This window comes from Triticum urartu, chromosome 2 (genome assembly GCF_003073215.2).
Source record: "Triticum urartu cultivar G1812 chromosome 2, Tu2.1, whole genome shotgun sequence".
In the NCBI taxonomy this organism is placed as follows: domain Eukaryota; kingdom Viridiplantae; phylum Streptophyta; class Magnoliopsida; order Poales; family Poaceae; genus Triticum; species Triticum urartu.
Window position 1 is genome coordinate 72,837,468 of NC_053023.1, and position 72,089 is coordinate 72,909,556.

General features: G+C 48.0%; 1 protein-coding gene across 1 annotated transcript; it reads left to right on the forward strand.

Moving 5' to 3' along the window:
• The first annotated feature begins 38,278 nt into the window (after positions 1-38,278).
• LOC125535876 (haloacid dehalogenase-like hydrolase domain-containing protein 3) lies at positions 38,279-41,659 on the forward strand. The gene is made up of 6 exons (XM_048698942.1): positions 38,279-38,708; positions 39,103-39,209; positions 40,236-40,344; positions 40,426-40,587; positions 40,743-40,916; positions 41,259-41,659. Exons 1-6 carry the CDS (start codon positions 38,454-38,456, stop codon positions 41,304-41,306), a joined length of 855 nt encoding a protein of 284 aa, XP_048554899.1. The 5' UTR covers positions 38,279-38,453; the 3' UTR covers positions 41,307-41,659.
• Positions 41,660-72,089: the final 30,430 nt, after the last annotated feature.

Consider the following 72,089-nt stretch of genomic DNA (forward strand, 5'->3'; position numbering starts at 1 on the left):
AGGAGCACAATAGATCGGGAGTTCTGCCGCCAGAAGCCTCCGTAGCCACCGAAAGCCAATCTAGACCCGTTCCGGCACCCTGCCGGAGGGGGAATCCCTCTCCGGTGGCCATCTTCATCACCCCGGTGCTCTCCATGACGAGGAGGGAGTAGTTCTCCCTCGGGGCTAAGGGTATGTACCAGTAGCTATGTGTTTGATCTCTCTCTCTCTCTCTCGTGTTCTTGAGGTGATACGATCTTGATGTCTCGCGAGCTTTGCTATTTTAGTTGGATCTTATGGTGTTTCTCCCCCCCTCTACTCTCTTGTAATGGATTGAGTTTCCCCTTTGAAGTTATCTTATCGGACTGAGTCTTTAAAGATTTGAGAACATTTGATGTATGTCTTGCCGTGCGTATCTGTGGTGACAATGGGATATCACGTGATTCACTTGATGTATGTTTTGGTGATCAACTTGCGGGTTCCGCCCATGAACCTATGCATAGGGGTTGGCACACGTTTTCGTCGTGATTCTCCGGTAGAAACTTTGGGGCACTCTTTGAGGTTCTATGTGATGGTTGAATAGATGAATCTGAGATTGTGTGATGCATATCGTATAATCATACCCACGGATACTTGAGGTGACATTGGAGTATCTTGGTGACATTAGGGCTTTGATTGATTTGTGTCTTAAGGTGTTATTCTAGTACGAACTCTAGGGCTGTTTGTGACACTTATAGGAATAGCCCAACGGATTGATTGGAAAGAATAACTTTGAGGTGGTTTCGTACCCTACCATAATCTCTTCGTTTGTTCTCCGCTATTAGTGACTTTGGAGTGACTCTTTGTTGCATGTTGAGGGATAGTTATGTGATCCAATTATGTTATTATTGTTGAGAGAACTTGCACTAGTGAAAGTATGAACCCTAGATCTTGTTTCAACGCATTGCAATACCGTTTACGCTCACTTTTATCATTAGTTACCTTGCTGTTTTTATATTTTCAGATTACAAAAACCTTTATCTACCATCCATATACCACTTGTATCACCATCTCTTCGCCGAACTAGTGCACCTATACAATTTACCATTGTATTGGGTGTGTTGGGGACACAAGAGACTCTTTGTTATTTGGTTGCAGGGTTGCTTGAGAGAGACCATCTTCATCCTACGCCTCCTACGGATTGATAAACCTTAGGTCATCCACTTGAGGGAAATTTGCTACTGTCCTACAAACCTCTGCACTTGGAGGCCCAACAACGTCTACAAGAAGAAGGTTGTGTAGTAGACATCAGGCTACATCAGCAGACTCCATCTCATAGGTGATGTCACGGAGCCAGTCATCAGCATCCAGAGGCTGAGTTGAGCTGCGGTACATAGTTGGGTTAAGGCGCATGAAATCCTGCAGAGTCACCTGGGATGGCTGCTGGTTCATATTGGGACGAGAAAACTGAGCCATCATATTTTCCATGAATTGGCGGTTCAGCTCGAACTGTTGGATCATACCAGCCATGTACTCGGGCGGTGGTGAGGCATGGCCACCACGACCACGACCACCTGGTCTAACCATCCCGCTAATATACAACAGGGGTAGTTCAGCATTGAGAAATTTGCAAGGAAAGAATCATTCATGATGAAACATGCATAATGAAAGGAACACGATATATACTACATAGTAGTTGGCATGTCTTACAAAAGGGATCATGCATAGAGTTCGGTACACAGAGTTCAGTACACAGACTAAGAACATCATAGGCGACACGCAGACTCGCGGTGAATGCAACTAACACTAACAAGCAAGCCTACATCAGTACCAGGAGGAACTGTGGAGGTAGGTGTAGCCTGATAGCTGGTAGTGACGCGAAGGGAAGTACTCCACGTGAGTAGCCTGGAGTCCGTGGATACTTTGGTGCGGAACCCGACGCACAGGTGGCAAAAGAGGACCAAGTGCGGGAGAGTAGCCTCCCACATCTGGCCAGCCGACACCCTGGGGCATCACAGTCCTGGCAGGGTAGATCACATAACGTGACAGATCACCAGATCGGACAGAGGGGTGCAACAGCATCAGAGCGCGGTACAAGTGCTGACGGGTGGTGTACAACTCGTGGCGAAGAGCTCGGTTAGCTCTATCCAGCCCATCAACATGCAGAACCAGGTTCTGATGATAGAAAGGCTCTCGGGTGACAGTGGAGTATGTAGCAGTGTAGTATCCCTCCGCACCAACATCGGATGCGATAGCAATGTGCCTGAAAGGGGAGGTGTCCAACTCCCAATACTCTCCACGAAGACGTGTCAGAGCAGCATAAGCAGCATCGTGGACCACCATGTCTATAGTCACTCCAACACCATGAGCAGTGTGCAGCACGGTAGTGGAGTCATACTCTCGAGAGTAGAGGTGGACGATGGCACGGTACTGCTCCAGGTTAATGTCCTGGTACTCCTTGTAGACAGTGTACTCAGGGTGCCAGCGATAACCCAGATAGGTCATCATCTCAACCAACACAGCAGGTGATCCTGAGGCACCAATGGCCGTTGTGTGGCGCACGACCTGTCTCGTGGGTTCCATCTGAAAACAAAGATGTTTTAAAGGAGTCAAATGACAGTGTGGATAATGTTCAAAATACTACTCTAAGGAATAACTAGGGCTTATCCAACTTTGGTGTGAACGTGGTCACGGGATCCTAATGTTAGAGTTAGTAAATTCGTTTAACTCGAGTAGAAGAGAGTTCAGAGTCCCAGAGTAAGGGTCGAGGAGTAAAAGATCCTAATACCACCCAAATGGCGACGTGCGCCCGTAAGGCACACATCCATGTTAGTAAAAGTTTTTTTAATGTCTAGACTCGACTTCGGCCAAGGAGTGTGGAAGGGGGATTCCTACAGGCAGTCGGCTCTGATACCAACTTGTGACACCCCCTGATTCAATCGTATACTAATCATACATGCAAACGTGTACGATCAAGATCAGGGACTCACGGGAAGATATCACAACACAACTCTACAAATAAAAACAAGTCATACAAGCATCATATCACAAGCCAGGGGCCTCGAGGGCTCGAATACAAAGCTCGGTCATAGACGAGTCAGCGGAAGCAACAATATCTGAGTACAGACATAAGTTAAACAAGTTTTCTTTAAGAAGGCTAGCACAAACTGGGATACAGATCGAAAGAGGCGCAAGCCTCCTGCCTGGGATCCTCCTTTTAAACGGTTTTGATCCAACGTGATATTATCAACAGTAACCGTGGTGACGTGGCACCATTAGCGTGGGATTACTGTAGCTTAATTACCCGGGCGTTACATCCCCTCCACCATAATCCACCTCGGTCATATCGTCGTAGTGCTTAGGCGAAGCCCTGCGCCGGTAGCTTCGTCATCACGCCGTCGTGCTGACGAAGCTCTCCTCGAAGCACTACTGGATCGTGAGTTCGTGGGACGTTATCGAGCTGAACGTGTGCAGATCGGTGTCGTACGTTCGGTGCTAGGATCGGTCGATCGTGAAGACGTACGACTACATCAACCACGTTGTCATAACGCTTCCGCTTACGGTCTACGAGGGTAAGTAGACAACACTCTCCCCTCTCATTTCTATGCATCACCATGATCTTGCGTGCGCGTAGATTTTTTTTTAAATTACTGCGTTCCCCAACAGTGCACTTGTCTCATCTACAGCCTCTATGTTAACTAAAAGTGCACGAACATCTACCAAATTGCGCTCTATCAATATATCGATGTACTCTTCTTCCCAATACCAAAACTTGCATCCATTCTACACAATAAAATTTGAAGTTAGCACAACTAGTCAAATCTAAAGTACAAACTGAAGCTAAAAAGAGCACATACCCCATCGTTTAAGCACTTGATGAACACCCATCCGGGATGTTCCGGCGTTATAGACACGCAGCGCACGACCTTCTTTGGGCAGTGGTCGCATTTAATGAGTGGCAGTGGCACGCCAACGAGCTTCTGGGCTAGCACCGAGCCCGGCCAACCGCCATTCGTGTATCTGTCGGCGGACCACCGACGGTGTAAATCCGAGCGGCTAGAGGAGGAGCCACTGCCTGCATGTGGCCTTGCGGCCCTACCAGGTCCATCCGGCCCCGGTTCCCGGCCAGTCCATGGCGCGGCGCGACCTCCCATAGCCGGGCGAGCTCAAGACCGACCGGATCCGTCCCAAATCCGGCCGACGGGTGCGCAAATCAGGTGTCCATGGTTGGATAGCTCGAGGGCGCCGAGGGTAAGGGGTTGTGTGAGCGCGCGTCCGAGCTGCACAGCTGCAATGGCAGCGGCGGCAGCGGCGGCGGCGAGGGAAGAGTGGGGAAGAGTGGATGGTGTGTGGCTGGAAGGAGGGGGCGGATAGAAAAAGGCGCCCCTTTGCCATCGACGGGCGGGCCAGGGGAGGGCACACACAAACGGCCCGCGCGTTCGCGTGTTGTCCGTTTCACCTCAAAAGCGACGCAAATTTGGGTTGGGGATGGGTCGAAAACGGACATAAGTCCGTTTGCGCCAGTGCGCTGGGCCATCTGGTTTGTCTATTTTACTCCAAACAGAGGCACGCGGACAGAATAAAGTCATGCTGTGGAGTTGGCATAAGCGTGTGCATTGTACTGAGTAGATGTAGGAGTAGGCAAGTGCCTAGCGTTGCATGTTATTGGTTCCGAGAGAGCGAGGCCGCGTTGGTAAACGTTTGCTGCCATGTTAGAGTTGTGTCGAATATTGTGTACAAGGTATGTTACAGTTGGACTTGTAGTTGTATTGTGTTTAGATAGGATATGGAGTCGTGTTCCAGTAGGACACTTGTATCCTAGGCCTCTCATATATAGCGGGAGTAGACCCACGATGTAACCTATGCCAACATAATAGCACAGACGCGCAAGGGGGAGCCGGCGGCGTGTGCCGGCGCCCGGGTGGCCGGTGTGCGGTATTGTGACGGTGTCATGGGGAGGAGCGCCCGTAGTCAAGCCCCGGGGATGTAGCCATATCGGTGAACCTCGTTAACAAATCTCGGTGTCGTGCTCGTGTGATTGCTTGGTCCTCGGATGATCAACGGTATGCCTCAGATTTATTCTAACAAGTGGTATCATAAGCTAGGTTGTTCGGAGGCTGTGATGTTGATTTGGAAGAGGAGGATGAGAGAAGATCGTGGCTGCGGAAGTTGTCACGGTGACGTCCGTCGACAAGAAACAGGCAGCGGAATCGATCGGTCGTTTCGTCCACGGAAGCAATCAGAAATATGTGAGATCTCGACATACAGAAGGAACCGCAACAGGAGCAGAATTATCGGCGAGATTTCCAAGTCGTTGTCGGAGCGGCGACGGCGGAACGTGCAAGCAGCGGAGTCTTCAGGAGATCGATCGCTGGATTGGTTTGGTAGAGGCAGCAGGCCGAACAAGCTGCGGGGGCGCGAGGACCAAGCGAGGCCCAAGTGCGGGCGTGGCACTGAGGGCGTGTGGCCTGGTAAAGCACGTGGCTGCTAAAGGAGTGCGTGTGCGGCATCCAGGAAAGCGATGCGGTCTGCTACGGCACTTGGGAGGCTGTTTGGTACGTGGCCGGCTCAAGGAGTGGCTGATCGATGCTGCTGGTGTGACCCCAAAGAGCGAGGATTTGTTGAGAACAAAATAGGCTACACACAAGAGACTTAGGTGCTATCGGTTGGAAAAGCTAATGGACCAAGAGCCTACAGATGCATGTGGTGGAGTTTGGAGATTTTTCCATTGATCTTCGCAGTGAAGTGCATACGGGAAGGCTTATATGGTGGAGTTTGGCTTTATTTATTTGTACATGGTTGTGTACGAGGATGTTAGCGTGAGGGTCAATGGTGTGCGTGGCAAGGATAACGACATGTGTATAAGCCTCGTGGAGTTTGGAGCATGTCGTGCAGTCGGATATGTTCGGCTGGGTCGGACTGGACAGTCTGACGGATCGACGCAAGTCGGTTGGTACAGAAGACGGTGGTGGAATCAGCAAGGACGACATAGGAGCATGATGCTGATGGTGGCCGACTTCTGGGCGTGGAAACACGTGGCGCAGGCCTGAGGGCTTGTGCGACTTCGACAAGGCTATGACGCAGAGTTGACTCAAGGTAGTGTACACATAAGAGCTTGAAGTCGACAGGGCGCGGGGTAGCATAGCGCGGCTACATGGAGTCATGTTGAAGGTGGAGCTGGAGTCTAGCGGAAGACTTCACTCTGTGCTGATGGAGGGGCTACGGCGTAAGTTAACGGAGAGTCGAAGCCTATTTCAGCGGGATAGCGAGAGACACGTGGTTTCAGACTGGGTACCAATGGTCTGTTGGAGACGTGATACTCGGCATCGCTCGGTGATGATCGGTGGTTCTCTGCAGTGGGGTTTGAGGCAGTGGGGGCTAGCTACCCGGGAGACTCGACTAGGACAGCAGAGGCTCGACGTTGTGATAGCAACGAGGCGTGCGCACTAGTAGAAAAAGGGTCAAACGTGAAGCACATTAGTGCCGGTTCCAACGGCTAGCTGGGCCGCTTTCATTAGTACCGGTTCGTGGCGAACCTTTAGCACCGGTTCGTGCCACGAACCGGTACTAATGAGAGTGGTGGCAGGATGTTGTCAGTCTGGGGCCCCTCCAGCCCCTTTAGTACTGGTTCTTGGCACAAACCGGTACTAAAGGTCGTCCTACATAAACCCTTCGTCCACCCGAGCTCGCTCTGTTCTTCCCATTTCCCCTCTCCTCTCTGTTCTTCCCCTCTTCCTCTCGAGCTCATCACACATTTTGCCCAAAATTTGTCAAGATTTGAAGGCCCCCATCCATTCAAATGATCACAAAGGTTAGCAACTTTGTCCTTTCATCTCTCATTGCTAGATTAGCTCTTGCAATGCTTTATATAGTGATTAATTTGTGAGTTTAGTAATTTGGGAGGATATATATATGTGCTAGTATTTGATTTATATGCAATTTTTTCTAGGAGGTATGTGAACCGGAAATTCTAACCGACCCTATTGTCGAGAGGTTAAATTTAGTTGAAAGAGAAAACGAGTACTTGAAAGAAAAATTGAAAAGAATTGAGGGGGAGAAGATGGAATTGGAGTTGCATGTTGTTGATGTCGTCGATGATCACAAGATCAAGATGGAGAAAATGCGCTTAAAGATTAGAAAGATTAGAAAATATGCCATCGATAGTGAGGCTTGGTATCATTATGCTGTTGGATCCATTGTTACCTTAGTTGCGATCTTGATCGTATTTGTTGTTGCATTTAAATGCTTTAGCTAGAGAGTTATTTGTTTGTTGCATTTAAGTGTTGTATGAACTTTATGTATGAACTTGTATTAATTTGGTCTATTCGGTGTTGTGTAATGAAGATGAGCCGGCAATGGATGTACGATGACCGATGCTCTCCCCAGTTTGTTGAGGGCGTGCATACTTTTCTGCTTGCGGCCGAGGCAAACAAGCGGGCGGATGGTTTTATGCCTTGTCCATGTGCTCGCTGTAAGAATGGTCACAATTACTCTACGTCAAGAACCATTCACGTCCACCTGTTTAAGTCCGGTTTCATGCCCCACTATAATGTTTGGACCAAGCACGGAGAAAGAGGGGTTATGATGGAAGACAATGAAGAAGAAGAGGATGACGACAGCTATCCTGGCCATGGGTTCCCTGAATACGATGATACAACAATGGGGGAAGAAGCTGAGCCGGTAATGCAGGAAGAAGCTGAGCCGGCAATGCATGAAGAAGCTGAAGAAGAGGCATCAGATGAGCCCGTTGATGATCTAGGTCGGGCCATTGCCGATGCAAAGAGAAACTGCACAAGTGATTTGGAGAAGAAGAAGTTGCAACGCATGTTAGAGGATCACAAAAAAAATTTGTACCCGAATTGCGTAGGTGACAAGAAAAAGCTGGGCACCACACTGGAATTGCAGCAATGGAAGGCAGAGAATGGTGTATCTGACAAGGGATTTGAAAAGTTGCTGGTAATGATAAAGGATATGCTTCCAAAGGACAACGAATTGCCCGAGAGTACATACGAAGCAAAGAAGGCTGTCTGCCCTCTAGGGTTAGAGGTGCAGAAGATACATGCATGCCCTAATGATTGCATCCTCTACCGCGGTGAGTACGAGGATTTGAACGCTTGCCCGGTATGTGGTGCATTGCGCTATAAGATCATCCGCGATGACCCTGGTGATGTCGAGGGCGAGCGCCCCAGGAAGAAGATTCCTTCCAAGGTGATGTGGTATGCTCCTATAATACCACGGTTGAAACGTTTGTTCCAAAACAAAGAGCATGCCAAGGCGATGCGATGGCACAGAGAAGACCGTAAGAAAGACGGAAAGTTGAGAGTACCCGCTGACGGGTCGCAGTGGAGAAAAATCGAAAGAAAGTACGGGAAGGAGTTTGCAGATGACGCAAGGAGCGTATGGTTTGGTCTAAGCGCAGATGGCATTAATCCTTTTGGGGAGCAGAGCAGCAACCATAGCACCTGGCCTGTGACTCTATGTTTGTATAACCTTCCTCCTTGGTTGTGCATGAAGCGGAAGTTCATTATGATGCCAGTGCTCATCCAAGGCCCTAAGCAACCCGACAATGACATTGATGTGTACCTAAGGCCATTAGTTGAAGAACTCTTACAACTGTGGAATGGAACAGATGTACGTGTGTGGGATGAGCACATGGGGGAAGAATTTGACCTAAAGGCGTTGCTGTTCGTGACCATCAATGATTGGCCTGCTCTCAGTAACCTTTCAGGACAGACAAACAAGGGATGCCGCGCATGCACGCACTGTTTGGACAATACCGACAGTATATATTTGGCTAATTGTAAGAAGAATGTGTACCTGGGACATCGTCGATTTCTTCCGAGTAGGCATCCCGTAAGAAAGAAAGGCAAGCATTTCAAAGGTGAGGCGGATCACCGGACGAAGCCTCGCCACCGTACTGGTGCTGATGTACATGATATGGTCAAGGATTTGAAGGTGGTCTTTGGAAAGGGTCCTGGTGGACAACCTGTTCCGAATGACGCTGACGGACGCGCACCCATGTGGAAGAAGAAATCTATATTTTGGGACCTGCCCTATTGGAAAGACCTAGAGGTCCGCTCCGCAATCAACATGATGCACGTGACGAAGAATCTTTGTGTGACCCTGCTTGGCTTCTTGGGCGTGTATGGGAAGACAAAAGATACACCTGGGGCACAAGAGGACTAGCAACGTATGCACGGAAAAGACGGCATACATCAGGGTCATGCAAGCTACGCTCTTACCAAAGAAGAGAAGGAAATCTTCTTTGAATGCCTGCTCAGTATTAAGGTACCGTCTGGCTTCTCATTGAATATAAAGGGAATAATAAACATGGCAGAGAAAAAGTTCCAGAACCTAAAGTCTCATGACTGCCACGTGATTATGACGCAACTGCTTCCGGTTGCATTGAGGGGGCTTCTACCGGAAAACGTTCGATTAGCCATTGTGAAGCTATGTGCATTTCTCAATGCAATCTCTGAGAAGGTAATCGATCCAGAAATCATACCAAGGTTAGAGAATGATTTGGTGCAATGTCTTGTCAGTTTCGAGTTGGTGTTCCCACCATCCTTCTTCAACATCATGACGCACGTCCTAGTTCACCTATGCGAAGAGATTAATGTTTTGGGTCCTGTATTTCTACACAATATGTTCCCCTTTGAGAGGTTCATGGGAGTCTTAAATAAATATGTTCATAACCGTGCTAGGCCAGAAGGAAGCATCTCCAAGGGCCGTCAAAATGAGGAGGTCATTGAGTTTTGTATTGACTTTATTCCTGACCTTAAGCCGATTGGTGTTCCTGAATCGCGGCATAAGGGCAGACTGGATGGAAAAGGCACGCTAAGAGGGGAACAAATAATATGTATGGACGGACATTCTCTCACTAAAGCACACTACACAGTTCTACAGAATTCCGCCTTGGTGGCTCCGTATATGGATGAACACAAGAATTTGCTATGCTCCAAACACCCGGAGCGGTCTGATGACGGGATTACACGTGAACAGGAGTTTCACCAGCTGGTTGCAGACACGTACCATGCATGACACCTCTATTGAAGATGACCTGTACTTGTTGTCCCAGTTACCATCTTCGAATATAATGACTTTCAAAGGGTACGACATAAATGGTAATACATTTTACACGATCGCCCAAGATAAGAAGAGCACCAACCAAAACAGTGGTGTCCGCTTTGATGCAGAAACCAAGACGGGAAAGGAAACATATTATGGTTATATACAGGACATATGGGAACTTGACTATCGACGTGGTTTGAAGGTCCCTTTGTTTCGGTGCAAATGGGTCAATATGACACGAGGCGGGGTAACGGAAGACCCGCAGTACGGAATGACAACAGTGGATCTCAACAATCTTGCGTATGCAGACGAACCATTCGTCCTAGCCAATGATGTGGCACAGGTTTTCTATGTGAAGGACATGTCTACCAAGCCAAGAAAAAGAAAAGATAAGGAAGCGAATGCATCGTACGATGAGCCAAAGTAGCACATAGTTCTTTCTGGGAAGAGAAACATCGTGGGAGTGGATGACAAGACAGACCAGTCAGAAGATTATGAAAAGTTTGATGAAATTGCTCCATTCACAGTGAATATTGACCCGAGCATCCCGTTAAATGATGAAAATTTTCCATGGTTACGGCGCAAAGGGACACACGCGAAGAAAAAGTTTCACACCCAAAGATCTGGAATGTGATCGGCTTCACTATCATCACTTTCTTCTGTGTTTCACACCCAGAAGGGAATCTCTGTAATAGTTAGGGTAGTTAGTTATGTGTTTTGGCATTTGAAACGCGAAGAAATTTTATGTGCAAACAAATTCTTTCATGCCTTTACTGATTTTTAAAGTTAAGTTATTCAAAAACTAGTGATTCGCACTAATTTCAAATAATTCAAAATTTAAACTATTCAAATTTGAAAACTACGGGCACTAACAGAAAGTTTGTAATTTTTTTGTACCTAAAGCAAAAATATTCACAAAGAAACTCTAAATACACAAAAAAAACAACTCAAAAATAAATAAAGCTAAAAAAAGCCCGCCCTACTGGGCCAGAGCGGCCTGCATACGACTAGAAACCCTACCTGTTGTTGGGCCAGATGCAGGCCCGCAAAGGCCCAGTAGGCCAACAGGGCAGCACAGAACATGTAGGCCCAGTAGGCCTGCTTTGGAGAGGAGCTCGAGAGAGCTACCGCACGGGGGTTTATAAACCAGTGCGGTCGCCCCTCGGCTAGCGAGTGGGACTAAACTTGCGCACCGCACCTGCGCCAGCGCACCCCCTTTAGTACGGTCGTGGCACCAACCGGTACTAAAGGGGGGGCCTTTAGTACCGGTTGGAGCCACCACCCGGTACTACAAAAATTTCAGTTTCTCATCTGCTTCTTCTCCTCTGCCACCGTCGCCCCCGTCTCCATTCCCTCGTCGCCGCCCCGTCCCTGTCGTCGCCGTCGTCACCACCGCCCCGTCCCGGCCCGTCCCGCGTCGTCCCCGTCCCCGTCATCGCCGCCCTGTCCCTGTCCCCGTCGTCGTCATCCCCGTCGTCGCCGCGCCCGTCGCCTCTCGCCTCGCTGGTGAGTGCACACACACACACATACATTTTTTGTTTTTTAGTTATACAAATGGTTAGAAATTTTTCTGTTTTTTAGAAATTGTTAGAAAATTTTTCTGTTTTTTAGAAATAGTTAGAAATGTTAGAATTGTTAGAATAGTTAGAAATGTTAGAATTGTTAGAATAGTTAGAAATGTTAGAATTGTTAGAAATTTTTCTGTTTTTTAGTTATAGAAATAGTTATAAAAAAGTTAGAATTGTAGAAATTTTTCTGTTTTTTTTTGTTAGAAATTGATTAGAAATGTTAGAATTGTTAGAATAGTTAGAAATGTTAGAATTTGTTAGAAATTTTTCTGTTTTTAGTTATAGAAATAGTTATAAAAAAGTTAGAAATTGTTAGAAATTTTCTGTTTTTAGTTATAGAAATAGTTATAAAAAAGTTAGAATTTTTCTTTTTTTTTAGTTCTAGAAATATTAGAAATGTTAGTTATATAGAAATGTTAGAAATTTTAGTTATCAAAATCCAATCATTAAAAAAATGTTACTTTTTGCAGGCATATAGCTAGTATTTGTTCTCGACGATGCCCGGCCCGCATCCTCGCCGTTGACCCGTCCGCGACAACGTCCGACTGACCCATGTCCGGGACTGGGCTCCGTCGGGCTGGCACTGGGAGGTGCTGCCTGGAGGGGCGCGCCGCTTGATGAGGAACCCGGCCCCAGGTCCCGTCGTCGACCCTGGTCTCATTTGGTGGCGTTTGCGTGGGCCAGTTTCGGTGCGGAGGGAGCCGGCCCCGCCGGAGGTGGTACGTCGCCGTGTCAGGGAGGAGGACGAGCACGTCCATCGCTACATGGTTGCGTTAGAGGGCGGCAGGTTCTCCAATACCTGGCAGTTTCTTCAGGGATCTCACTTCAGCTATGATCCTGTGAGGGTTCCTTCTCTTTGGGTGTCCACCGCCCGCGCCGCATGAACCGCGAGTGTCCTAGATTCTTCTGTAGTATTCAATCTTTATTAGCTACCTAGCCAGTGATGTACTCGAATTATAATATTCAAGACGATGTATTCAAGATTATATATTATTCGAGACGATGTATTCGAGATTATATCTATTATTCGAGACGATGTATTCGAGATTATATCTATTATTCGAGACGATGTAATTTGAATACTAAATTGTTTTATATTTCTTTTGGTATAGTTAAATAAAAGCTATGGCGGACAATACCGACAGAGAGGGAGAACAGACCATGTTCGATATAATACGCGGGCCAGATGATGATCAGAGTGAAGAAGATTATGACGGCTTCGAATTTCTAAACAACACCGGAGAGGGTGATATGATATTCGATCGCGACGACCGAATTGATGAAGTCATGAACTACGATTATGACAACACCGGAGAGGTATATATATTTATATAAGCAGGCATCTGGTGATCATCACATGTTTTAAATGAGTTGAAGATATATTAACGAATCGATCTTTCTTCTTTCAGCCATCCGGATCGAGCAAATCTTCAGGCAACAGGACAAAACGAGGTCCGAACAAAAAGTTGAAGGAGGGAGTAAAGTATAATATCGAGGCAATCAAACCTAATGGCGAACCATTAGCGCCTAAGAAGATTGCGGACAAGTTCGTTCGTCAGTGCGGAGTTCTTGTGAAGGACCAACTCCCGATATCCCTTCAAGAATGGAGAGAGCCAGCAAAGCCACGTCCAGATCTTACTTTTGTCGACGACAGACAAAAAAGTCTGCTTTGGGATACTCTCATGGAACATTTCACCCTACCAGATCATTTCACAGAAGCAGATGTGCAGAAAGTCAAGGACGCTGCTCTTAGGAAGATGGCAGTTGCATTCAAGAACCACAAGAATCGTGAATGGGACAAGTACGTCAAGGGAGGAAGGAAGACTCCAGTATTCGAGGGAACACTAGAGAATCAAAGTGCTCATTGGGACGATTTCGTGAAATTCAAGGATTCAGAATTATCTAAGGAACGGTCAAGAATAAACAAGGCCAATGCCGCAAAAAAAGGATAAGTTCCATAAGCTGGGGTCAGGTGGCTATGCGGTGGGAATGCCTAAGTGGGATAAGTATGAGAAAGAGATGCTGGATGCAAGTGTCACTCCAGAAACATTGAGCTGGCCCCCCAGGTGCAGGACTTGGTTCTATGCGCATGGGGGGGAGTTGGACCCGAAGACAGGCAAAGTTTCCAAGAAGGCATGTCTGGACGGAGCCGAAGATAAGCTACTTGTTGCAATAGAAGAGGCTCGATCCGGATTGTTCGAGCCCAACAGAGAGAACGACGAGCTTACGCGTGCCCTGGGAAATCCTAAACACCCAGGAAGAACATGAGGCATGGGCGCTATTCCGTGGTATGAGGGGTTTTCGGACTGGAACGCCGACTATAGAACCCGTGCGAGAAAGAAGATTGCGGAGGAGAAGAAGAGGAAGATGGAGGAGGAGCAGAGGAAGCTCGACTATGAACGCTTTCAAGGCCTAGAATCAGCGCACGCGGACTTGGAAATCAAATTCCAGCGGCAGCAGGAGCAGGTCGACTCACTTAGCCAGCAAAGGGGGTCTCAGCAGCTGCAGCAGCTAGCGGATGATCCAGCATTGGATACCACCGCCCCATCCATGCCGAGAAGTAGCGTGGGTTCCGCCCCGTTTGACGCAATGTTGGATAGATACCCCGTGGATGACATCGCGGAGAACACTAACTGCAAGCTACACTTCAAAATTAAGAACATATCCTTGAAGGTGGCGGACGGCGTTGCTTATACAAATTCCCCCGATGCAACCTTCCATTGCAACCCGATTCCAGCAGGCTATGATCGTGTTGTGGTTGATGAGGTGGTGGACCAATATTCGGGGCTAGAGCTTGACATTCCTGGAGGTGACGAGGAGCAGACACTCGGAGATGCCAAACATCGTATCATCCTATGGAGAAAGGATTGCATCATCTTTCGAAGGCCACCGACACCGCGTCACTCGACTCCTCGTCGAAGTCCGCCACCGAGTCAGCAGACTCCCGCTCCTCCAAGTCCACCAACGCATGAGGCCACTCCTCCTCCTCCAAGTCCGGCAAAGTGTCAGGCCACTCCTCCTCCAAGTCTGACACAGCGTCAGACGTCCACTCCTCCTCCAAGTCCGGCACAACCTCAGGCCACTGCAAGTCCGGCACAGCTTCAGGCCACTCCTCCTCGTCCAACTCAGCCCCGTCAGCCGTCTCCGCCGCCTCAGCAATCGTAGAAGAGACACCCCGCAGCTATGGTGCGTAGCGGTACGAGTCGAGGTCATAGTACAGGAAGTACAGGCGGAGGCAAGCGATATAAATATGGTCCAAACCTCACTACTCCTCTTCCTGAGAGGGCTTACGACGGGACCGAGGAGCAAACCAATGCCATAGTGCGGACAGAAGTCGACGCCCATTTTGGACCGAAACCGCCACCGCCGCCAAGGGAGAAAGTGCCTGTGGAAGTAGTTGACCACTTCATTCGTATGGCTCAACCACCAGCTCCTAAGCCTGTTGACACAGACTATGAGCGCCACATCAGGAAGTTACATCGACAACGTCTACAGAAGGAGGCGAGCTCGAGCTCGAGCAAACAACAAGCAGCTGTCAAAAAATGCGGGAAAGCCGTTGCCCAGCTGGGAGAACAGGCGGCGCAATCGATCCCCCCGCTTGTTGTGCCGCCAACAACACGTGACAGTACGCGCGCCCAATATTATTATGGCCAAACAGTTTACGTTCCCGAGGTGGGCGATGTGGTAATAACCCAGGAGCATATAATGCAGGCTGAAACTCTCAAAATCATTGTTGGACAACTCCTCGAGATCGAGGACATGCCTGTGCTTACAGAGGAGGAAATAAAACGGAAATATGCCCGGGGCCAACCTTTGGTCAAGCCAGAAGAGGTCAAGAAGCTCCCAACGAGAATGTATGAATTGCATGAGTATTCTGAACTGTTTCAGTTATACAATCAAGACGCACTCGACAAATCTATCGTCAGTTGCTATTGTCTGTAAGCGATTTCTTTCTGTAATTTAAGTCTCAAGCTAGCTATAGTGATCCTTTTGATCAATCATTATCGGTAATTATCCTCACTATATTCTTTTCTGTGGTATTATGCAGGATGAAGATGTATGAAATGAGAAAAGGTGGATGCTATGGCATTGGGTTCATTGACCCAAACACTGTTAATGAATACACATGGACAATAAACAAGCATCATGAAAAGCAGGTATAGGACAACATGCTAGAGTTCTTGAAGCGCCTCAAATACAATGAAGATATACTACTTCCTTACAACTTCCAGTGAGTCACACTTTCTTGTACTACAAATTCTCTGTTTTTTCCTACTAGCTAGCTACATGTTTTTGCTTACATATGCCCGCTTAATTAAGACATGCAAACGTGTGTGCATGCAGATTTTACTGGATCTTGTGTATCATAAAAGTTGACGCCGGAACAGTTCAAATACTGGACTCACTACTCAAAGCAAATAGTGACTATAACATCTTGTTTGGGATAGTCAACAGGTAATTTCAATCATTATTAACTATATATCTCGGCCTATTTAGTTCGTCATTTCATGATATGAACTATTTAATAACCCCTTTATTCATTTTCTTTGTCGGCGGGCAGGGCTTGGGCAAGGTTCATCAGCGTCACGGAAGGCGAATGGAAACAACAGCTGAAATGGTTTCGACCCAAGGTAAGTAATTAAGTAGTACTAGCTAGCTAGCTAGCTGCCATCTCTTTAATTATCATGCTTGATTAATTATTATCTGATCAAATTAAATTCCATTCTCGTAATAAAGGCCCTGAAGCAGGCGTAGAGGACTAATCTGTGTGCATTCTGCGTTTGCGAGAACATTCGCATGATGGCGTCCGAAAGGAGCAGATCTCAAAGACAGGAATGGGTACGCTTGTCAGAACACTATTCACAATTTTTACACCATTATCGATATCTAGTCACACAACTAATACACATGCATATTGATCTCCTTCTTAACAGTTCAAAGAGGTGCGGGACAAGCTCCTAAAAACGGAGCACGTAGAAGCACTTCAAGAGGAAATAGCGGGATTTTTGCTCGACCAGGTCATAAATCCAAAGGGAGAATACTATTACCCGCTACCGCCCCCATCGACCAGGTCATGAACCACTTCCAATTGTCATCGTGCTCCGAAGGCACCAATTAGGCTAATGCCACTGGCTCCGAAGGCAACATGCATATGTAGGAGAAATTGTATATAGCTATACATGTGTGTATGTGTGAATTAATATGGTGGTTTGTGAGACATTGATGATATATATATGATTGGTTCTACTAGAAATTCTATTTATTTATATATATATATTATGCATAACGTGTACAATGTGTAGTATCGTAAAATACCAGCAAACGAAAAAGAATTAAAATGGAAAACACAAAATTAAATGAAAAAGAAATCATAAAACCAAAACCCCTCAAACATTTTAGTACCGGTTGGTGTTACCAACTGGTACTAAAGGGCTCCCGGCCCCCGGAGCTGGCTCGTGCCACGTGGTTGTCCTTTAGCACCGGTTCGTGCTGAACCGGTACTAAAGTGGGGGGGCCTTTAGTGACCACACTTTAGTGCCGGTTATGGAACCGGCACTAAAGGGCCTTACGAACCGGTGCTATTGCCCGGTTCTGCACTAGTGGCGGTAAGCACGGGACACAGCGACAGGCCAAGGCACTGGTGGTCAGACATGTGGTCAGACAAATTATGGAGGGGTGCTGAAGCAGTGTTGACGAGTACCGGATTCAAGTTGGTGAATGGGTCTATCGGTGCCGGAAGATGGACAGGAGTTGACCATGGAGAATCTGTGAAAGTGACGGAAAGTCTGAAATTGTCAAAAACGGAGAGAATACATGGCCGTATATTCTGTGGTGTTCGGTGCACATGGCAAAGTGCGGGTGACAAGTACAGAAGGAGGTGGAGTGCTATAGCTGTGGGACATGTCAGAGACTATCCGGGGAAAAGGGTGAGACAACTGTGAATTTGACTCAAAGTGACACAGGGCGACGGTGAAATTCCTTCAAGTTTCAGACAGACGGTCATGAAAGAGCGGTGATGTTGAGTTCAAGTAACTCTTATATGTGACACCCAATATGTGAGTTGTTCATTTTCACGCAGATTAATGATCAGTGTGTGATGGCGTTGAGCGGATACTCCGGAAGTTGGGAGCACAAAGTAGAGTAACGAGGAACTTAATTTTTGCTCGAGTGTTGATTGTGATGAAGACGAGAAGGGACTATAGTTGCAGGTGGAGTCATATGGAGTCTTTGGAGTAGCAGCGGTGCTCATGGGATAAGCTCAAGTCTAATGTACATGGAAGTTTGACGCATTGACGAATTCAAGATGGTGGAGAATATTCGCCAAGGTGGAGTTTGTTAGAGTTGTGTCGAATATTGTGTACAAGGTAGGTTACAGTTAGACATGTAGTTGTATTGTGTTTAGATAGGATATGGAGTCGTGTCCTAGTAGGACACTTGTATCCTAGGCCTGTCATATATAGCGGGAGTAGACCCACGATGTAACCTATGCCAACATAATAGCACAGACACACAAGGGGGAGCCGGCGGCGTGTGCCGGCGCCCGGATGGCCGGTGTGCGGTATTGTGACGGTGTCACGGGGAGGAGCGCCCGTAGTCAAGCCCCGGGAATGTAGCCATATCGGTGAACCTCGTTAACAAATCTCGATGTCGTGCTCGTGTGATTGCTTAATCCTCGGATGATCAACTGTATGCCTTAGATTTATTCTAACATTGCCGGTCGACCGGCTAGCGATTGCGCCGGTCGTTCCACGCGCATCTACCTCTCACGCAGGCACATGCTCAATCAGGCCCACACCATCGCCCATGTCTCTTGGTTGCCTTATCTTCTCACGCGTTTTCTCCACACAGGGGCATCTTCCACCTCCCGCAAGCACCATTCCCTTCTCTCTCTCTCTCTCTCCAGTGCAACACGGGCGTGTTGTTGTTGCTCGCGCGCATCTTGTCCCTGGCAGCAAGGTTGTCGGCGTCTGCTCCTCTCCGGCCGCTGGGTGCCCGCGCAACGAGCTTTTCTGTGGCGAACGTGAGCAGCTCCCGAAGCCGTGCGACCCGGCTGCGTCCGAGGATGCTGGAACCGTACAGTCCCGATGCTGTGACCCATGAGCACCCGTGCTTCTGCCGGCTGCGTTTGCTGCCCTCTCCCAACCCGCCTGCTACAACAGCGCACCCGACGGCGGTGTTGCAACCAACACCAGCCGGAGTTGGAGATGACGTCCATAGGTGTTGCAACCGGCACCGCACGATGCTGGAGTGAGGTGTTGTTGGTATGGCAACTAGTCAAGTGTGCTTCAACCGGCATCGGAAAAAGTTTCAACTATGAAAATAAGCTACAACCGGCGCGGAAGAAAAGCTTCAAACATTAAAAAAAAGCTTCAACCGGCGTCGAGAAAAGCTTCAACCGTTGTGAAAAAAAGTTTCGATCGGAATGGGAAAAAGCTTCAGAAATGCTTCATCCGATGTGGAAAAAAGCTTCGACTGGTGTGAAAAAAAGCTTACACTGTGAAACTTCGAAAACCGGCGCCGACTAGAGACGCCGGAAAGCTACGGGAGGACGGCGAAAGCTGCAAGGAGAGCTACAAGCGTCTATGAAAAAAGCTTCAACTGACCTGAGGATGCTACAGGCATGGCTGAGGATTCTGGAGCCAGCTGCGAGCATGCTACAACTAGGTCTAACTAGAAACTGGCCAGCAGGGATGCTACAAACCACGACCAAATTTGTGCTGGAGCCGACTATGGGGAAGCTGCAACCATGCATGGATTGGATGTGCTGGAAGCCTGGAACCAATATGTGGGGATGCTACGACCATGAATTGGATTTTGCTAGAGCCGGATACAGGGGGAGACCAAGAGTACTGCGACCACGGCTGGCATAGCTACGAGGTGGAGTGCATGGTACTGGAGCGTGGGGGGACGGCAAGCTGCTGGCAGCGTTGATGGCCGGAATTCAGCATGTCGCGACAACGGTTGGGAGATAGTGCACTGTACGAGGCGATTTTTGCTACAGGTCACAAGGAGCGTGCTGAATCAACGTTGACCGCGACCGGCGGCGAGGGCGGCCAGCTGCTACCGGTGGCGGGGGGTGTGGCCGAGGCATGCGAGGGAACTGTTTCTCGTTGACAGGCTCAAGCTGCCACAGACGTGGGGGGTAAGCGAACACGGGCGAGTAAAAGGAAGAGATCTGGGTCGCTCAATCTCAAACGATCCTACAATCCGACCGGCCTAACTTTGGGCCGGCGCACCGGCGCCTAATAGTGCCCGGCCGCATTTGGTTCGAAGCAACCCGTCCGATCGGAACGACGTAGGCGCCGGCGATTAAATGATTTATTTATTTATTTATTGCGGGGGAATGATTTATTTATTTAATCGGTCACATGGCATGGGTCAGTGCATTTTGAGGATGAAGGGCGTGTACGTTTGTGAATTGCGTGCACGCTTTGCGTGTTGTCAATGCACGCACGAGGCCCACGCACACCACTGCCTGCCGTCTTGTGCAAGCACGACGGTTGATCATTGGGTTGGATTGGATTGGATCAGAACGCCGTTCCGGCGCCATGTCCACATGATTTTCTTCTCTGGTTCGGCTGCCGTCCCCGCGATTAGTGGAGCGCGCGAGCCCGTGCCGTCGCGGCCACAGGATGCCGGTTGTACTCTCACACGTCCCGATCCGTAGCATCACGCACGACTCCGGAGCCTGGACCTCCAAATTAATAACTTGTGTGGTGCGTCATTCCAGCAGTCGCTACCGTGCGGCCGTGTCCAACGACGGCTCGCCACGCACGCACCAACGCCGGTCGAGCCGCCGTGCCATCCCGACGCCGCTTGTACTCCATGCGGCCCGGGTGCGCCGTCGCCCTGAGTCGTCGTGGTCGCGTCCGTCGGGTGCGGTGCGGCGACACTAGCTCTCGGCCGAGGAATCCCTGCAGGGGTGAGTTCTGGCGTGCATGGGCGCGGATAAGGTCGCGCGTGCAAGCCGGCCCATGGCGTGTGCACAAGCGTGCAATCCGGTCATTGTCTCAGAACTAGTGCCCGTTGGCGGGGCGGATAAAGCATGGCGCTCACTTCTTCGACCGTAGTTCACATTCAAATATTAGCGTTGCCTAAAGTTAAGCTTTATATATTTTTAACAAAATTGTAGAAAATATATTAACATATACACCATTGAGTATATATCATTAAATTCATCATTGCATATATTTTCACATCATATAAATTTGTTACTGTAAATGATCATATTGTTTTCTACTCCATCCGTCCAATAATGTAAGACTTTTTTGACACTACACAAGTGTCAAAAGACGTCTTACATTATGGACCGGAGGGAGTACAAACTTTGTGAAATTTTATAAAATTTAACTTCAGACAAAACTAATATGCGGAGTAAATAAAAACGAAAGGGGTAGTACACTGTAGCGTAAATTGTGAATGGGATTAAAAAGTTCAGTTTCCGAAAGGAAAACCCAACAAAATCAACTGACTAAGCAGCCGGTCTTGTTTTGCAGTGGTGCGAATGAATCAGCACAACGCTCCAGCCTATCGAGTGACCAAATCTAGGAAAGTAGTAGTAGTAGTACGAATATATAGTGCGTACACAATCAGATGCACGGTAAGAAAACAGTAAAAAAAAAGGCGCACATTTTCAAGAAAAAGGAAACACAAGTTAAATAGAATATTCGTCCCTCAAAAAAAGAAAAAGAATGTTAAGTTCAAAAAAAGAAAAAAAGAAAAGAATGTTCTTTCCCATCACGGCGCATCAAGGGGAAACCAGTGGCTCTATGTTTTCGCCAAAGGAAAAACCATTGGCTCCGTGATGGCGACCGGTTTAATATACTTACCGAAATAAAACTGTATCCAGGGCCGGTCCTGAGGGGGGGGGGGGGCGCCCCGGGCCCCCCGAACGAGAGGGGGGCCCAAGTATTACGGCCTCCACGAAAGTTAAGCTACGGGATGAGTTGTGAAGATGTGATAGGAAATCAAAATGAGAGGGGACCACCGCTGAAAATCAGAAGTGGAGAGGATTTGTGGGAAGACGAGTCTGTACGTCTAACCTGTAGATGTCTAACCTGTAGATGACAGCCGTAAGTCTAGCATTTTTGTGTTTTCTCTTTGTGCTGCCTTGCCAAGTTTAGTCCAATTAATCTACGTCAAAACAAGCGCAGGCCACAAGCGCAACCCATGATGCGACTGAGATTGCTCCCAGTCTGGTGATGCGAACGATGGCTGAATTCCTGGTCTTTTTTCTCGTGTACCTTGTGCGCCGCCTCGACCTCCCGAGTCCCAGATCTGAGAAGAGATTGGACGCCGGATCACAGTCACGGATCGTGCGCGCCCGCCGGCCACAGCCAGTACGCGACGCCGACGGCGCAAATCCAGGACAATTAGGGAGAAGAAGAATCAGAAGAATTAGCAATGAGTTACTTGCTCCAGGATGATTACGTGCAACCAGAGAATCAGCAACGAGTTACTAGCTGGATGTTATATTCAATGGACCAGGTAAATCATACTACAAAACTTTGTATGTATATATATATATATATATATATATATATATATATATATATATATATATATATATATATAGTGTTATTATTCATCATCCAGGGTGTAAAATAAGTATTTTTTCACCTGAGGTAATCTTACGATTATTTCATAATTAAATTACGTTTAGAATTCAAATAATTACATTCCTAATGATTCACTACGTAAAATTTGACATAAGAAAATAAAAATATAGATCATAAGACAAAAAAATTTGTAATTTATGTGTATTTTAGACTATGATTTTACGTTTGTAATTTTACATAACATAAAATATTTTTTACGGCGATTATATATTTTCTTACGGTCTCTTTTTACATCGAAAATAAGACAAAACTTACTGAACGTAAAATTACGGTGCATTGATGCTAAAATAGAGGGGGGTGAAAAATAACTATTCCTCAACCAGGGTGACGAATAGCGCGACCCTATATATATATATATATATATGTATATATATATATATATCTTTTTATTTGCAGTTAAGTTGATACTGTTAGAATTATGTCAAATATTATTGTACAAGTTAGGTTACAGTTGGACTTGGTTTGGACCGCGGGGGAGCCGGCGGCGTGTGCCGGCACCCAGGCGGCCGGGGTGCGGTATTGTGACGGTGTCATGGGGAGGAGCGCCCGTAGTCATGCCCCAGGGATGTAGCCATATCGGTGAACCTCGTTAACAAATCTCGGTGTCGTGCTTGTGTGATTGCTTGGTCCTTGATAGATCGACGAAGCGTCTTGAATTTATTCTAGCAAATGGTATCATAAGCAAGGTTTGATTTGAGGCTGTGGTGTTGATCTAGAGGAGGAGAAAAGTTTAACATGGATCGGTATAGTCTGTACGTACTGCAGCTGCAGGAAGGCGATCAGAGAAGTCGACGAGTACTAGAAGCGATCGGAAGCAAGCGGCGGCGTAGACGTGCGGCGATCGAGCGTATAGGCAGCAGTGGCGGCGCACCGCGCACGGGCTGGAAGGCAGCAGATCGGGCGATCGATGGCTGCGGAGGCCAGCGTGGGCAGCGGCCCAGGTGGCGGAAGCCGCAAGGCTGCAGGCGTTGGATCAAGTCGCATACGCCAGGCAAGGTGCAAAAGGCGTATTCGTGGAAGGTCTTCGTCATGGTAGACCGGGTCGGTACAGGTCGATCCGGCGAGTCCGTGTGCAGGTGTCCGCACGTGAAGGCGGTCCAAAGGCTGCCGTGGCTCGGGACGTGAGCATGCTGGAGACTATACGAAGTGAACATGAGGTTTGTTGAAACAAAGAAATGAATTGCCAAGGCCACGTGTGTGTACAGGGGCAGTTTGACTGGATCCGATTTGGTCCTTGTTTCTGCTACAAGGTGCACCGAGAAGGCAAAAGACAAAGAGATAAGGAAAATTGTGCAGGTTGCATGAAAGTTTTTTGGAGTCGTTTGTTGTGAAGGCTTGGAACACGTGGACAGGTTATGGAGGCACGCGGACAAGCGCGTCATGAGGATCATGTTTAACAGGGCGTCGAGTAATGCATGAAGACGGCGGTGATTTCAGCGACGACGACATAGGAGCGTGATGCTGATGGTGGCCGACTTCTGGGGCGTGGAAACACGTGGTGCAGGCTTGAGGGCTTGTGCGGCTTCGACAGATTATTGCGTAGGATTGACTCAAGACGGTGCACATGAGAGTTTGGAGTCGACAGGGCGCGGGAGGGTGGCACGTACAACCACCATGGAGTCATGTTGAAGGTGGAGCTGGAGTCTGACGGATGACTACACTCTGTGTTGATGGAGGGGCTACGCGTAACTTAACGGAGAGTCGAAGCCTATTTCAGCGGATAGCGAGAGACACGTGGTTTCAGACTGGGTACCAGTGGTCTGATGGAGGCGTGATACTCGGCATCGGTCGGTGATGATTGATGGTTCTCTGCAGTGGGGGTTGAGGCAGTGTGGGCTAGCTACCTAGGAGACTCGACCAGGACAGCAGAGGTTCGACGCGGTGATAGCGGCGAGGCGTGTGATAAGCACGGGACACAATGACAGACCAAGGCACTGGCGGTCAGACATGTGGTCAGATAAATTGTGGAGGGGTGCTGAAGCAGTGTTGACGAGTACCGGATTCAAGTTGGTGATTGGGTCTATCGGTGCCGGAAGATGGACAGGAGTTGACCATGGAGAATCTGTGAAAGTGACGGAAAGTCTGAAATTGTCAAAAGCGAAGAGAGTACATGGCCGTATATTATGTGGTGTTCAGTGCACATGGCAAAGTGCGGGTGACAAGTACAGAAGGAAGTTGAGTGCTATAGCTATGGGACATGTCACAGACTATCCGGGGAAAAGGGTGAGACAACTGTGAATTTGACTCAAAGTGACACAGGGCGATGGTGAAATTCCTTCAAGTTTCAAACAGACGGTCATGAAAGAGCGGTGATGTTGAGTTCAGGTAACTCTTATATGTGACACCCAATATGTGAGTTGTTCATTTTCATGCAGATTAATGATCAGTGTGTGATGGCGTTGAGCGGATACTCCGGAAATTGGGAGCACAAAGTAGAGTAACAAGGAACTTAATTTTTGCTCGAGTGTTGACTGTGATGAAGACGAGAAGGGACTACAGTTGCAGGTGGAGTCACATTGAGTCTGGGAGTAGCAGCGGTGCTCATGGGATAAGCTCAAGTCTAATGTACATGGAAATTTGACGCATTGACGAATTCAAGATGGTGAAGAATATTCGTCGAGGTGGAGTTTGTTAGAATTATGTCGAATATTATTATACAAGGTAGGTTACAGTTGGACTTGGTTTGGACTGTGCGTAGACAGGGTAGGAGTTGTGTCCTAATAGGACACTTGTATCCTAGGTCTCTCATATATATCAGGGGTAGACATACGATATAACCTATGCCAACATAATAGCACGGGCACGCGGGGGAGCCGGCGGCGTGTGCCGGCACCCGAGCGGCCGGGGTGCGGTATTATGACGGTGTCACGGGGAGGAGCACTCGTAGTCATGCCCCAGGGATGTAGCCATATCGGTGAACCTCGTTAACAAATCTCGGTGTCGTGTTTGTGTGATTGCTTCCTCGGTAGATCGATGAAGCGCCTCGAATTTATTCTAACGATACAAATAACTTAACTATCTATCAACACGTATTTTCGTTTGGTTATATGGATTAACAATAGTTCACCCTTTCTGCGGATAGAGAACACATGCAATTTGGATAAAGTTATAGTTGAGGTCGAGCGCACTGCACTCCTCTATCCCATCAATAACTTAACTATCTACAATTTGTTGCCAGGTATAATCAATGATGATCAAATCGTACTTCGCTGTTAGGAATATATTACCTTAGATTGTCATTTGTGTGTTTGACTGAAAATCACTAAGATTTTATTGAGTTGAGCTAGTGCCATTTAGCTTTGCATTAGTTTTAAATTATTAACTATTTCCTTTAAATTTGACATGAATGTTATTCTTATATGCATTTTGAGTGTTTATTTCTGGCATTTCATATACACATACTCCCTCTTTTCCGATTTATATGGCCTAATTCAAAAATCTCACCAACTAAAAGTGGCAATATATCGGTTACTATTTCAATTGTCATATTACAGGGTTCAGGGTTTTTAGTTTCGCCCCGGACCCCCAAAACCCTAGGACCGGCCCTGTCTGCATCCAGGACCGTACCTATCTTGGTGCGCTTTTCTTCGAAACATACGCTAAGGTGAAATAATAGCTAAAATAACATGGGCACAGTCACTCGGCTCCCACGTCAATTGGTAATAATCACGCAGAAACAAACAAAACGAACGAACGCGGGCACTCGAAGCCAGTGCGAATTGACAAAAGCTAGTTGCATTTGAGTAAGCAGTAAACACGCACCAGGATTTTTGCAACGACCTACGCTGGCTAGCTCCTGCGCCGAGTCGCCGATTCTTCATTTTTATCCTTTCCATCTTTCGCGGGAGATTCTTGTGCTGTTCAATCACGCCGCGGTGGAAGACGCGTCGGCGAGCGCCACGCGTAGTACGTTATTAATAAATCTAATAAAAAACGGAATCGATCCCAGTTGGTCGTGTCACAGTTCGAATACCAAAGTCTTTCTTCTTCTGATAAGAAGGGGAAGAAATATCGCAAGTGAAATGACGGATGATTTGTCCGGGGAAGAAGGGCATGCTTCTTCGCACAATGTTTAATGTGCGGCAAACTTGTTATTTTTGCGTCGTACGCATAGACATGGCCCAATGCATGTGCCTAGTGCCTACAAAACACAAAGGGAGAAGAAACCACCGGCTCTATCTATGTTCTCGGCCGATTTTTTACATACCAAATCCCCTAGCGCAAGGCTAGGGTTTCTCCGTCTTCCGGCGTCTTGGCCGCCGGAATCTATCATCTGATCGGCGTTGTCTCTGCGCTGTGTTCCTCGGATCAGGGCGGCCGAGGCCATCGCTATCTCTGTCTCGCTCTCGCGAGGGGAGATTGGATCCGGGGATGGCAAGTTCCAGCTTGCAAGGACGACGGGGGAAGGAAACCGCGGACGAGTTGTTGGCACGGCTGAACCTACAGGAGGAGGAGGATGACTTTGTTTGGGAAGAAGAGCTGCCGGACTTGGGAGAGCCGGCGAAGTGGCTAGCTATAGCCCGAGTGCATACACCGAAAACTTTTAGCCCTAATGCTTTGTACGGGGACATGCGTGCGGCGTGGAATCCCGTGAGGACTGTGGTTTGGAGGAAGATCAAGGATAATCTGTTCACGGTCCAATTTGGTTGTCTTGGTGATTGGAACAAAGCAATGGTGGAGGGACCCTGGTTGTTCAGAGATCATGTTGTAATCTTAAAGGAGTATGATGGTTTTAAGAAGCCTGAAAGTGTCGTCCTAGACAAGCTGTCGGTCTGGGCTCAAATACATCTGTTGCCGGATAACTTTCTGATAGAACGGGCAGTCAGGGGATTGGCTTCCCGCATCGGGGAAGTGGAGGAGGTCCAGTTGAAACTCCCGGCGGGCTTCTTTGGGGAGTTCGTCAGGGTCAGAGTGAAAATTGATATAAACGCCAAGATTAAACGCTTTGTTACAGGAACGAAGGAAGAGGATAGGGTAAGGTACCAGGTGAAGTATGAGAAACTTCCAATCTTCTATTATAATTGTGGTGAATTTGGCCACTGGCATGAGGAATGTGGAGATGGAGTTCATGATGAATCCACCTTTGGATGGGGGGGGGTTGTTCTGGCTGGTAACGGGAATTTTAGGCCGGGTGGCCGGGGGAGTTTTGGCACCCAGCGAGGCAGGGGAAGCCCTGGAAGGACGGGGGGGCCGAGGCAGAGGGAGGGAACCCTATAATCCCAATCAGAGTTGGCGCTTCAATGTGCAACAACATAACCATAACTTTGCCAGGGCGCCAACGGAGGAAGGGACAGAGCCGGGAGTTCAGGTTGTGACAGTAGAAAAGCCCAGAGATGATCCAGAAGTGGCAGATGAAACGGGGAATGGCCGGGACAAGTCGAAGGAGGGCGTGCTTGCTTCATACAAGCGTCCGTCAGTGGAGAACAGCTCGAGGCCTAGCTCGTCCTCGCATGCGGCAGGTGTAGAAGGTGGCCCAGTGGACAGCTCCCTGACGATGGTGGTCACCTCTTCGACGGTGCCCCCATTACCACCAGTGTATGTTTCACCCCGGAAACAGAATAAGAGGCACAAACAACTGCAAGATATGGGAGATGAAGATGAGCAGGGTAGACATGAAGGCCTTGTTAATCAACCACATACAGCATTATCGGCGGGCTCCTTCGAGGAGCGCCGCCGGGCACAATGAATGCTTTGTGCTGGAACTGCCGCGGTTTGGGCAACCCCGCGACAGTTCATGAAGTCCGTGATCTCACGGCAAAATTTGCCCCGGCGGTGTTGTGCCTGGTAGAAACACAATTACCTAGTGCACGCGCTGAAATTTTAGCACAATCTTTTGGTTTTGATAAATCGTTTGCTGTTGGTAGCTCTGGTAGGAGTGGTGGCCTTGTAATCTTCTGGAATGATACAATAAAGTTAGAGATTAATGGTTACTCGCGATATCATATTGATGCAATTGTAGGAGGGTTGGGGCCTACACCTTGGAGGTTGACGTGCGTATATGGAGAAGCACAAGTAGCTCATCGTTAGAGGGCTTGGGACACTCTATGTTCTATGGCTGGTGCTTCCAATCTTCCATGGGTAGCACTTGGTGACTTTAACGAAGTTCTCACTCAAGCTGAACATGAAGGAGTTAATTTGAGGGGGCAGGGCCAAATGGATGGATTCCGTGATGCACTGGATATATGTGGCCTAGCGGACCTGGGCTATACTGGACGTAGGTGGACTTTTGAAAAAAGAGTTGCAGGAGGGACTTTCACAAGGGCGCGCTTGGATAGAGTTGTGGCTAATGCCGACTGGAGCTCAATATTTCCACTTGCAGAGGTCGAAAATGCTACAGCAGCGAGTTCGGATCATGGTCCGATTATTCTTAAGCTTATGCAACAGGAAGCCGGTAATAAGCCACCAAGAATGTTCAGATACGAAGTGATGTGGGAACGACACCAAGACCTTATTCCTTCGTTGGAGAGAAGTTGGAGTAGCAGTCTAAGCTGCTCTTCTGTAGGCGATGTCCAGCAGAAGTTACAGAGTTTGGGAGAACACTTGTCCAACTGGGACAGATTGACTTTTGGAAGTGTGAAGCGTGAGATAAAACAGCTGGTTCGGCAACTTAAAGCTCTAAAGAATATACCAGGCCGAACTGGCCCAAGCCATTTGGAGATTAAGGTGACAGACCGACTGGTGGAGTTGTACCAGAGAGAGGAAATCCTCCAAAGACAACGATCGAGGGTGGATTGGCTCACATATGGCGATAAAAACACTAAATATTTTCAGCAGCGGGCCTCGATGCGAAGAAGGAAGAATAAGATCACATCCCTGACTAGGGAAGACGGACAAATGGTTGTAGAAGCAAGCGAACTGGAAGCGATGACATCTGAATTTTATTCAAACCTGTACACGTCGGAAGGCTGTACAAATATGCAGGCAGTATTAGACTCGGTACCCGAGAAGGTGACAGATGAAATGCGTACGATGTTGGACGCCAAGTACACTGAGGAGGAAGTAAAAAAGTCTTTGTACCAGATGTTCCCTACGAAGTCGCCGGGGCCAGATGGGTTCCCAGCGCACTTCTTCCAGAAGCATTGGGGCGTTTGTGGAACCGAGGTGACTGCTGATGTTCTTAAAATTATTGAAGGACGTGAGAGTGCAGAAAGCATTAATCAGACTTACCTGGTTCTTATACCAAAGGTAAAAAATCCATCTTTGCTCTCACAGTTCCGCCCAATAAGCCTTTGCAGCGTGTTTTATAAAATTGCTTCCAAAGTTATAGCTAACCGTTTGAAGCTAGTTCTTCCGGAGATTATTTCTTCAGAACAGTCTGCCTTTGTGCCGGGACGTTTGATCACAGACAACATCATTGTGGCATATGAATGTTTACATTTTATGAAACGGAATAGAGCAGTTAAGCATCGTCATTGTGCTCTCAAGTTAGATATGATGAAGGCGTACGACAGGGTGGAATGGGATTACCTGAGAGCCATCATGTTAAAGTTGGGTTTTTCTTCAAGATGGGTGAACATCGTTATGGATCTGGTGAGCTCAGTATCTTATTCTGTGTTATTCAATGGGAAGAAGCTACAGGAGTTTAAACCTAGCAGAGGTATCCGTCAGGGAGATCCAATCTCCCCTTACCTATTTTTGTTGGCAGCGGAGGGCCTTTCTGGCCTCTTGAAAAATTTAAGTGAGTCATCTCAACTTGGGGGGATCCAAGTGGCGCCTTCGGCACCACCTGTTAATCACCTTTTATTCGCAGATGATAGCCTGCTGTTCTTCAAAGCATCTGATGGAGGGGCGACAGAGGTGTCAAACCTGTTGGAAACATATTGCCAAGCGTCAGGACAGAGAATAAATGCAGCAAAATCGTCTATTTTCTTTAGCAAGAGATGCCCATCTAATCTCAAGGAAGAGATAAAAGGTATTCTGAATGTCCCCAATGAAACACTTAATGACAAGTATCTTGGCATGCCTCGGATGTGGGAAGTTCGAAGTTTGGAGCTTTTAAATATCTGAAAGACAGATTATGGAGCAAAGTTAAAGGGTGGATTGAGAAAACTTTATCTATGGCGGGCAAGGAAGTGCTGGTTAAATCAGTTGCACAAGCAGTACCGGTATATTCTATGTCTTGTTTTAAATTGCCAAGGGGACTGTGCGAGCATCTTAATAAACTCATTCGGCAATTCTAGTGGGGAAGTAAAGATGGGAAAAGAAAATCGGCATGGGTATCTTGGAAGGCTATGACCCAACCAAAATTCATGGGAGGCCTTGGTTTTAGAGATTTCGAGCTTTTTAATCTTGCACTCCTGGCAAGACAATCGTGGCGAATTTTGCAACACCCGACATCTTTTTGTGCCCGGATTTTGAAAGCAGCTTACTTTCCAAATGGCACAATTTTTACAACTGAGCTGGGGAGCAGGCCGTCGCAAGTATGGCGAGCAGTTTTAGAAGGAAGGGATGTGCTTTGTCAAGGCATTATCAGGAGGATTGGGGATGGATCTGCTACGAGGATATGGGCCGACAACTGGATCCCAAGGTACGCTACTATGCGACCTTTGGCATGCCTCTCGGCCAACCCACCGACTCTGGTGAGTGAACTAATCGATAACACATCAGCCACATGGAATAGAGCAGCACTGGACCAAACTTTCTTGGCAGCAGATACTAATGCTATACTGTCTATCCCCTTGTGCACCTCACGGATGGATGATTTCTGGGCATGGAGCTTAGAAAGGAATGGTAATTTCACAGTCCGTTCAGCGTACCGAATGTTAGCAGACACTAAAAGGCGAAGGGAGGATTGGCTTGAGGGTAATGCAGGCATGTCTAACTACGAAGCGGAAGCCAAATCTTGGACATCGCTTTGGTCTGTCCAAGTGCCAGGGAAGGTTAGAAATTTCCTTTGGAGGCTTGCTAAACATTCCATTCCCACCGAAGATGTTCGACACACGAGGCATATGTCCGATGATGACAAATGTCAGCTATGTGGGATGCAGGATAGCTGGGGCATTCACTGATGCAGTGCTCTGTTGCCCGGTGTGTCTGGGCCCTTGTGGATGATGACGTTGCTGATTATATTCAGGCTTCTACAGAGCAAGATGCTAAGCGCTGGTTATTCTGTATGTTTAATGATTTACCACATGCTAGCATGGTCAAGCTGGTCGTGACTTTGTGGGCATTATGGACGGCAAGGCGTAAAGCTATCCATGAGGGAGTCCTGCAGAGCCCTCATGCTACACATGCTTTTATAACTAGCTTCATCTCTGAACTAGATTCTCTGAAGACCCCAGCGCATGTTGCACAAAATATGGCTGCGACTAGCTCAGGAGCAAGGCGTACTAGTACATGGCTGGCCCCTGCTGCGGGAGTTGCGAAGATACAAGTTGATGGAGACCAGGCGAGAAACGGTAGGAGCGGTGCAGCTGCGGCACTCTGCCGAGACCATAATGGCGTCTATCTGGGGTCGTCGGCTATGGCCTTTTCAGATATTTCTGACCCAGGGACGCTAGTGGCGCTAGCTTGTCGAGAAGCGCTGAACCTAGCTTTGGATTTATCAGTTGAACACATTATCATCGCATGTGATAACAAGACTGCGGTGGCGGATATCAATAACGGAACTGAAGGCCCATACAGTGCCATTATCAAGGAGATTCGTGCCAGGGCGAGGAGTTTCAGAAGCTGTGAGTTTATTTTTGAAGGTCGGGCAAGGAACATTGATACCCATAATTTAGCTAAATTTTCGTCTTCTTTAGATGTTGGTCGCCATGTGTGGCTGGGAGTACCGCATGACCAGTTTGTTATTCATGTAAACCGTTCGGCATCGTCATAATAAAGCTTTGGTTTACCACTCAAAAAAAATCTATGTTTTCGGCCTGGAAAACCATCGGCTCCGTGGTGGTGACTGGTTTAAACTTTTACCGAAATAGAAACGGTTTGTGTCTACGTCCGTGGCCCTCTTGCATTTTCCACTACTCCAGTACTATAGTAAGCAGTACGTAGCGTGTCTGCATGCACTTTTCTATCGTAACATTAACATACATACGGAAAAGCTGAAATTAATTGCTTAAAATAACACGCGTCCAGTCACTCGGCCCCAAACTCACCGGCTTGCACGTCACTCACTTGGTAATTACGCAGAAACATACAAACGCGAGCGCTTGTAAGGACACGCCATGGAAACATGCATTATTTTTCCAACGACCCACGGTAGCTAGCTCCTGCGCCGGGTCGCCGATTCTTCGTTTTTTCTTTTCTTTTGCTTCTTAACTGTTCGTGGGAGATTCTTGGGCTGTTCAATCATGCCGTGGTGCATGCGGTGGTGGAAGCTGCGTCGGTGAGCGCCGGCCCACACGTACGTACTCCTAATTAACCACCGGGGATCTATTCCAGGTAGTCGCGTCAGACTCCAGATACTACCAGTCTGGTAAAAAGGAGGAAAAGATCGTAACTGAAATCATGGATGGCTTGTTTTGCTTAGCCTGAAACGTGTCTCGCGCACGGCATGTCCCGCAACATCGCTGTCCAAATTTTAATGTGCCGGAGGCTTGTCGACGCAATGATTGAGCACAGAGGCCTCAGAGACATCCATTCTCATGATGAGAACTGACTCCAGAAAATATCTGTGAACGGACTAATAACGGAGCCCAAGGTGCGACGATAATAAGATCTGCAGTGTATTTATTCTTCTCTCGTCGTCACGATACGTACGCGTGTGCACAGGACAAAAACAAAATAATTCTAAAACTACCAGCTCCTATTTTGTGTCGCCCTAGCCTTGTACGTAGCTAGTTCAAACCATGCGTGCGTGCCCTGCAGCAGGACCTTCGCTAATTCGACAATCTAAGGTCCCAAGCTACCGTCCGTGTGTGTTTTCCGTGCACACTTGCGTGTTGTCAACGCACACACGAGGCCGACGCGCACACCGTCTTCCGACTTGCGCAAGCATGATGGTTGATCGTTGGATTGGATTGCATCGGACCGCCGTTCGCCGGGCCGTGGCCACATGATTTTTTCTCTGGCTCAGCTGCCGTCCCGCGATTTTGTGGAGCGCGCGTGCCCGCGACGTCACGGCCACACGATGCCGGTCGTAGTCTCCAAAATCAGATGCCCTTAGAAAAATAATTCATGTGGCTTGGCTCTCCGAAGTTAAAGTTGTGTGCTGCTCGAATTCATCTGTCGCTACCGTGCTGCCCTATCCAGCGACGAGTCGCCACGCACGCACCAACGCCGGCCGAGCCGCCGTGCCGACGCCCGACGCCGAGTTCCACATCCGGCCGGCCGGTGTCGCCGTACGTGCGCCTGCGCTCCATGTCGTGGCGGTCGCGTCCGTGCGGTGCGGTGGCCGTGGAATCTGTTCCGCCGTGCTCGCGGATAAGGCCGCGCGCGCAAGCCGGAATGCATGGCGCTAACGTGCCGAGTCCATGCAGACGCGGGGGTCAATCCGATCATTTGTCTCGGAACTCGTGCCTTTTCACGGGACGGATAGAGCATGGCGTGTGCTATTCTTTTTTTTTGGACGTCATGGCGCTCACTATTCGACCATATAACTACAGCGTAAATTACGAAAGGGATTAAAAAAAGTTCTTGTTTCGCATTTTCGAAGTTTTGGTCAAAGTATCGAAAGTGCTACGTAGTGCCTACAGATTAAGATACACGGTAAATATCGTAAACAAAAGGTGCACATCTTCTCGGGAAGAGAGAGAGGGATGCAGATTAAGAGAGTGTTTGTTTGCAGGGTCTTATCGGTTTAGGGACTTAAAAAAGTTCCTATAAGTCTCATCTAAACTAAACATGAGGGACTTATAGGGACTTAAAGTGAGCATTTGGGACTTATAAAATAAGACTCTCAAGGAGAGTCTTATAGGGACTTATAGTTGTAATATGGTCTTATAGGGACTTATAAGTCTCAGAAACCAAACAGGTAGGGACTTTTTATAAATTTGAGACTTATAAATTGGGACTAAAAAAGTCATAAGACTTATGAACCAAACAAATCAAATGGCCAAGCGCCCGTGGACAAAACACGAAGGAGAAACCACCGGCTCTATGTTCTGGCCAGGGGAAAACCATTGGCTCTATGGTGCGGTGGCGACCGTTTTGAACTTTACCGAAATGAAAATCGGTTGTGTCTACGTCCACGGCCTGTCTGCATGCACCTTTCATCGGAACATACGCTAAACAATGGCTTAAAATAACACGGGCACAGTCACTCGGTTCCAGGCTCGCTGCCTCGCACGTCAGGTTTGTGCTAAGCTGGAGACAAACGCACAAATCAGGTTCTGTGTCGGAGCTCCGTTGATCTCGTCCCAATGGACGAAGTCGAGGAAGATCGAAGCTCAAACGAACATCTCGAAGATGAAGCGTTACCATCCATTGGAACACTGGTTCTGCGAGAAAATAAACCCTAACCTAAACTTACAAGCCAAAGCCGAGGAATTGGAACCCCCTCCCTCCCTCCAGGCCGGCTGAGCAGTAGGTAGATCCATGGGCTTGCCGCGGAAGCTTGGAGGGGATGAGTGCCCTAGCCGTCATAGATACGAGAGGGAAAGAGAAACCCTAACGGTGAAGTGTAGGTCTAGCGCTTCTTAATCTCATCCTTGATATGCCGGAAGCTTGTCGGTGCAATAATAATTACAATACCGAAGAAACCGTATAAATTTTATCTGAACGTGCAAAGTTTCATTAAGTTTACAAAAGAAAAAAAAACTAGCAACACCAATGATATCAAACTAGCTAGTACCACTGAATACACAAAATAAAGTATTTTCCTGAGTATTATACTTCTTAATATTGTTTTATGTAAATTTGGTCAAACTTGACTTCGCTTTTTTTGCAAGAGATTACATCGCTTGACACCATCAAAATTTAATAATTTATAGGCATTCTTTTCAAGCACAAAGGAAGTACATCTTTTTCACGATAGTCCAAAAGGTCTGAATTTCGGAGAACCATATTTCTGGGGTTTCAAAACTAGTACGGCTCAAATTCATATTTCAATGTCAACATTGACAAATACTATTACAAAAATTATGGGAGACGTCTTATACCAAATTTATTGCTTCCAAACAACTTGGAATATACTCCACTAGAATTAGTTTTCTCTCTCTCTCTCCAGAAACCTTGCATTCTACAATAAATTTCAAAAATATTTTATAAGCGGACTAAACGGAGCCTAAGGTGCAACGATGACAGATCTATTATTTTTTTCCCTTTCGTCACGATATTTGTAGCTCCTACATGTGCGTACAAAAACAAAACACTAAAACCATCGGCCCTATTTTGTTGCGAGGGAAGAACCCACTGGCTCTGTGTTCTCAGCTAATAGCACCACTAAAACAAAAACGCTTTGTGTCCACATCTACCTTTGTTGAGTAAAATATATACAATAATCTAACCGTAGCTGCACTGCACCAACCTGACTCGTGCTTCAGTTGTACTCCCTCCGTTTTAAAATAGATAACCCAACTTTGTATGAACCTGACCCGGAGGGAGTAAGCAGTAGCAGGCAAAGCGCCACGCATCTCACCGATTCCGTCGCCATCATGGTCTTGTGTGCGGCGAGCTTTCGCCGATTTTATTTAGGAAGGCTGCCGTAACCTGGAACGGATTCTCGCGGCATGTGCGCCGGCATCGGCTGGACGCAAGGAGCAAATATCATACGCCGAAACGACGGCGGATTCGCCTGCCGAGCCCGAAACGTGTCCCGTGGAGGCCATGTTCGGATTTAGTGCGAGATCATGCTTCTTCTCTGCGCGACTTCGCTGTCAGCTTGGGAGTTTTGTTTGATGCCTCGCAGGATTGCCGAATAATGCACACCGGTTACGCCGTCACAGCGAGGCCACGGAGAGCTCGGTCGGCCGGGGCCTGTTTGGAGGCATCATTCGAGGTCCATGCATTTATATTTGATTTGAATCGTTTTTTTGTTGTTGGGAAATTATGTTTGGAGCGGTTGGAAGGTCTTGAGAAAGAAATCCACACGCTACCGATGCCTTATCTAGTTTGGTCCTGCAAATACGCAGTCGCTTGAGAATTTTGTTACAACTTTGGCACGAGAAAAGGGTGACTTTAATTATATTATTATTGTTATAGTTTGTATAGGTTGTACATGAGTTGACTTATTTTGCGACATCATCTATTGAGCTAAATTGGAATGATTATATAGTTAGACGCTACGGAAATTGTCACAAGTTGTCGTCTTCTCTTTCCTCATCCACGAGGAAGAAAAATCCCACGCTTTTGTCCTCCTTCCGTCGGCGCCGCCGCCGGTCCGCCCATCTCCCATGGTCATGGAGGTGCGGAGGATCTCGGCCCCCTTTGTCGGGAGGGACCCCGTTCTTGTCCTTGTCAGGTTGGGATTGTGTGACCGCGGCGATGTCCTTCGGTACAAATAATATCTCCCACGTTCTATCCCTGTTCAGATGGTGCGTCTAGCATCGCTAGAAAGCGTGTGGGGGCGTGTATCCGTCGGATCTTGCGGGATTTGATCGGTATTGGTCTTTGGTGGATCTGTTTGGATCCGGTCATCATTCATCTTTGTTTGGGTGTTTACAAATTCGATCCTTTCGATCTACAATTTTCTTCATCTGCGATGGTTGCTGCTCCGATGCGCTGGTCCTATAGGGCTTTGGCACGACGATTTTCAGATTGTCTACTACAAGATTTGCTCGGCTCCTACGAGGGAGGGGCGATGATGGTGACGCGTCCTCTGCTTGCTTTATAGCTTGTAGTCATCGCTAGATGGTTCATAAACCTGGTTGTAGTTTTTATTATCTTTGGTGTTCTTTGTACTGCCACGATTGAAGGTGAATAGATTTGAAATTTCTAAAAAAAATACTTTGCCCCCTCTACGAACCCTAGATTGCTGCCACCGCTCCGCCTGTTTCCCGCCCGCAAGGTCCCGTCCTCCTCCTGTTGCTGCTCCGTTGGCGGGAGGAGGTGGGGACACCAGACTGCGTTGCACCGCTATAGTTAGGTTTGTCAGGGTTGGATTTCGTTCACTAGCTACGACAATGTGGTGAGAATAGCGACGCTGTGCATATTAAGAACAATGTTTTCCCAACTTCTGATCTATCTTGTTAGCGGAGGTCTTATGAACTTAGTAGAGGACGACATGCCATCGTGTAGTCAATACTCATCTGGATTGGTGGATATGGTTTGTGCTATTGGTGAAATAGACAAAGACGCTTCATGTATTGGTCCTCTAGCTGGCTCCTTCTCTGACCGATAACGGTCGACCAACTTTGGCGTCGTCGGGGGGCTTGTGAGGTTAGGTCTACCGGGACCTTTCTAGCCGATTATGGGATGGTCGTCCAACCCTCTCCGCCACATTCTTCTACGAGACAATGATTTGTTTCCTGTTTTAGATGTCTTTTGGCGTCACGTGAAGACTTCCTAGCCGCTGCATCAACAATGTTGTTCTGACTTCGACAATGTTACGGAAGTGTAGAGGCGGTATCGAGTTTGGCCCACGGCACAACACGTATGAGTGTACAGGAGGAGGAGGACGGTGTCCATGTCCTCAAGTCCCCGTGTGCAATTTCTAATTTATATAAAGATGAATTTGAAGGGTTGGTTGAATCTTTGGTCATTTCGTAAAAAAAAGAATAAAAACATCACATATGTTCCGGATTATATAATGTTTTAAATCTTTTAATACGGACTGCATATAGACTAAATTGACTGAACAAACACTAAAATATATCTATATACATCAGATTGAGAAGAAAAAAAGTTACTCTGTTCATTCACAAATATAAATATAATGTATTTTGGATATTTTAATATAGACTGCATAATGACTGAAGCGTGAATAGACATATTAAAATGCGTCTATATACACTGGAACCAAAAAATTCAAAACATTTTATAATTCAAAGCATATAAAAAGTGATCACAAGTAATACCTGTGTGTGTAAAATGCAATGAAATTTTGTGACGCCCAAAAGAGTCCCTGAAGCCCGAGGAAAGGAGGAGGTGAAGGCAGCCACAGGAAGCAAATAGCCATCACGGTCGCGTCACCGGCCGCCGCTCGTCTCCCTCCCTCCGCCTGCCTATAAACACCGCGCACCCACACACGGCCACACCGCATCACACCCACACACACGCACGCACGCACGCCACAGGAGAGACCGACCGCGCGCGCTCGCACGCTCCGGCACGGCACGGCGGAGCCGCCACCACCACCTGAGACTCTGGCGCCGGGACCCACCTGCCACCCGAGACCCGCCACCCCGCCACCTCGTTGACAATGGCGGTGGCGCGGCTGCGCTCGGCCGCCGCGGCCCGGCTCCAGCCGGCGCTCGCGGGCCGGCGGCGCCTCGGGACGGCGGCCGCGGCGGAGGCCCCGGAGGCGGTCGTCGGGGCGGGCAGCGCGCGGTGGGAGCCGATGGGCGCGCGGGAGTACTACGACTACCGGCGGGCCATCTACGGCGACATCACGCATAAGGCCATCCTCGTCGACGCCGCCGGCACCCTCCTCGCCCCCACCGAGCCCATGGCCCAGGTCGGCCTACGCCCTTCCCCCCATATACACCGCACCTCCAATTCATGTTCCTCTGTTTGCTCCGCTCGATTCGGTTGGCCGTTCCCATGGCTGACGGAGGCCTGCATGTTTTCTCTGCGGTGCACACGCTGAGACAATGCGTGGCGTTTGGATCGATCTGATCCGTACTCCCGTGGCCCGTTCCGTTCGTGTGTGTTCATAGATTTGGGTTGTGAGAACCTGGACAGATTTGTTCCTGCTGTTCATTTCTGGGTTCTGTGGATTTACTTCGCCATGCATGACGAGTTACTGATAAAAAATCTCCCTTTCCTCTGTTAATCGGGCATGCATGCGGTTTGATTAACATGGCTTGTGTTCTGAATGTTAATACTTGTGTTCTGAATGTTTAATACAGGTGTACAGAACAGTAGGCGAAAAGTATGGGGTGAAGTACTCGGAGGATGAGATCTTGATGAGGTACCGGCAGGCATATGCGCAGCCATGGGGCAGATCGCGGCTTAGGTATGACATTTACCTTTGGACTGTCCTGCTGTTTCAAATGCGAGTTTGGATTTGATTTCGCTATACGGGTATCTTACTAAGATGGCTCTGTCTGATTTTGTTCTTGTGCACTCGTATTGAAATGAATAAATAGCATTTAGGACGGGGATATTCTTGCCATGAATGCCCTTGTTCAATTTAAACAAGGATATACATCAGGAAAACTGTGGACTAACTTGTCTTTCACTTCCTTGAACTTGTCCTTTTTAATCAATTGGATTGAAATACCGCCTCTTCAAAATTGAGAGTGACGTGCAGATATGAAACAATTTCAACCGGAGTTAATTATCCCTCAACCTGAGTTAAGCTGCGAGCTAAGAAACATTTGTTAGAAGTAGAATTCCATAAGTAAAGTTCTCACCAGGACGCAGAGGGAGGGATATTTGCAAGAACAGCTGTGAGGATTCTATAATCCTCAATGTTCAGATTGAGATCCAGGAACTGGAATGGTCCCAAGTTCTATCTGGAGCTTGATGCCATTACCTTCTCAGATATGGCTGAGATACTTTTATTTGTCTTTGGTGGTGCTAAAAGAACAATTGTGGGGTAGGAATATTGATTCTTAAGTTTCACATAGTATTCAGAAAGTAGAGAGTTTATTCTTATGCTAGAATTCGATTCTTAAGTTTCTGGCATATTCACAGTTAGTTTTAGCTGGTTTGTGTGCTTTACGAGCACTGAGTATCCTTGGGTGCGTTTTTCATAATACTTATCAGGAGACAAATCTGAATGGAATCGCACGAAACTGATTTTCGCAACATATATATGGACCGCAGTGATAGGTAGTACTGGTGATTTGATTCTTCTGTTTCTTATCAGCCTTAATTCCTTGGAACCTGGAGCTATCATGTCACAGAATAATAATAAAATACGAGCTTGCCTTTTAGTACAAATTTGCGATTCATCCAGTCAAACATTTCATGTTAACATTTCAAACCTGTTAAAAAATATGCTGCTGCATGGACTAATGTTTCTCAATATCTTCAGGTATGTTGATGATGGGAGGCCCTTTTGGCAACATATAGTTAGTTCTTCTACAGGCTGCTCAGATTTAGAGTACTTTGAGGAACTTTATCATTACTATACAACTGAGAAGGTAAGAGAAAATCTGTAAATCAAAATGATTTGAAACATCCTATTGTATGTTTGACCTCACAAATTGTTTTATGTTTGCTAGGCCTGGCAGCTCATTGACCCTGACGCTAAATATGTTTTCGAAGCATTGAGAAGGGCTGGTGTGAGAACAGCTGTTGTATCCAACTTTGACACCCGTCTCCGCCCACTTTTACAGGCCCTGAATTGTGATCACTGGTTCGATGCAGTTGCTGTATCTGCTGAGGTGGGTTTCCATTTACAGATGAGCTGCTTTAACTGAGCTTGTTAACTGAACCTTGACCCTGTAGCTACTGTCCTTCGTATCTATAAGTTTGACCTTCAGTTTTCCTATTAATGTTCGCCATTAAACCCTTGTTCTCTGTTTTTTTCTGCTAAAAGGTTGCAGCAGAAAAGCCAAACCCAACAATATTCCTGAAGGCCTGCGAGTTGTTGGACGTGAAGCCTGAAGAGGCTGTGCATATTGGGGACGACCGTCGGAATGATTTGTGGGGAGCTAGGGACGCAGGCTGCGATGCCTGGCTCTGGGGCAGTGATGTTCACTCCTTGAAGGAAGTAAGCTTTCTGTCTTGTCTGCTCCAAAACTGAACTAGAAATCAATTATTGTCCTTATAGCAAACATGGCATCTAGGAGTGGCATTTCGCTGTCAGTGTAGTTGGGATTAATTATACACCTCAAATAAAGATCTGGCAGCTGTATGCTGTTACCAAGATCAGTTCATTAGGAGCAACTGTTGTATTACAGATTACTCGGTTAGGGGCACCCTGGTAACTGTTCTATTTTGAAGAATCTCTTTAGTCTTCTTCTGCCGACGAAAGTGGGCAGCGTCCCTTTTCATATCAGCTGCAATCTTCAGAAATTATATGGTTGCTCACATCCGCACATCTGTATCGCAGGTCGCAGAAAGGATCGGAGTCAGTGTGGGTATGGGCAACAATATGTGATTCGCCACGCCTGCTTGTAAGCAGACTCTACTACGCCTATGGTGGTCATGACGGATCGCCACCGTTCCCTTCTTCCTGTCGAGTATGCTCGCCGAGCCCCCTGAGCTTCAATAAAAAGGCTGGGAGGTGGTGCTTAGTTTCCCTCCTCTGTACATAGTGCCGACCCTTCTTTGCTCAGGTGTGTGTGTGGCTGTCCGGCCGCTGTACATATTTTCCAGGGAAGTGAGAACTGATGGCAGTGTCTCTTTGTGTCAGGCCTTAATTTCCAAAGTCTATATTGTAGCAACAATGTACGTATGTAATTAAGCGAACTCGATTTACCCTTTAAATAGTTCCTGCCGTGTGCTCTGAAATCTGTGCTTCACGAGAATGACCCCTGCATTTTGTACATTGGATTTGGTAAAAATTTCTGAGGGTATTGCCTCCATAGAGTCTGTTTCATCACTACGTGTGAATGCTTCCTAGGTACCCAGCCCCCTTTGAACTGTAGAAAAATATATTTTGAAGTCAAACTGCAGAAAAGCAGCGGTGAAAACAAACTTTTTTTTTTGAAGGCAAAACATAGCTTTATAGATTAACTACGGCCGGGCATTTCACCCGAAACGCAAACAGCCACAGTGGGCGGTACATTAGAGTTCCACTTCATACAACCATTTGGTAAACTTCTACTGCCAATTTGAGCAAGCTCATGCGCTACAGAATTCATAGCCCGAATACAAGCAGCCACACTCCACTTGGAGAACCACACCTTGAGTTGGAACTTGATATCTTCAATAACTACTGCATATGGTGTGGCGTCTGCCTTCCGGATATCCACTGCATTAGCAAGCAGCTCTGAATCTATCTCAAAGACAACTCTAGTGAACCCAAGATCAGCTGTTGTCGCTACCGCCGCAGCCATGGCGCTGACCTCCGCTCCAAAAGCATCCTGATGTGTTCCTGCCGACCAGCGCGAGCGACAATTACCCATCCAGCATTGTCTCCAGCGACAACTCCCCAGCCCAGGGATAAAAGCCCCATCGAGATTGAATTTGATCATGTCGTTGTCCGACGGTTGCCACTTCCCAGGACGCCCTTTAACCATCGCAGGCACGAAGATCTACTCGTACTTATTGAATGTGGGGTTCTGGCAAACCCTTAAGGTTTGAACATTGGGATGCGCGTGAAGTCTTTTCCTCCCACCGATCTATGCCCTAACTTGCTAAGATCTTGCGGACGAACTCGACGAACTCGCAACACAGAAAGACACAAAATTTATACTGGCTCGAGCCACCGTCGTGATGTAATACCTACTCCAGTGTGGTGGTAGTGGATTGCCTTTTGGGCTGATGATGAACAATACAAGAGGAATAACAGCCTGCTTGTGTTGAGGTGTTCTTGTGCTTGGCAAACTTGTGTGGGTGAGTGCTGGATGAACTGCTCTACTGTGGTGGCTAGCTATACTTATATAGGACCTGGTCCTCTCCCTAAATATTGAGCGGGAAGGGAGCCAACAACGGCGGGCAAATTTGAAGGAGGGACGGGTAGTACAAGCCATCCTGACAAAGGTGGTCTCCGCCTGCGAAAAGCTCTGGTGGTGACGCCGTCTTGGGCTCCACGATGACCTTCGTCTTGCCGTCCTTCTGGTCTTAGTCTTGTTGCACCGATATGGCAACCTTTGCCTGATGCCTCGGTACCCCTCGCCTGCGCTGGCCTCCTTAGCACCAAAGAGGAAATAAGGACGCTGCGCGCGCTGGCGCCCGCCTGGTGTCGATCGTTATGGCTCACGTCACGAGAGCCTCGTGAGGTTCGCCTCGCCTTGATATCTCCGCTCCTCGTGAGCCTGCCCGACTAGGCCACTCCAGAGAAGGTCTCATGTCGTCCGCCTCGCGAGGCTTGGCCCCTCCCGAGGGTCTTGGATGCCGTGTTGATGAAGATGGGCAGTACGGCCTGCTGGCTTAGCCACGTCGCGGGCCGCAGGCAGGCAAGTCTGGGGACCCCCGTTCCCAGAACGCTGACAGTAGCCCCCGGGCCCAAGGTGCGCTTGGGCTTGGCCAAGGGTCAAGCACGGAGCACCACGGCCCCCCAAAAGGCTGCGGCCTCGGTCGACGCGTGGCGGTTGATTGGACGTGGACGTCTCCGCTTCCCCACGCTGCCTCGGCAACTGCACGACTTGACAACTCCCTGCGACATGTAAGGAAAACCATCATTACCTGCGATTGTGGGAGGTGCCGGTTGGCCTTCTCTTGCTATAAATGGGGAGGGGGGCTGAGCCTCCGTTGCCCGTCTCTTCCTTGCTCGATTGCTTCTTCCTGCTTGCTCCACTGCTAACATCAATGGCGCCTATCAGAAGGTTCTCCACCGAAGAAAAGGGGAAGGCCCCCCCGAGATGACCCGGAGCCATTTCCGCCGAAGAAAAGGTCGATCCACCGCTGCGACGAAGCGGCGATGCAGGTGGTGACGAGGCCTTGGTGCGAGCGGCCTCCCCCAGGGTATCCGCTACCCCTGTATGTCCAAGCTGAGGGCTCAGGAGGGCGGAGGGACGAGCAGTGCCGCCCGCGCCGCGCCCGGGGTCGCCGTGCCGCGGCGACGCGCGCCGTCGCCCCCGGAATCCACGCCGCGGACTCCTCGCGCGAGCTGGTGCTGTGGGCGCCAATGCCCCCAAGCTCTTGGATCCGCTTCCCGCGGTTCTTCTCCAACGTGATGCCGCCGAGGGGGCCTCTCGAGCTCTGGTTGCAGCACACCGACTGCGGCGCTCTGGCGACTGGAGCAGAGATCGAAGCGGTCCCCACCGGCAAGATCTTCATGACTCGTGGCTGGGGCAAGATTGCGTGGGTCTGCCGCGCGAGGGGCGCCCTCGCGATCCACCTTGAGTACGACGGCGTCTCCATGCTCTTCTTCAAGGTCTTCGATGCCGAGGGCCGCTACCTGGAGTGCTGCTCTGGAGAGGAGCATGAGGCTGACGCGCGTTTCGCTCGCGGCCACTCTAGCAGTAGCAGCCCTTGGGAGTCCAGCAGCTCTCCTGAGCTCTACGAGACTCCGGAGACGAGCAACGACAACTACGTGCCCCCGAGTTCTCGTCACGCTCGGAGCAGTGCCGCCGCGTCTGGCCGTCGCCGCCGCTGATCTGGATGGGGTTGGCATCGGCCTCCCGTGGCCCACTGTTGATGATGGCGTCTGCCACAGGAGGGTGTAGATAGGGCCCTTCTTAGTTTTAGCTTTCATTCCCCGCGAAGAATCATGAAGCGCCCCGTGGGGGCATATAAGGGTCTGTAATGTCTTTTGTGCTTATCTTCACTGTTATGAAGATTTGGTGAATGCGCGTCCCGTTAAGGCTCGGTCCCCCCTTTCTTTCCTCGCGATAGCTTGTTGCTCTACGCCGACAGGTCCCGGTCCCCAGGCAAGCTACAACCATCGCTGGTATGCCAGGTCGCGTGCCGTGGTCAAGGCCAGGAGGTGTGCGGCCCGAGGTCCAGTAAGAGCCCCTGAGGCGCGATGCTCAGGAGGTCCCCCTTAGCGCTCAAGAAGCCACGGTAAGGGAACAAAGGGAGTTAACGTGGCCGCGACGGGGTTGCGGCAAGGCGTGAGTGACCATAAGGCTCAGACATTTAGCCGATCCGAGGGCGAGACTTATCTTGTGAACTTCGTGGCAATTCCTGACGTTGAGCTAGGGCCGCGCGCCAACTTGTGTGGCATAGCCAGGCCGGCCCATACGGGTTTCCCTCCTCCCATGCTCTCCTTAGTGCTCTATGTCCTCAGGTCCCGGTCCTCGAGCGAGCTCAGCCGCCGCTGGTATGCCAGGTCGCGATGCCGTGGCAAGGCTGTTGGAAATATGCCCTAGAGGCAATAATAAAATGGTTATTATTATATTTCTTTGTTCATGATAATTGTCTATTATTCATGCTATAATTGTGTTATTCGGAAATCGTAATACATGTGTGAATACATAGACCACAACACGTCCCTAGTGAGCCTCTAGTTGACTAGCTCGTTGATCAAAAGATAGTCATGGTTTCCTGATTATGGACATTGGATGTCATTGATAACGGGATCACATCATTAGGAGAATGATGTGACGGACAAGACCCAATCCTAAGGATAGCTCAAAGATCGTGTAGTTCGTTTGCTGTAGCTTTTCCGAATGTCAAGTATCATTTCCTTAGACCATGAGATTGTGCAACTCCCGGATACCGTAGGAGTGCTTTGGGTGTGCCAAACGTCACAATGTAACTAGGTGACTATAAAGGTACACTACAGGTATCTCCGAAAGTGTCTGTTGGGTTGGCACGAATCGAGACTGGGATTTGTCACTCCGTATGACGGAGAGGTATCTCTGGGCCCACTCGGTAATGCATCATCATAATGAGCTCAATGTGACCAAGTGGTTGATCACGGGATCATGCATTATGGTACGAGTAAAGTGACTTGCCGGTAACGAGATAGAACGAGGTATTGGGATACCGACGATCGAGTCTCGGGCAAGTAACGTACCGATTGACAGAGGGAATTGTATACAGATTGATTGAATCCTCAACATCGTGGTTCATCCGATGAGATCATCGTGGAGCATGTGGGAGCCAACATGGGTATCCAGATCCCGCTGTTGGTTATTGACCGGAGAGGAATCTCGGTCATGTCTGCATGTCTCCCGAACCCGTAGGGTCTACACACTTAAGGTTCGGTGACGCTAGGGTTGTAGAGATATTAGTATGCAGTAACCCGAAAGTTGTTCGGAGTCCCGGATGAGATCCCGGACGTCACGAGGAGTTCCAGAATGGTCCGGAGGTAAAGATTTATATATAGGAAGTGTAGTTTCGGCCATCAGGAAGGTTTTGGGGGTCGCCGGTATTGTACCGGGACCACTGGAAGGGTCCCGGGGGTCCACCGGGTGGGGCCACCTATCCCGGAGGGCCCCATGGGCTGAAGTGGGAGGGGAACCAGCCCCTGGTGGGCTGGTGCACCCCCCTTGGGCCTCCCCTGCGCCTAGGGTTGGGAAACCCTAGGGGTGGGGGCGCCCCCCACTTGGCTTGGGGGGGAAGCCACCCCTTGGCCGCCGCCCCCTTGGAGATTGCTTCTCCAGGGCCGGTGCCCCCCAAGGCCCCGATATAAAGAGGGGGGGGGGAGGGAGGGCAGCCGCACACCCTTGCTCTTTGCGCCTCCCTCTCCCTCCGTACCACCTCTCCTTTCCCCTTGCGCTTGGCGAAGCCCTGTCGGGATCCTGCTGCATCCACCACCACGCCATCGTGTTGCTGGATCTTCATCAACCTCTCCTTCCCCCTTGCTGGATCAAGTTGGAGGAGACGTCTTCCCAACCGTACGTGTGTTGAACGCGGAGGTGCCGTCCGTTCGGCACTAGGTCATCGGTGATTTGGACCACGTTGAGTACGACTCCATCAACCCCGTTCTCTTGAACGCTTCCGCGCGCGGTCTACAAGGGTATGTAGATGCACTCCTCTCTCCCTCGTTGCTAGATGACTCCATAGATTGATCTTGGTGATGCGTAGAAAATTTTAAAATTCTGCTACATTCCGCGACAGTGGCATCATGAGCTAGGTCTATGCGTAGTGTCTATGCACGAGTAGAACACAAAGCAGTTGTGGGCGTCGATATTGTCAATTATCTTGCCGTTACTAGTCTTATATTGATTTGGCAGCATTGTGGGATGAAGCGGCCTGGACCGACCTTACACGTACGCTTACGTGAGACTGGTTCCACCGATTGACATGCACTAGTTGCATAAGGTGGCTGGCGGGTGTCTGTCTCTCCCACTTTACTCGGATCGGATTCGATGAACAGGGTCCTTATGAAGGGTAAATAGAAATTGGCAATTCACGTTGTGGTTTTGGCGTAGGTAAGAAACGTTCTTGCTAGAAACCTATAGCAACCACGTAAAACTTGCAACAACAATTAGAGGACGTCTAACTTGTTTTTGCAGCAAGTGTTTTGTGATGTGATATGGCCAAAGGATGTGATGAATAATATATGTGATGTATGAGATGATCATGTTCTTGTAATAGGAATCACGACTTGCATGTCGATGAGTATGACAACCGGCATGAGCCATAGGAGTTGTCTTTATTTATTTATGACCTGCGTGTCAACATAAATGTCATGTAATTACTTTACTTTGTTGCTAAAGCGTTAGCCATAGTAGTAGAAGTAATAGATGACGAGACAACTTCAAGAAGACACGATGATGGAGATCATGGTGTCATGCCGGTGACAACGATGATCATGGAGCCCCGAAGATGGAGATCAAAAGGAGCAAATGATATTGGCCATATCATGTCACTATTTGATTGCATGTGATGTTTATCATGTTTTACATCTTATTTGCTTAGAACGACGGTAGCTTAAATAAGATGATCCCTCGTAATAATTTCTAGAAAGTGTTCCCCCTAACTGTGCACCGTTGCGAAGGTTCGTTGTTTCGAAGCACCACGTGATGATCGGGTGTGATAGATTCTAACGTTCGAATACAACGGGTGTAAGCCAGATGTACACACGCAATACACTTAGGTTTACTTGACGAGCCTAGCATGTACAGACATGGCCTCGGAACACGGAAGACCGAAAGGTCGAGCATGAGTCGTATAGAAGATACGATCAACATGAAGATGTTCACCGATGTTGACTAGTCCGTCTCACGTGATGATCGGACACGGCCTAGTTAACTCGGATCATGTTTCACTTAGATGACTGGAGGGATGTCTATCTGAGTGGGAGTTCATTGAGTAATTTGATTAGATGAACTTAATTATCATGAACTTAGTCTAAAATCTTTACAATATGTCTTGTAGATCAAATGGCCCACGTTGTCCTCAACTTCAACGCGTTCCTAGAGAAAACCAAGCTGAAAGATGATGGCAGCTACTATATGGACTGGGTCCGGAACCTGAGGATCATCCTCATAGCTGCCAAGAAAGATTATGTCTTAGAAGCACCGCTAGGTGACGCACCTATCCCAGAAAACCAAGACGTTATGAACGCTTGGCAGTCACGTGCTGATGATTACTCCCTCGTTCAGTGCGGCATGCTTTACAGCTTAGAACCGGGGCTCCAAAAGCGTTTTGAGAGACACGGAGCATATGAGATGTTCAAAGAGCTGAAAATGGTTTTCCAAGCTCACGCCCGGGTCAAGAGATATGAAGTCTCCGACAAGTTCTTCAGTTGTAAGATGGAGGAAAATAGTTCTGTCAGTGAGCACATACTCAAAATGTCTGGGTTGCATAACCGCTTGACTCAGCTGGGAGTTAATCTCCCGGATGACGCGGTCATTGACAGAATCCTTCAGTCGCTTCCACCGAGCTACAAGAGCTTTGTGATGAACTTCAATATGCAGGGGATGGAAAAGACCATTCCTGAGGTGTATTCAATGCTGAAATCAGCAGAGGTGGAAATCAAAAAGGAACATCAAGTGTTGATGGTGAATAAAACCACTAAGTTCAAGAAAGGCAAGGGTAAAAAGAACTTCAAGAAGGACGGCAAGGGAGTTGCCGCGCCCGGTAAGCAAGCTGCCGGGAAGAAGCCAAAGAATGGACCCAAGCCCAAGACTGAGTGTTTTTATTGCAAGGGAAGTGGTCACTGGAAGCGGAACTGCCCCAAATACTTAGCGGACAAGAAGGCCGGCAACACTAAAGGTATATGTGATATACATGTAATTGATGTGTACCTTACCAGTACTCGTAGTAGCTCCTGGGTATTTGATACCAGTGCGGTTGCTCACATTTGTAACTCAAAGCAGGAGCTGCGGAATAAGCGGAGACTGGCGAAGGACGAGGTGACGATGCGCGTCGGGAATGGTTCCAAGGTTGATGTGATCGCCGTCGGCACGCTACCTCTACATTTACCTACGGGATTAGTTTTAAACCTCAATAATTGTTATTTAGTGCCAGCTTTGAGCATGAACATTGTATTAGGATCTCGTTTAATTCGAGATGGCTACTCATTTAAATCCGAGAATAATGGTTGTTCTATTTATATGAGAGATATGTTTTATGGTCATGCTCCAATGGTGAATGGTTTATTCTTAATGAATCTCGAGCGTAATGTTACACATATTCATAGTGTGAATACCAAAAGATGTAAGGTTGATAATGATAGTCCCACATACTTGTGGCACTGCCGCCTTGGTCACATAGGTGTCAAACGCATGAAGAAGCTCCATGCAGATGGGCTTTTGGAGTCTCTGATTACGAATAATTTGACACGTGCGAACCATGCCTCATGGGCAAAATGACCAAGACTCCGTTTTCAGGAACAATGGAGCGAGCAACCAACTTATTGGAAATCATACATACTGATGTGTGTGGTCCAATGAGTGTTGAGGCTCGCGGTGGCTATCGTTATGTTCTCACCCTCACTGATGACTTAAGTAGATATGGGTATGTCTACTTAATGAAACACAAGTCTGAGACCTTTAAAAAGTTCAAGGAATTTCAGAGTGAGGTTGAGAATCAACGTGACAGGAAAATCAGGTTCTTACGATCAGATCGTGGGGGAGAATACTTGAGTCACGAATTTGGCACACACTTAAGAAAATGTGGAATAGTTTCACAACTCACGCTGCCTGGAACACCTCAGCGTAATGGTGTGTCCGAACGTCGCAATCGCACTCTATTGGATATGGTGCGATCTATGATGTCTCTTACCGATTTACCGCTGTCATTTTGGGGCTATGCTTTAGAGACTGCCGCATTCACTTTAAATAGGGCTCCGTCGAAATCCGTTGAGACGACACCGTATGAATTATGGTTTGGGAAGAAACCTAAGCCGTCGTTTCTAAAAGTTTGGGGATGCGATGCTTATGTCAAGAAACTTCAACCTGAAAAGCTCGAACCCAAATCGGAAAAATGCGTCTTCATAGGATACCCCAAAGAAACTATTGGGTATACCTTCTACCTCAGATCCGAAGGCAAGATCTTTGTTGCCAAGAATGGATCCTTTCTAGAGAAAGAGTTTCTCTCGAAAGAAATAAGTGGGAGGAAAGTAGAACTTGATGAAGTATTACCTCTTGAACCGGTAAGTGGCACAGCTCAAGAAAATGTTCCTGAGGTGCCTGCACCGACTAGAGAGGAAGTTAATGATGATGATCATGAAACTTCAGATCAAGTTGCTACTGAACTTTGTAGGTCCACAAGGACACATTCCGCACCAGAGTGGTACGGCAACCCTGTCTTGGAAATCATGTTGTTAGACAACGGTGAACCTTCGAACTATGAAGAAGCGATGGCGGGCCCGGATTTCGAAAAATGGTTGGAAGCCATGAAATACGAGATAGGATGCATGTATGAAAACGAAGTATGGACTTTGACTGACTTGCCCGATGATCGGCGAGCCATAGAAAATAAATGGATCTTTAAGAAGAAGACAGACGCGGATGGTAATGTAACCATCTATAAAGCTCGGCTTGTCGCTAAGGGTTATCGACAAGTTCAAGGGGTTGACTATGATGAGACTTTCTCACCCGTAGCGAAGTTGAAGTCCGTCCGAATCATGTTAGCAATTGCCGCATTCTATGATTATGAGATATGGCAAATGGACGTCAAAACGGCATTCCTTAATGGTTTCCTTAAGGAAGAATTGTATATGATGCAGCCGGAAGGTTTTGTCGATCCTGAGAATGCTGACAAGGTGCGCAAGCTCCAACGCTCGATTTATGGGCTGGTGCAAGCATCTCGGAGTTGGAACATTCGTTTTGATGAGATGATCAAAGTGTTTGGGTTTACGCAGACTTATGGAGAAGCCTGCATTTACAAGAAAGTGAGTGGGAGCTCTGTAGCATTTCTCATATTGTATGTGGATGACATACTGTTGATGGGAAATTATATAGAATTCTTGGAGAGCATAAAGGCCTACTTGAACAAATGTTTTTCAATGAAGGACCTTGGAGAAGCTGCTTATATATTAGGCATCAAGATCTATAGAGATAGATTGAGACGCCTCATTGGTCTTTCACAGAGTACGTACCTTGACAAGATATTGAAGAAGTTCAAAATGGATCAGTCAAAGAAGGGGTTCTTGCCTGTATTGCAAGGTACGAGATTGAGCACGGCTCAATGCCCGACCACGGCAGAAGATAGAGAAAAGATGAGTGTCGTCCCCTATGCCTCGGCCATAGGGTCTATCATGTATGCTATGCTGTGTACCAGACCTGATGTAAACCTTGCCGTAAGTTTGGTAGGAAGGTACCAAAGTAATCTCGGCATGGAACACTGGATAGCGGTCAAGAATATCCTGAAGTACCTGAAAAGGACTAAGGATATGTTTCTCGTTTATGGAGGTGACGAAGAGCTCGTCGTAAAGGGTTACGTAGATGCTAGCTTCGACACAGATCTGGATGACTCTAAGTCACAAACCGGATACGTGTATATTTTGAATGGTGGGGTAGTAAGCTGGTGCAACTGCAAGCAGAGCGTTGTGGCGGGATCTACATGTGAAGCGGAGTACATGGCAGCCTCGGAGGCAGCACAAGAAGCAGTCTGGGTGAAGGAGTTCATTACCGACCTAGGAGTCATACCCAATGCGTCGGGCCCGATGACTCTCTTCTGTGACAACACTGGAGCTATTACCTTTGCCAAGGAGCCCAGGTTTCACAGGAAGACCAGGCATATCAAGCATCGCTTCAACTCCATTCGTGAAAGTGTTCAAAATGGAGACATAGAGATTTGTAAAGTACATACGGACCTGAATGTGGCAGATCCGTTGACTAAACCTCTCCCTAGAGCAAAACAGGATCAGCACCAGAACTGCATGGGTGTTCGATTCATCACAATGTAACTAGACTATTGACTCTAGTGCAAGTGGGAGACTGTTGGAAATATGCCCTAGAGGAAATAATAAAATGGTTATTATTATATTTCTTTGTTCATGATAATTTTCTATTATTCATGCTATAATTGTGTTATCCGGAAATCGTAATACATGTGTGAATACATAGACCACAGCACGTCCCTAGTGAGCCTCTAGTTGACTAGCTCGTTGATCAAAAGATAGTCATGGTTTCCTAACTATGGACATTGAATGTCATTGATAACGGGATCACATCATTAGGAGAATGATGTGATGGACAAGACCCAATCCTAAGCATAGCTCAAAGATCGTGTAGTTCGTTTGCTGTAGCTTTTCCGAATGTCAAGTATCATTTCCTTAGACCATGAGATTGTGCAACTCCCGGATACCGTAGGAGTGATTTGGGTGTGCCAAATGTCACAACGTAACTGGGTGACTATAAAGGTACACTACAGGTATCTCTGAAAGTGTCTGTTGGGTTGGCACGAATCGAGACTGGGATTTGTCACTCCGTATGACGGAGAGGTATCTCTGGGCCCACTCGGTAATGCATCATCATAATGATCTCAATGTGACCAAGTGGTTGATCATGGGATCATGCATTACGGTACGAGTAAAGTGACTTGCCGGTAACGAGATTGAACGAGGTATTGGGATACCGACGATCGAGTCTCGGGCAAGTAACGTACCGATTGACAAAGGGAATTGTATACGGATTGATTGAATCCTCGACATCGTGGTTCATCCGATGAGATCATCGTGGAGCATGTGGGAGCCAACATGGGTATCCAGATCCAGCTATTGGTTATTGACCGGAGAGGAATCTCGGTCATGTCTGCATGTCTCCCGAACCCATAGGGTCTACACACTTAAGGTTCGGTGACGCTAGGGTTGTAGAGATATTAGTATGCAGTAACCCGAAAGTTGTTCGGAGTCCCGGATGAGATCCCGGATGTCACGAGGAGTTCCGAAATGGTCCGGAGGTAAAGATTTATATATAGGAAGTGCAGTTTCGGCCATCGGGAAGGTTTCGGGGGTTGCCGGTATTGTACCGGGACCACCGGAAGGGTCCCGGGGGTCCACCGGGTGGGGCCACCTATCCCGGAGGGCCCCATGGGCTGAAGTGGGAGGGGAACCAGCCCCTGGTGGGCTGGTGCGCCCCCCCTTGGGCCTCCCCTGCGCCTAGGGTTGGGAAACCCTAGGGGTGGGGGCGCCCCCCACTTGGCTTGGGGGGGGGGAAGCCACCCCTTGGCCGCCGCCCCTTGGAGATTGCATCTCCAGGGCCGGCGCCCCCAAGGCCCCTATATAAAGAGGGGAAAGGGAGGGCAGCCGCACACCCTTGCTCTTGGCACCTCCCTCTCCCTCCGTAACACCTCTCCTTTCCCCTTGCGCTTGGCGAAGCCCTGCCGGGATCCTGCTGCATCCACCACCACGCCGTCGTGCTGCTGGATATTCATAAACCTCTCCTTCCCCCTTGCTGGATCAAGTTGGAGGAGACGTCTTCCCAACCGCACGCGTGTTGAACGCGGAGGTGCCGTCCGTTCGGCACTAGGTCATCGGTGATTCGGATCACGTCGAGTACGACTCCATCAACCCCGTTCTCTTGAACGCTTCCGCGCGCGATCTACAAGGGTATGTAGATGCACTGCTCTCTCCCTCGTTGCTAGATGACTCCATAGATTGATCTTGGTGATGCATAGAAAATTTTAAAATTCTGCTACGTTCCCCGACAAAGGCCAGGGGTGAGGGCTGGAGAGCCAGTAAGAGCTCCTTAGTCGCGATGGTCAGGAGCCCCCCTTTTAACGCGCAAGCGAAGTGTACGGGAGAAAAGGAGACTCGCGGTGCCGCCTGCTATCCTCCCCGTGGGGTGCCTGTGAACAGGCACAAGAAGAACATGGTTTGCCGTTACAGCCGCCAGCCTGCCGCTGGTTGGTCCGGATGAAGTGAAGGCACTGAGGTCCTGGTGAGGTGACGTGTGCGGGGCGTGCTGTGAGTCAGAGCTTGACTGCTCAGATTTGTCGACATGGCAGGGACGGACCCGTGGACCAGCGCCGTGCCTGTGAGGAGGCCCTGTGGGAGGTGATGATCGAGCAGGTGATAACCGTAGGCAGGTTAAGCAGGGAAGGCAAATCATGTTGGGTAAATACAGGAAGATACATGCCACTGGGTCCACCCCGAGCGGCCTGGGGATGATGCAGCCCGACGGACGCCCCCAGCAAGGTAAGCTAAAGACGTGAGCAAAAGGGATACATGCCGCAGGGACGGACCCACGCGGCCTGGGAATAATGCAGCCCAAGGGGCGCTCCCAGCTTAAACGAGCTTGGAAGATGTCACCTGATTCTGTAGAGGAAGCAGTGTTGGTGCAGCTGAAGGCATGCGTCGAAGAAATGACTCCTCATGAGCCACCGGAGCCCTGAGCCTCGGGAGGCTCCGGGGGCTCAGGAGGCTCCCTAAAGACCGTCTTCGTTTCCTCCAGGACGGCGCGGTACCTGGCCTCTCGAGGCGCCAGGTCACGCCACATGTTGCGCTGATAGGCCGACGCCACGCTCGGCAAGCCGAGGGGCATGCGAACGTAGCTGTGTGGCGGGCCCTCACAACGGCCCACACGCGAAGGCCAGAAGCGCTCCTGAGACGCGGCCCTGTTGAGCCCTGGTACGTTGATGCAGACACGCAGCTCAGCACCCTCGCCCGGGTGGTGAGCTGCGCCCTGTGAGCGGCTATCGCCGCACATGGCTCTTGCGTCTTGCAGTTCCTGTGTGGTCTTGGCGATGAACTCCTGAGTGGTGGGCACCCCTTGCCCTGTGTTCTCCTGAGAAAAATGTGCCGCGTAGCACGCCTCCAAGTGGTGCCCGAGCGCCTCCCTCATGAGGTTGGCAAGGCCTGAGGCCCTCCAGAAGAGAGCCCCCGAGCCCTTCCTGAGGAGGGCGCTAGGCGCGCCTTCCTATGCGATGGAGGGAGGCGCCCCTGGGACGGACGCTGATCCTGATGAGGCTCCTGTCGTGACGCCATTGTCCTGAGGTCTGCACGGCGCAGCTTCTTCTTCTTGGGGATGGCCTCCGGAGGGCCCTCACTTCTACTATCAGGGTTGTCGATTGCTGCAGCTTGGAAGGCACGTTCGAGGGAGCACACCGCATCCCTTTCTTCACATGGAACCGTGACGACCCCGTCGCTTCCAGGCATCTTGAGGACATTGTAGCCGTGGTGGGTGACCGCCATGAACTTGGCCAGGGCAGGATACCCGAGGATGGTGTTGTACGGCAGGCGGATGTGCGCAACATCGAAGTCGATGAGCTCGGTGCGGTAGTTGTCGCGCGTGCTGAAGGTGACAAGCAGGCGGACCCGCCCTATTGGTGTGGTGGAGCCGTCGGTCACTCCTGAGAAAGGTTTGGTAGGCTGGAGCTGCTCATATGGCACTTGGAGGTTGTCGAATGTGTCGACAGACAGGACGTTGAGCCCTGCACCGCCGTCGATGAGGGTCTTTGTAACCTGCACATTGCTGATGACTGGGGAACACAACATCAGGAGGACGCCGGCGGTGGCCGCGCACTTGAGCTGATCTGCTGAGTTGAAAATGATGGCGCATTGGGACCACTTGAGCGGGCGCGCGGCCTCAAGCTTGGGGAGCACCGCGTTCACCTCGCGAGCGAACCGTTTGAAGATGCGCTGAGAGGCTGAGGCCTGGGCGGCGCCCAAGATGCAGGCGATTACACGCGGCTCCTGGAAGCCCCCTCGTCCTGATGATGATCGTCGTTCCTTCTTGGTGGTGGCAGCGCGGAAGACCGGCGTTGCTTTGGGGGCGATCCTCACGAGGTTGATCCCTCCAAGCCCCCTCACAAGGATGGTCCTGCCAGCGGTCCTCACGAGGCCTATCATGCCATTCCTAGCGCGGGCCACGGTCGTCCCAGCGTCTGCCTCCACGTCCTCCTTCACGGCTGTAGCCCCAGTCGCTGTGCTCGGGGCGACGATCGTAGCGTCCTTCTGGTATGGCTCTGATCTCTTGGCAGTCGCTGGTGTTGTGGGTGTTCAGGTTGTGGAAGGCGCAGAACGGCCGGCTATTCTTGGATGACTCGGGCTGATCTCTGCCCCGTTTGGTGTCGGGCTCCACTGCTACCACCGCATCTTCCTTGCGCTTCATGTCCTTGGCCTTGGCTTTCTTCTCCTCTGTGCCCGCGGCTGGCAGCTCAAGGAGAGAGAGGCGCCCCTCCTCAGCTCTTGCGCACTTGGTCGCCAGGTTGAACAACTCCTGAGATGTGCAGAGCTCCTCGTGGATAGAGAGCTCTTCCTTCATCTTGACGTCATGGACGCCGTCGGAGAACACGGAGATGATGGTCTCATCCGTGACCTTGGGGATCTTGAGGTGGGTGTTGTTGAAGCACTGGATGTACTTCTGGAGGGTCTCCCCTGGCTGTTGCTTGATGCGGCGTAGGTCGCCCGCGGCCGGCGGGCGGTCGCGAGTGCCCTGGAAGTTGGCGACGAAGCGGTCACGCATCTCATCCCAAGAGGAGATCGAGCCGTGCTGCAGGTTCAGGAGCCAGGAGCGGGCCCCGTCCTTGAGAGCCATGGGAAACCAGTTTGCCATGACTTTCTCGTCGCCGTTGGCTGCTTCGATGCTCAGCTCGTAGAGCTGCAGGAAGTCCGCGGGGTCGGCGGTTCCGTCATAGCGAGGAGGCAGATCCGGCTTGAACTTGCCTGGCCAGGCGACGCTGCGCAGCTCGGGGGTGAAGGCACGGCAGCCAGCCGTGGTTATTGGGGCCCGCTTCAGAGGTGGAGGTTGGTCTTGATGAGGCCCATGCGGTGTCGTCGCGGGCGGCGCGCAGCCTTGACGAGGCGGCGCGGGAAGCGCGGGTGCAGCTCCTCGCGACCGAGGGATTTCTTGGCAGCTTCTCTCTTCGTGCGCGGGCGCCGGGCGTGGCGGATCACATCGCGGGGCCGCGCACCTTGGTGCCAAGGCACCGTCTTTGGGCTGGGGTGGTGGAGGCGTGCCTCGGGCCTCGTCGCCCGCGACCGGCTGAGGGTGAGGTAGAGAGAGGGATGGCGCCGGGGAGCCCCCTGCGGCGCGGACGAGCTCGGCGACGCGGTCGAGCCACTCCTCGTAGAGGTCATCGACTGGGTGGTACCGCTGGAGTTCGTTTGCGGCGAGGAGTGCGGCCCGCGCCTCCATGGGAGCGCGACGCGCATGGAACGAAGAACCGGCCGGGGTCAGCGATGGAGTGGCGGTGTGGTCGTCTTGCCGTACCGAAGGATGCAATGAAGACGCTTGCTGCTCGTTCCCCACCGGGCCGGTGGCAGCGTTGGCGGCGGGAGACGGAGAATGACGAGGTGGCCCGCTGATGGGGGTTGTCTGACCAACGCGGGCGGTGAGGGCAGCCCGACGCTCAGCTCGAGCACGGCGAGCGTCCGCCATGGAGACGATGGAGCGACGGAGCGATGAACTGATGGAAGGGAAGCTATGACGCACCCCTACCTGGTGCGCCAAATGTCGGATGTGGGGTTCCGGCAAACCCTTAAGGTTCGAACACTGGGGTGCGCGCGAAGTCTTTTCCTCCCACCGATCTATGCCCTAGCTCGCTAAGATCTCATGGACGAACTCGCAACACAGAAAGACACAAGATTTATACTGGTTCGGGCCACCGTTGTGGTGTAATACCCTACTCCAGTGTGGTGGTAGTGGATTGCCTCTTGGGTGATGATGAACAATACAAGGGGAAGAACAACCTCCTCATGTTGAGGTGTTTTTGTGCTTGGCTAACTTGTGTGGGTGAGTGCTGGATGAACTGCCCGATGCCCCTACTATGGTGGCTAGCTCTACTTATATAGGCCCTGATCCTCTCCCCAAATATTGAGCGGGAAGGGATCCAACAACGGCGGGCAAATTTGAAGGGGGACAGCTAGTACAAGCCATCTTGATAAAGGTGGTCTCCGCCTGTGAAAGGCTCTGGTGGTGACGCCGTCTTGGGCTCCACGATGATCTCCATCTTGCCGTCCTTCTGGTCTTGGTCTTGTCGCACCGATATGGCAACCTTTGCCTAATGCCTCGGTACTCCTCGCCTGCGCTGGCCTCCTTAGCACCAAAGAGGAAACAAGGACGCTGCGCGTGCTGGCGCCCGCCTGGTGTCGATCGTCATGGCTCACGTCACGAGAGCCTCATGAGGTTCGCCTCGCCTTGATATCTCCGCTCCTTGTGAGCCTACCTGACTAGGCCACTCCAGAGGAGGTCTCATGTCGTCCGCCTCGCGAGGCTTGGCCCCTCGCGAGGGTCTTGGATGCCTTGTTGATGAAGATGGGCCGTACGACCTGCTGGCTTAGCCACGCCGCAGGCCGCAGGCAGGCAAGTCTAGGGACCCCCGTTCCTAGAACGCCGACAGTACTCCAATGCAATGCATCTAATACGCCTGACGAGCTCTGTGCATCGGTGGTTCACCTTCACGGACGTTATTTCTATTGTTCTACCAGTTCCACCAGAAGGTTATGATCAACACCCTATTTTGCTCATCCAGTTCCCACAAGGAGTCAAGCATTGCATGCACGCCTGCGATCCTTTCTAGCTTGGTGCGTTCCTGTTCCAAGCCAAGTTCTCGCCATACCTCCTTAACTAATTTGCATTTTATAAATAGATGTCCACCATCCTCTTCTCCTCTGTCGCACAGGAAATAGCTTGAGGACTCCAGATTCATTCCTCTCCTCACTAGGTTCGTGCATAGAGCTAGAGATTCATGTCTCATCCGTCAAACAAACATCTGCAGTTTTGCCAGACATGGCAGTTTCCATATGCGCTTCCAAGATGGATCATTGCATCTATCGAGTTGCCCAGCACCCGATGTACTAGAGCTAGGTGCTCCGTTTTTCTCCCTCTTTCCCAACTCGATTTGTAGCTTGTAGGCACTTTTCACAGAGTGATTACCCTTGCGGTCGAAGTGCCACACAATGAAGCCACCCACCCCTTCCCTTAGCGGAATCTGTAGTGTGTGCCGCGTATCCTTTGCACAAAAAGTGCCCTTGACGAGCCGCTCATCCCAAGCACCGGTCAATGGGCAGATTAGTTCCTGGACCTATGTTAGCAAGCTGGCCCCTCTCGGGGTAATTATCCGACGTGACCAGGACCTAGGTATCCATGGGTCCAGCCAAATGTTAACCTCTGAGCCATCAGCAATTCTCCAGATATAGACTTGTTTAACAAGGTCTAGACCATGTAAGATGCTGCGCCATGAGTAAGAAATTCCATCGTGGGCTTCAGCTTCGAGGACACCGCAGTTCGGAAAGTACCGTGCCTTCAGAACTCTGGCACAAAGGCTGGTGGGATTTTGCACTATTCACCAGCCTTGCCTCAACAACATCGCCAAGTTGAAGCTGTTCATGTCCCGAAAACCTAAACCTCCCATCGCCTTTGGTTGAGACATTTTTCCCCAGCTTATCCAGTGCATAGCATTCTGCTTATCCTGCTGGCTCCACCAAAATTTGCCAAGAGAATGTTCAGCTCCGTACATAACGACTTAATTAGATCAAAGCAGGACATAGCAAATGTCGGGGTGGCTTGTCCCACTGCCTTAACAAGCACCTCTTTACTTTCCTCTGCCAAGAGCTTCTTTTAATGTCGTTGAATGCCTTCTTCCTAGATCGTCCCACATGGACAGGCAGGCCTAGGTATTTCTTGTTCCAATTTTCACTTTGTATACCCAACGTTGCCTTGGTTGAATTTCTATCATCATCACAGGTGTTGGGACTAAACATGACAGCAGACTTTTTAGTATTGATGCACCGACCGGAGAAGTCTTCTTACATTTGGAGAACTTCATGTAACGCTGATTCTTCCTGCTGGTCAGCTTTGATGAAGAACATGGAGTCGTCAACGAAAAGGAGGTGTGACACACATGGCGCTCTCGGACAAACTTTAACTCCATGCATGGTGCCTCTTTCCTCCTCAGCATCTAACAGTAGTGCAGACAGCCCTTCCGCTCGAATAACAAACATGTAGGGAGAGATGGGGTCTCCCTGCCTCAATCCTCGCGACAGACTAAATTGACAAGTGAGCTCTCCGTTGACCTTAATCTGGTACCATAAGTCCTAACACATTTCATGATGAGGTCAATCCATTCCCTCACGAATCCCAATTTGCATAGCTTAGCCTCTAGAAAGCACCATTCGACTCTGTCATACGCTTTACTCATATCTGCATTGATCGCCGCAACACCACTTCTTCCATTCCTCTTGTTCATCAAGTAATGGGAGATCTCATATGCTATAAGTACATTATCTGTGATCAGTTTCCCATGCATAAATGCACTCTGATTTTCGGAGATGACCTCAGGCAACACCAATTTGAGTCAATTTGCAAGGACCTTGGAGACTATCTTCTAAGCTAGTAGAAGTCAGACACCGTTAGTAGCCCCTGAACCGGTATTCAAGTCTGAGATGCTCCTCGGCTTTTTCGAGTTGTTCTTCGTTATTCAGTTACCGATCCTGAAAACTGGTTCAACAAGTCCTCCGGTATCCTATTTTTTGATTGCCTAATCGCAGCCAAGGTGTCTCATGCCCACCTTGGTTTCCGCCAGGCCCTTCATCATTTTCGTGTTGCTCTAGATGTCAGAAATCTCCCCGCATGACAATTCCTTAGCTATGAAGTGTTCCCGCGCTCGGTCTATCATGATGGTCCAACCTGACACCGTCAGCTCAGACGAATCCCCTCCATCAGCCCATGTGCCCATGAGGTGCTTTTGTCTCGACGGTCAACATAATGTGCATACGTTGGTAAGGGCTCCACTATCGTCACGTCTTCATAAGAAAGTGAGCGTGCGCCTCGATGCATTAATTAATCTACCTTTGGTTCTAGTGCAAAACGCATGGGAAACAACAGAATTAATGGCATGTAGCTGGGGCATGCTATCGCCACTTCGCAAATCACTCTTATATGAAAGGTGTGCAACTGTGAGGGGGTGGGGGTTTACACCCTCGCCGCATTCTCCCCCTCGTCCTCTTCCTCAAGCATCGTCATTCCAATTTCTCTTCCATGCCCCCTTATCACCTCGACACCCACATCCACTTTTGCAAATGGCCAGTGGTCACCAGCAGAGAAGATCTAGGGTCACGAGATCCACTGCCGCATTGTCTTCACGTGTGGCCGGCGCCGTGAAGGGGGAGTGGAAGCACTACATGGTGTCCTAGGTTGCCTACGCGCGTACCAATAACATCTAATATCCAAGCACGCGTGAAATAGCTGGGCAACATCGACCCATACATGAAAGCAGACGAAATGATAACAACTATCATGACCGCCCCGACAACATCCACCATCGGAGCATACGCAAACAAGGCCGACCAGACAAGTCCCCTCGCAACCCACACGCACACCCATACACAGGGCAAGGTCGGCCATGCAATGCTCACACGCTGATCCGGGTGCATGGGTGATGAATCCCTTTAGTGATCTGGTAAAGAAGCAGAAAGAATTCTTGTCTTTTTCCCAGAGTGATCATGAGTTATCAAACTCAGGAGAGAAGTGCACCTTTAAGACAAAGGTTTCTAGTCAGCTTTGCGATAAATTCCAGTTTTTAACCGGATCAAAATCAAGTTGCATAGTTGAACACTCATAAACAAAATAGGAATGACTATGAGGACTTATTATTACAACCATATATTTGCGAATGGGATCATGATTATATTTTTTTGTGCTCTGGAAGTCACCCGTCAAGATGTGCTGGCAACATATCAAAGTGGGGGACATGTCAAAATTACGTCTTGACCGACACACGTCCTGCATCAGGAGTCAGTTGTCCAACCAAAGGCCCTATCCATCGTGCTGGGTTGCCTCGGTAATTAAGATAAAATCATACAAAAGCAATGGGCATTTAATGACTACACTTCTCGTATCCTAGAGATAGGATTCATGCTACCGTACTAAACCTTTCCATCACTAGTGTTTAGAATAGCGTTTCACACTCTCTGCCCTTAGGCTCTCTCTGGCTCGATCTCTGGTATCTTAGGTACCTGCAGGGACAAAGATCGCGAATGAGATAACAGACAAGTATGCCACAATTTTATTTCACACATACAAGACATTAAAATACTTCCATCGACCCCTTCAATAATTACATAGGGTTGTAGGGCTATGGCTCAACCCATGACCTTACCGGATTACTCACACATAAAAATCAGATCACAAGAAGAAGCCATTGAAGAGCACATTAAGTGGATTGATTGGTTGGTATTATATCTTACAAAGTTACAATAGTTGCTGGATGCGAAATACGAATACAAGGTGTCGCTAATTAGGATGAATGTTGCGGTGATGTCGGTGGAGATGGAGATGGGAAATTGCGGCGACTACGGTTGCTATGGATGTCGAAGATGGAGATCTCTGTGATGTTCTGTTTCCCTGCTGGCGTTGGCCCCTTTACAAAAGTTGTTGGCTTGGATGAGAGGGCGTCACGGGCATGCCATACGACCGCACATACAAGTGCTTGCGGTCGTATGGTTGGCCATCTTGCGTTATATTTCTTCTCGTACACCTCCCACTTAATTCTCCTTATCTTCTCCGTATTCCTTTCCATATATATGCTCGATTTTATCCATGTATAGCCCCATTTTCCGTGGAAACAAAATAAAGATAGGATTTTGGAATCCTTTGCATTCATTAGTCATCAGTAGCAATATCGGAGCGGATATCTCAATTTTTATGAAACAAACCGGTTTAAACTCAGGTGTGATGAACTTAAAAATAACACTCATCTTTTTGTTTGAGAACACAGTACAGACGCAAACACACATATATACACGCATACAATCATCCCTATGAACACACACGCACATACCCTACCCCTATGAGCACCTCCGAGAAACTGAGCCGGCATATCATCTTGAGATTGACGAAGTCACCACAGCCGCCTCATAGTTGACGTGAACGTCTCTGCACGGTGAACGTGTATTGTCGAAAATCCTGAAATAAATCCAGGAATAATGCGAGCATCAGGACTTGAACCCTGGTGGGCTGGGGATACCACTGCCCTCTTAACCATCCAACTACAGGTTGATTCACAAAAAACACTCATCAATGGGTGTACCTATTTCGCACGAACCAGATAGCCCCACGGGAAACCAAAGATACACGCCAACCCGGCTGCACCCGGCATGAAGACCAACACATGAGACGGCATACACAGTAGCAACAGAAAGCATCACAGAAAGGTGGCCCTAATCATGCCCACGGACCACGCATCATGGATCCCCCGAGGAAATCAACGCGGTGCGTAGCAGCCTGGGAGATCGGACAACAGGGAGTGCACCAGATAGCCAGTGGCGTGCTGCGCACGTGGAAGGAACGACATGGAGGGCACTCGCAAAGCAAGAACGTAGGGTCATTAAATCCCCCTCTGATGATATTTTCCTGCGAGCAACTTATTCTCTCGATAACTAGGTTTTATTTTTTTTATCTTATTTTGTTCGTGAGGTAGACTGAATTGAACATGCTTCGCATATGCGTTTCGTCTGGTTTCATTCAAATAATGGGGAGGGGAGGGGTCCCTGATATTCTAATATTTTTTTTACTATCTACTTAGAGCATCTACAGTCAAACTCCTCAAACCCTCTTTATTAGTCCCGATAGACGACCGAGTCAGTAACCGGTCACAAAATGTTGACCCAGCCGCACCCCTTATACATGTCCCATATGTTCAGGCTGACCACCCCCTCATATCCAACCCAAATCTAGGGCGGATATGAGGAGGCCCGGACATGCCTGCCACATGAGATACGACTGATATGTCCATTTTGCATCATGCTTTTATATTGATATTTATTTCATTATGGGCTGTTATTACATATTATATCACAATACTTATGCCTATTCTCTCTTATTTTACAAGGTTTACATGAAGAGGGAGAATGTCGGTAGCTGGAATTCTGGACCGGAAAAGGAGCAAATATTAGAGACCTATTTGGCACAACTCCTAAAGTCCTGAAACTTCATGGAGCTTATTTTTGGAATATATAAAAAATATTGGGCAAAGAAAGAACCAGAGAGGGGCCACCTGCCAGCCATAAGGGTGGAGGGCGCGCCCCCCGACCTTATGGGCCCCCTGGCAGGCCTCTGATGCCCATCTTTGGCTATATGGTGTCTTTTACCTTGGAAAAAAATCAAGAAGAAGTTTTCAGGATGAAGCGCCGCCGTCTCGAGGCGGAACCTTGGAAGAACCAATCTAGGGCTCTGACGGAGCTGTTCTGCCGGGGAAACATCCCTCCGGGAGGGGGAAAATCATCGCCATTGTCATCACCATCGATGCTCTCATCGAGAGGGGATCAATCTCCATCAACATCTTCACCAACACCATCTCCTCTCAAACGCTAGTTCATCTCTTGTATTCGATCTTGGTCCCAAAACCTCAGATTGGTACCTATGGGTTGCTAGTAGTGTTGATTACTCCTTGTAGTTGATGCTAGTGGGTTTCTCAGGTGGAAGATTATATTTTCAGATCCTTAATGATAATTAATACTCCTATGATTATGATTATGAATATGCTTTGTGAGTAGTTACGTTTGTTCTTGAGGACATGGGAGAAGTCTTGTTATAAGTAATCATGTGAATTTGGTATTCGTTCGATATTTTAATGAGATGTATGTTGTCTCTCCTCTAGTGGTATTATGTGAATGTCGACTACATGACACTTCACCATTATTTGGCCTAGGGGAAGGCATTGGGAAGTAATAAGTAGATGATGGGTTGCTAGAGTGATAGAATCTTAAACCCTAATTTATGCGTTGCTTCTTAAGGGGCTGATTTGGATCCATATGTTTCATGCTATGGTTAGGTTTACCTTAATTCTTCTTTCATAGTTGCGGATGCTTGCGAGAGGGGTTAATCATAAGTGGGAGGCTTGTCCAAGGAAGGGAAGCACCCGAGCACCGGTCCACCCACATATCAAATTATCAAAGTAACGAACGCAAATCATATGAGCATGATGAAAACTAACTTGACAATAATTCCCATGTGTCCTCGGGAGCGCTTTGCTTTATATAAGAGTTTTTTTAGGCTTGTACTTTGCTACAAAAAGGATTGGGTCACCTTGCTGCACCTTGTTTACTTTTATTACTTGTTACCCGTTACGATTTATCTTCTCACAAAACTATCTGTTACCGATAATTTCAGTGCTTGTAGAGAATACCTTGCTGAAAACCACTTGTCATTTTCTTCTGATCCTCGTTGGGTTCGACACTCTTACTTATCAAAAGGACTACTATAGATCCCCTATAGTTGTGGGTCATCAAGACTCTTTTCTGGCGCCGTTTCCGGTGAGTGAAGCGCCTTTGGTAAGGAAACATTTATGTAGTATGCTGAAATTTACTGTCACTTGTCACTATGAAAAATAATCCTTTGAGGGGTTTTTTCGGGGTATCTTCAGCCCGAACGAACCAAAATTAGTTAATCCTCAACCTACTGCACCCACTGAAAATATTTATTATGAAATTTCTTCGGGTATGATAGAGAAACTGCTAGCTAATCCTTATGAAAGAGATGGAACTTTACATCCTGATATGCACCTAATCTATGTGGACGAAGTTTGTGGATTATTTAAGCTTGCAGGTATGACCGAGGATGTGGTCAAGAATAAGGTCTTCCCTTTATCTTTGAAGGGAAATGCATTGACATGGTAAAGGCTATTGGATGATATTGGATCATGGAACTACAACCGGTTGAAATTGGAATTTCATCAGAAATTTTATCCTATGCATCCGGTTCATCGTGATCGGAATTACATTTATATTTTTTGGCCTCGTGAAGGAGAAAGTATTGCTCAAGCTTGGGGGAGGCTTAAGTTAATGTTATATTCATGTCCCAATCATGAGCTCTCAAGAGAAATTATTATTCAAAATTTTTATGCTCGGCTTTCTCATAATGATCGATCCATGCTCGATACTTCTTGTATGGTTCCTATATGAAGAAGGATATTGAATTCAAATGGGATTTATTGGAAAGAATTAAATGCAACTCTGAAGATTGGGAACTCGACGAAGGTAAAGAGTCAGGTATAAACCTTAAGTTTGATTGTGTTAAATCTTTTATGGATACCGATGTTTTTCGTGATTTTAGCACTAAATATGGACTTGACTCTAAGATTGTAGCTTCTTTCTATGAATCTTTTGCTACCCATGTTGATCTCCCTAAGGAGAAGTGGTTTAAATATCATCCTCCCATTGAAGTTAAAGTAGTTGAACCTACTAAAGTTGAAGAACAAACTATCATTTATAATGTTGATCCTATTGTTCCTACTGCTTATATTGAGAAACCACCATTCCCTGTTAGAATAAAGGATCATGCTAAAGCTTCAATTGTGTTCGTAAAAGTAATACTAAATCACATACACCCTCTGAACAAATTAAAGTTGAACCTAGTATTGCTATGGTTAAATATCTCTTGGTTGATAATATTGTTGGGCATGTTATTTATTTCTATGATGAAGCTGCTAGGATTGCTAAACCAGATATGAAGGGTAAAAATAGACCTGTCGTTGGCATGCCCGTTGTTTCTGTTAAAATAGTAGATCATTGTTATCATGGCTTATGTGATGTGGGTGCTAGTGTGAGTGCAATTCCTTATACCTTATATAAAGAAATTATGAATGATATTGCACCTGCTAAGATAGAAGATATTGATGTTACTATGAAGCTTGCTAATAGAGATACTATATCACCGATTGGGATTGTTAGAGATGTTGAAGTCTTGTGTGGAAAAATTAAATATCCTACTTATTTTCTTATTTTTGTCCCACTATATTTGGTAGACCTTTCTTGAATACCGTTAATGCTAAGATATACTGCGAGAAAGATATTGTCACTGTTGGTTTAGGGGATATGTCTCATGATTTTAATTTCCCTAAATTTCATAGACAACCCCATGAAAAATAATTTCCTAGTAAGGATGAAATTGTTGGTCTTGCTTCTATTGCCGTACCTCCTAATGATCCTTTAGACAATATTTGCTAGACCATGAAAATGATATGTTTATGAATGAAAGAAGGGAAATAGGTGAAGTATTCTTTAATCAAGGGCCTATTTTGAAACACAATTTACGTGTTGAAATCCTTGGATATCCTCCTCCACCTAAGGGCGATCCCGTGTTTGAGCTTAAACTGTTACCTAATACCCTGAAATATGCTTATCTTGATGAGAAGAAGACATATCCTGTTATTATTAGTGCTAACCTTTCAGAGCATGAAGAAAAGTGATTATTGAAAACTCTAAAGAAGCACCGTGCCGCTATTGGATATACTCTCGATGATCTTAAGGGCATTAGTCCCACTCTATGTCAACACAAAATTAAATTGGAGAAACATGCTAAACCGGTTGTTGATCATCAACGACGGTTAAATCCTAAGATGAAAGAAGTGGTAAGAAATGAAATACTAAAGCTTCTGGAGGTAGGTATAATTTACCCTATTGCTGATAGTCAATGGGTGAGCCCTGTTCATTGTGTCCCTAAGAAGGGAGGTATTACTGTTGTCCCTAATGATAAGAATGAATTGATTCCTCAAAGAATTGTTACATGTTATAGAATGGTAATTGATTTTCACAAATTAAATAAAGCTACTAGAAAAGATCATTACCCTCTACCTTTTATTGATCAAATGCTAGAAAGATTATCCAAGCATTCACATTTTTGCTTTCTAGATGCTTATTCTGGTTTCTCTCAAATACTTGTGTCAAAAGAAGATCAGCAGAAAACCACTTTTACTTGCCCTTTTGGTACCTTTTCTTATAGACGTATGCCTTATGGTTTATGTAATGCACCCGCTACCTTTCAAAGATGTATGACTGCTATATTATCTGACTTTGTGAAAAGATTCTTGAGGTTTTCATGGATTATTTCTTCGTTTACGGAACTTCTTTTGATGATTGCTTAAGCAACCCTGATCGAGTTTTGCAGAGATGGGAAGAAACTAATCTTGTCTTGAATTTGGAGAAGTGCCACTTTATGGTTAATGAAGGTATTGTCTTGGGGCATAAAGTTTCTGAAAGAGGTATTGAAGTTGATAAAGCTAAAGTAGATGCCATTGAAAAGATGCCGTGTCCTAAAGATATCAAAGGTATAAGAAGTTTCCTTGGTCATGATGGTTTCTATAGGAGGTTTATTAAAGACTTCTCTAAAATTTCTAGGCCTCTCACTAATCTCTTACAAACAGATGTTCCCTTTGTTTTTGATGATGATTGTGTAGAAGCATTTGAAATACTTAAGAAAGCCTTGATTTTAGCACCTATTGTTCAGTCACCTGATTGGGACTTACCCTTTGAATTATGTGTGACGCTAGTGATTATGCTGTTGGTGCTGTTCTAGGACAAATTGTTGATAAGAAATTAAATGTTATTCAGTATGCTAGTAAAACTCTAGACAGTGCCCAGAGAAATTATGGTACCACTGAAAAAGAATTTCTAGCAGTTGTATTTGCATGTGATAAGTTCAGACCTTATATTGTTGATTCCAAAGTAACTGTTCACACTGATCATGCTGCTATTAAATACCTTATGGAAAAGAAAGATGCTAAACCTAGACTTATTAGATGGGGTCTCTTGCTACAAGAATTCTTGATGACCCACTACCTATTAATGATAGCTTTCCTGATGAGCAATTAAATGTCATAAATGCCTCTCATAATACTGCATGGTATGCTGATTATGCTAATTGTATTGTTGCTAAATTTATACCACCTAGTTTCACATACCAGCAAAAGAAAAAGTTTTTCTATGATTTAAGACATTACTTTTGGGATGATCCACACCTTTATAAATAAGGAGTAGATGGTGTTATTAGACGTTGTGTACCTGAGCATGAACATGAAAAGATCTTACGCAAGTGCCACTCTGAGTCTTACGGAGGACACCATGCTGGAGATAGAACTGCACATAAGGTATTGCAATCCGGGTTCTATTCGCCCACTCTCTTTAAGGATGCCCGTAAGTTTGTCTTGTCTTGTGATCAATGTCAAATAATTTGTAATATTAGTAGACGTCAGGAAATGCTATGAACTATTTGAAGGAAATATGCCCTAGAGGGAATAATAAAGTTGTTATTTATATTTCCTTATATCATGACAAATATTTATTATGCATTCTAGAATTGTATTCACCCGAAACTTAGTACATGTGTGAATACATAGAGAAATAGAGTGTCACTAGTTTGCCTCTACTTGACTAGCTCGTTGAATCAATGATGGTTATGTTTCCTAACCATATACATGAGTTGTCATTTGATTAACGGGATCACATCATTAGAGAATGATGTGATTGACTTGACCCATCCGTTAGCTTAGCACGATGATCGTTTAGTTTGTTGCTATTGCTCTCTCCATAACTATACATGTTCCTATAATTATGAGATCATGCAACTCCCGAATATCGGAGGAACACTTTATGTGCTACCAAACGTCACAACGTAACTGGGTGATGATAAAGGTGCTCTACAGGTGTCTTCGATGGTGTTTGTTGAGTTGGCATGGATCAAGATTAGGATTTGTCACTCCGATTGTCGGAGAGGTATCTCCGGGCCCTCTCGGTAATGTACATCACAATAAGCCTTGCAAGCAATGTAGCTAATGAGTTAGTTACGGATTTAGCATTACGGAACGAGTAAAGAGACTTGTTGGTAACGAGATTGAACTAGGTATTGAGATACCGACGATCGAATCTCGGGCAAGTAACATACTGATGACAAAGGGAACAACGTATACCGTTATGCGGTTTGACCGATAAAGATCTGCGTAGAATATGTAGGAGCCAATATGAGCATCCAGGTTCCGCTATTGGTTATTGACCGAAGACATGTCTCGGTCATGTCTAAATAGTTCTCGAACCCGTAGGGTCCGCACGCTTAACGTTCAGTGACGATTGATATTATGAGTTTATGTGTTTTGATGTACCGAAGGTAGTTCGCAGTCCCGGATTTGATCACGGACATGACAAGGAGTCTCGGTATGGTCGAGACGTAAAGATCGATATATTGGAAGCCTATATTTGGACATCGGAATGGTTCCGAGTGGTTCGGGCATTTTTCCGGAGTACCAGGAGGTTACCGGACCCCCCCCCGGGGAGTATATGGGCCTTACTGGGCCTTAGTGGAATAGAAGAGAGGGAAGGGAAAAGAGGGAGCCCCCCCAAGCCCAATCCAAATTGGGAGGGGGGCCGGCCCCCCTTTCCTTCCTCCCTCTCTCCTCCTTCCTTCCTCTCCTACTCCTACTTGGAAGGGTGGGAATCCTACTCCCGAAGGGAGTAGGACTCCCCTAGGGCGCGCCATCGAGAGGGCCGGCCCCCCTCCTCCACTCCTTTATATACGGGGGAAGGGGGCACCCCATAGACACACAAGTTGATCATTGATCTTTTAGCCGTGTGCGGTGCCCCCCTCCACCATAATCCGCCTCGTTATATCGTAGCGGTGCTTAGGCGAAACCCTGTTCCGGTAGAAACATCATCACCGTCATCACGCCGTCGTGCTGACGAAATTCTCCCTCGAAGCTCTACTGGATCGTGAGTTCGCAGGACGCCACCAAGCCGAACATGTGCAGATCACGGAGGTGTCGTACCTTCGGTACTAGATCGGTCGATCGTGAAGGCGTACGACTACATCAACCGCGTTGTCATAAATCTTCCGCTTACGGTCTATGAGGTTACGTAGACGATACTCCCCCCTCTCGTTGCTATGCATCACCATGATCTTGCATGTGCGTAGGATTTTTTTTGAAATTACTACGTTCCCCAACAGTGGCATCCGATCCAGGTTTATGCGTAGATGTTATATGCACGAGTAGAACACAAAGGATTTGTGGGCGTAGGTATATACATATTGCTTGCCGTCACTAGTTGATTCTTGATTCAGCGACATTGTTGGATGAAGCGGCCCAGACCGACATTACGCGTACGCTTACGCGAGACTGGTTCTACCGACATGCTTCGCACACAGGTGGCTAGTGGGTGTCTGTTTCTCCAGTTTTAGTTGAATCGGATTCAATGAACAGGGTTCTTTCTGAAGATCAAAAAGCAATCACTATACCGCGTTGTGGTTTTTGATGCGTAGGTAAGAACAGTTCTTGCTCAGCCCGTAGCAGCCACGTAAAACTTGCAACAACAAAGTAGAGGACGTCTAACTTGTTTTTGCAGTGAATGTTGTGATGTGATATGGTCAAGACATGATGCTAAATTTTATTGTATGAGATGATCATGTTTTGTAACACAGTTTTCGGCAACTGGCAGGAGCCATATGGTTGTCGCTTTATTGTATGAAATACAATCGCCATGTAATTGCTTTACTTTATCACTAAGCGGTAGTGATAGTCGTAGAGGCAATAGTTGGCGAGACGACAATGAGGCTTCGATGGAGATCAAGGTGTCAAGCCAGTGACGATGGTGATCATGATGATGCTTTGGAGATGGAGATTAAAGGCACAAGATGATGATGTCCATATCATATCACTTATATTGATTGCATGTGATGTTTATCCTTTATGCATCTTGTTTTGCTTTGTTCGGCGGTAGAATTATAAGATGATCTCTCACTAAATTTAAAGGTATAAGTGTTCTCCCTGAGTATGCACCGTTGCTACAGTTCGTCGTGCCGAGACACCACGTGATGATCGGGTGTGATAAGCTCTACGTTCACATAAAACGGGTGCAAGCCAGTTTTGCACACGCAGAATACTCGGGTTAAACTTGACGAGCCTAGCATATGCAGATATGGCCTCGGAACACTAGAGATCGAAAGGTCGAGCGTGAATCATATAGTAGATATGATCAACATAGTGATGTTCACCATTTAAAACTACTCCATCTGACGTGATGATCAGACATGGTTTAGTTGATATGGATCACGTGATCACTTAGATGATTAGAGAGATGTCTATCTAAGTGGGAGTTCTTAAGTAATTTGATTAATTGAACTTTAATTTATCATGAACTTAGTACCTGATAGTATTTTGCATGTCTATGTTGTTGTAGATAGATGGCCCGTGCTGTTGTTCCGTTGAATTTTAATGCGTTCCTAGA

Coding starts and splice junctions, on each gene's coding strand:
- LOC125535876 (XM_048698942.1), top strand. CDS start 38,454: ATGGCGGTGGCGCGGCTGCGCTCGGCCGCCGCGGCCCGGCTCCAGCCG. Junction 38,709..39,102: donor CCACCGAGCCCATGGCCCAG/GTCGGCCTACGC, acceptor TGTTTAATACAG/GTGTACAGAACAGTAGGCGA. Junction 40,588..40,742: donor CAGTTGCTGTATCTGCTGAG/GTGGGTTTCCAT, acceptor TTCTGCTAAAAG/GTTGCAGCAGAAAAGCCAAA.